This window comes from Motacilla alba, chromosome 2 (genome assembly GCF_015832195.1).
Source record: "Motacilla alba alba isolate MOTALB_02 chromosome 2, Motacilla_alba_V1.0_pri, whole genome shotgun sequence".
NCBI classification, from domain to species: Eukaryota; Metazoa; Chordata; class Aves; order Passeriformes; family Motacillidae; genus Motacilla; species Motacilla alba.
Genome location: NC_052017.1, coordinates 77204264 through 77276352, shown reverse-complemented (window position 1 = coordinate 77276352; position 72089 = coordinate 77204264). Strand labels below are relative to the sequence as shown.

The following is a 72089-nucleotide window of genomic DNA, read 5'->3' as shown; positions in this document are numbered from 1 at the left end:
ATGTTGAAAAAAAATGAAGAACAATTTGACTGAAGGCCTACCATGTTTTTTGTCATTGGGCTTGTGAAAGGTTTGAAGTTATTATGTCAATCTCCCTGCAATGAGCATGGCTTATTACCTTTTGGATTAAGATTTCATGAATGCCAAGCTGCTTACAGCATGTTTTTTCCATTGGAAGGAATTCAGGCCTCTAAAATGTCACCATCCATCTACAAATAGATCATGCAGGATCTGCATTAACTTGCTGCATTTTGTCTTTATTTCACAATTTCATATGAAATGATACTGTCTAAAGTCAAATTTATTGCTTCTTTGCTATCAAGGACAGTCCTTGAACATGTTCTACATATAAAATCCAACACCACTTTTACAAGAGCAAATATTTTCAAAGAAAAAGAATTTTCCCAGAGTTAACAGCTGCTCATGAGGTCTGAAGCTTTGACTGATATAAATAAAGAGAGAAGTAATAAATGAGGCTATGTCACCTACATCAGCTGAAAATGTCTTACCACACAGCCCTGAGAAATTTGCTGAAATTTGCTGACCCATTTTAAGAACTCGCTGATGGGTCATGGAGTCTACTACTGATATGCTTTTTTATTCTTTCCTTTTTGGGTCTACTTGAAAGCTGTAGCATTCGTGGGCCCCAAACAAAAGACCAAAAGACTGAAGCAGTTATCTGTTGGCTGCTTATGAAAGATCCTAAGCCAAAACAGAACACTTTTCAAGAAAACTGCTTTAAAGTCATGAGGGTTTTCAAAGCAAAAAACAATGACATGTTCTGGACTAAGACTCTTTCCAGAAACTTAACAATAAGTTACAAAATAGGCCAGTTCTCAAGCATTTTGGAATGACAACAGTTCAAGATTTTTGTGGTGAAAGCATAACCTTTGAAACTGTTATTTCACAAACAAACGTCAAGCTCTGTCCTTCTTCACACAAACACAAGATTTGATTGCCTCTGTAAAAACTGTCCCCAAAGCATTTCCTTTGGCTGGTGTGGAATGCTGACTATTCATTAAATCAGGCACAGAAAGAATTTTTTTTGGCCCTTATGAACTTTTGAAGCTTTGGGGGCTAGCAGCTGCTTATCTTGTGAACAGAATTTCCTGTTAGTATCCTTCTAGCCTATTTGTTCACTAGAAGCCCAACAAATGTCAACAAAAATAACACTCTATGTTCCAATTTTTAAATTCAATTGAGAAATCTCAGATATATTACTCTTCTCAAATAGACCCATGTACTATTAATGAAAGTACTATTATGACCTTGCTCAGATCTTTTTTAGTTCTGGTGGTTGTTAGCTGGGTTGAAATTAGAAAGATGTTGAGGGACTGACTATAAACACCATGTTCATGTAGCATAAAATGTACTTCCAATAGCCGTGCCAGCAATCATTTTAGGAAAGACTAAATAATTTTAATTGTTTAAAAAATGTCCCTTTTCATGCTGAGAAAGTCTTATTAAAACTGCTGTTTCTGTAAAGCAGAAGGATAAATGAAACCTTCTACTCCTTCAAAAGTTCATTCAAATTGTAAATAGTTGAAATGATTCTTTCCTCTCTGATCAAAACCAGCCCTAAGGGGATCCTGCTTGATTTTAGGATTTTGACATTGGTAAATGTGCAGAAACATGAAGCTTTCTGGCAATGCCTGCTGCACAGAATGGCGCTGATCTACTGTCTCCAAGGGTATTTGTCACCAACATTTAATCAACTGGGTAGGTACCCAGTTTCTAATGGAGCAGGACACACAAGTGTAGCAAACAGTGCTGCTAGGCTTATTCCCAGGGAGGCAGCTTGAAAGCTATGCCTGATTTTTCAAAGCAGGGACCAGACACATGAGAAATAATTTATTTTACTTAAGACACTACTGGAGACACTACTGCAGAAAGCCAAGAGTCTAGGAAGACCACCCACCATCCTGGACATAAAACTACATTGCCTTGAACTCCTTTGACAGCAGTGGGTGACATTTGTAGCACACAAGTTTGTGGCGCTCTGTGATCCCTTCTAAAAGGCAGAAGCCAATTGGGAAGCTATGAGAATTATGCACTACAGAGTTTCACGGGGTTTGAAGGAAGTGATCCTCCTGCTGGCCTTGCAAGATTTAAAGTATCAAGAGAAACAGCTTTGCGCAAGGAAACAAGGAACTCTGTGAGCAATTGAAGTTACTGTAACAAGTGGAAGTTTGTTTTCCAGATCCCTGTGGCTGATGTCCAGTGTCTACCCCACACACACATGTTGTGCTGCATGCGCACACAGCAACTGCAAAGCACGTGTGCCGTAAAGTCAGACCATCCAACATCTGCACAGCACATCTGGTCTCGTTTATGACAATGAGATGCTGACTTGCTATGTACATGTGCCTTAAGAGAATGGTTTTTAATGTGCCTTTAATAACTTTTTTGCCTTCTGACTCAATTGTCTGTCTAAAGATGTGTCCAAATATTTCCCTAAACCCAAGGCATTCAGAATGCTCATATCAATACTTTCTGATGTTCTTGAGGTACAAGTTGACATTAAAACTTTTCCCTAAATTGGAGCAAAACTGGAGTCCCTTCAGAAATGAACACATGCTAGCTTTTCATGTGAGTTTTCTGTTGTCACTGTTGGATAAAACTGCCCAATAGGTTCAAAGCTGTGAAGGGGATGGAGGAAATAAGTTTAGATTTTGCACTTCTGATTGCAAACATTTTTTTTCCATACCTTCCTTCATATAGAATATCAACAGTGGCACTGTCAACACTGCCCTGTAACCTAGAGTCCAGAAAGCTCTTTGTATTGTCAGCAAATAGCAAATGCATAAAACATGAATTCTCTACAACTGGCATTCACCCTAAGCTTGAGACAACAAATCCAAAGTCATCTAAAACGTCTTTTCATTGACATTAGTGATTCTTAATACTTCAAGGGGTATCTGCTTATTCACGCATATATTTTCATTATATATTTTCCATTAGGATACTGCATACCTAAGTCCATCGGTAAGGAAATTTCTTTGGTATCAGAAATTCAAGAGGCATACATAAGCCACATATATTCTTACTTACAGTTTATTTCATGGGCTGCAAGTATAATTTTCCTTATTTGTAGCAGAAACACATTTTAAAATAGCTCCTTTATAAATAATCAGGCATATAATGAAATCCACATGAGTACTTCAAGGTAGCTCTGGATTCTCCCACAAAAGTTCTACAGACCAAACCTGTACAGAGTTTCCCATGTAAAGGGGGATAGACAGCCTTTCCTAAGGATACTTTCCTCTTATTGAGTGCATGGCAATGTTTTGGGCTATGAAGAATTGCTTCATTGTGTTCATTAGCATTTCAAAAGCATTTAGCTTGGCTGGAGCACTATAAGATTGCTGTGAACTGTATCTCTGTATGTATATAGGCACTACTGAATACAATAGGAAATAGGATATATTTACATTTTTATAGAGTTTCCTGAGTTAAAGGAATGTGCTGACTACTTTGAAGTTGAGAGCAAATTCTCTTTCTTCTCTTCCTCAGCCAGAATGTTCTTATGTGCAGCATAACTGTAGTATCATAGTTTAGGTGAAGTCATTGCTATTTTAACCATTCTTGCATTTTCAAGGGTGCAAATGCAGGTGTGGGTAGAAAACTGAATCTCAGTGCTGGGGCTTGTCTGGTGACTAATTTCACACCTTATGTGTTTGTGACACATGTCACAGGGAAGAACTGTGTTGTCCTCTTTCAGATCACAACTACATCTACCCCTGAGTGCAGAAGGGTAAGAGGGACATGTCCTAGAATTCTATTCACTCCAAAATATGAAGCATTTCACACAGCAGGTTTTGCATAACTTGTGAAAGTGAACAGGTAGATAGCTAGAAACAGGCTTCAGTGTTGCACAACTCAAATGCAGATACTGTATTCTTCCTTGTATAGCATAAATCCCTGCTAAACAGTAACTACAAGGCCATGATCAGACAGGAGTAAAGGCATGCCTTGTAGGAAAGATGAGCAGGGGAAAAGAGGGCACAAGCGAGGAAGAAGGGAAGGGCGGCTTATTAAGAGTCATCTGTCCAGTGTTTCAGCACAAAGCTGGAAGACATACTCACTGAGCATGTTCCTATGTCAAGAGCCCAGGAGGAGGGTGCACTGAGTCTGTAAGAACTACCTGACCAAGAAGACATAGAAGAAGAGGCTTTCTAAAATTATTAGTAAAGTTTTCTTGGTTATATGCTCTCATCCTTGTGCTTTTCAAGCCTCTAGACATCAACAACATGGCAACATTCCACGAAACCCCTAAACTGCATTGGTGATAATTTCATAATAAAAACATTAGAGGCTCTACCAGACCTTTTTCTCACAAACTGTGAAGACCTAGTGGAAAATGCAGTCATAGTTGGCAGCTTGGGCTGCAGTAGCCACAGGGTGATTGAGCTCAGGATCTGAAGGAGGGCTGGGAAGGAAAGCAGCAGGGTTAGGATTTTGTATTTCAGGAGAGCAGACTTCGGCTTATTTTTAGGGAATAGCTAGGCAGAGTGCCCTGGGAAGCAGCCATGAAGGGGAAAAATGCCCAGGAAAGCTGGCTAATTTTTAAAGAAAACTTCTTGAGAGCTCAGGAACAAACCATCCTGTTGGACAGGAAGACTGGGAATTATGGCAGAAGGCCTGTTTGGCTAAGTCAGGAGTTTCTCAATGAAGTAAAACACACACACAAAAAAAGGGAGTGCACAAGAAGTGAGAACAAAGAAAGATAATGAAATAAGTGTGCAACAATATTGCTGAGCAATGCATTAGGACAAATGTTATAGAGACAAAATCAGGATGGTCAAAACGGAAGGTGGGTCTGGAGCTAAAACTGGCCAGTCAGAAAGGGCAATATGAGATGTTGCAGGAAGATCAGCTGGAAAAGGAAGCTCAGAGAAAAGATAGGTCAGTAGATGAATGAGGAGAGGGTCTAGTGACACACATGGAAATGACTGAAATACTGAAGTAATAAATCCTTTTTGCTTCATGGACAAAACCTGTTCCCATAGCCCTGTGTGTACTAGCATATATTTGGAAAGAGGCGGTGAGTAGGAGGGCACAACACATTAGAGAAAACATTCATTTCAGGGGAAGATGTGGATGCTGATAGAGATGGCTGATGTGATTGTGGTGCCACTGTCCATAGAAAATAATTATAATCAGGAGAGGTAGCTGGGGACTGTGTCCTCTGGACATTTCCAAACCCAAGGACAAGAAGGCAATGAAGACTAGTCAACAGTTCCAAAGGGTTAATCCTCCTTTGCTAGCCAATTACCTTCTCTGACAAAATGACTGACTATGAAGGCAAGGGCAGATTGATGGGGATTAATATATCTGACTTTAGGAAAGAATTTGACATCACCTCCTACTGTAACCCAAATCTCACCTAGCAGCCCAGGAAATTTGGACTTGACTAGAGTAGAAATTTGGGCTCAAAGGCTAGAAATCAATGACTTGAGGTCTGACTGCTAACTAATGCAGTTCTTCAGAGGGCAACAATACAATCCATATTATCCAGTGTTTCATCCACAGTCTTGATGATGCACACGCCTTCCACAAATTTGTGGATGACGCAAAATTAGGGGATGGCTACTAACACCTCAAATGGCAGAACTTCACAGCTCTTCACAGGTTCACAGCGATTTGAGAAAATGAGACTCAGTAAGAGCAAGTACACCTAGGGCAGAATAACCCAGCGTATCAGTACTAGCAGGGAACTGCCTGGAAGAACAGCAGCCTCAGTGATAAAGATCTGGGATTACAGGCATTATTTGGTGTGACAGTGGATGCCAGGCTGAACATGTGACAACTGTGTGCTCCCATCATGAGTAATGCAAGTGGTTAAGGGTTTTCTTAGGGGTGCATGGCTAGCAGATCAAGGGAGGTTACTCCTTGCTTTAATCTGCTGCTTGGGAGACCACAGTTGGACTAACATGTCTGGCTCTGGAACACACTTCATGAGGGAGATGGTCTTGCAGAAAGTTACCAAGGTGGAAAGGGACACAGAACACATAAGCTGTGAAGTAAAATTTAGGGAGCTGGGCTTGTTTAGTTTTGTAAGGAAGAGACAACAGGGAGATTGAACAGCCTATAACTACACAAAGCGAAGACATGAATATGACTAAGTCATATTTCTTTTTACAGTAGCAAGCACAAAGCAGACAAGAGTAAGGGACATATTTTGTGACTTGGGAGGTTCAAATAAGACACTAGGAAAACTTTATTCACCAAGACGGTAATGCAGCAATGGAAGATGCTACAGAAGATGCTGTAGAGTCTCAAACTGTAGAGATTTTCAAGACTTCTCCAGATGAAGCCATGACAGGCCTAATATAACATTAATGATTGCCCTGATTTAAGTAGAAAACAGAACTATATAACTCCTCAAAACAGCTCTTGTAATATGCTGTGATGTGCCTCTAGAACTGAAATCTGGCTTTTCAAGGAGTTTATTTTGCCACTGGGCTGTGTATGAGGGAAGGACATAAAATTCAGATTGCCAGGGAAAACTTCTTAGTAAGGAAATCATTTCAGTTTATGGCCTTTTCCCCTCCCCCCTTTATCTCAAAGCAGATATTTTTTAGAATTGTTTGTTTGGTGAGAGAAGAAGAAATAGTATATTCAAGCACTTTATTTTGAAAGGTCTCTGTAATCAATAAAATTGGATTGCACATAGATCCAGGAAGTGATAATTAAGCAGTCAAATGGAAAGCAACCTGTAGTCAAACTGCTGACATGTAATTTTTGTTTACAGTATCAACTTTAGTATACTGTGGTAAAAACAGTCTGGTTCAGCCTTTGTACCATAACAGTGCAGGAGCTTGCAGTATATTCTTCCCATGATTCCTTACAGGCCAATGGCCTTGTAGTGAACTCAACATTCCTGCTATTTACTGAGGTAAATCTTGTTCTATCTTCAGCAGAAGGCTGGAAGTAGAGGCAAACCTTCAGCATCTGTCACTCATCACATGGTATTGGGAATGAGCTGTACCAGCTTCAAGTGCCTTTGTATTTTGTGCTGAAAGCAGCTTTAGAAATGTCAGTGGTTACAGGGAACAGGAGGAGAAGTCAGCCTTCCTTCATGCTTCCTATTTCTTTGTCTGGTTGGGGTGTCTTGTGGCTTTTGTGACTACATTGCTTCATGGCTGTAAAATAAATTGCTGGCTACAGGCTTGTTCCTCCATGAGAAAGGCCTACTCTGTGACTGGTAATTTTTGCAAATCATTCCAAAATTTCAAAATTTCCAAAATGCTTTAGAAAAGGCTAGCAAGTATTTGCTCCTATAGACAGAAGAAAGCAGTTGAGCTTTGCGACATGCAAAAGCTTGAACCAAGTGACATAGAAAAGCTTGTATTTTATCCCCTACTATTGGATTTCATCTGTTCTCAGAGGCATAATTAGTTAGGCCATGATACACTTTTTCATAAAAACAGGCTTTTAAAAAATAATATGCAGAGAAAGAAGGCAAGAGGAATTGCTTTGTGATGTGACCAACTTCAGCACACAAAGTAAACAGGCATTGAGTAGAAGTGGCAGAACAAGAAAACCAAATGTAGATTGTAGACTGAACAAGATTGGAGCTTCAGAATATGCATGTGCTTATGCATTCATTACCCATCACTGCAAATTCACCATGAAATCCTCAAAAGTAAGCCTGTTACATCTGTTCTGGAAAACCAGTATTCTCTCAGAATATGACTGGCCCAAAATGCCATGGTCAGGTTTTCTTTCTGTGTGCCACCGTAAGGATTTTTATTCTTAGTATTGGCGGCTTCCAAGCCAAAAATTGTGTGTAGGTTAGCATCTTCCTGAACTGTTTTGATAACCCCTCCAATACCCTTCTTCTCTTCTGCAAGGTGAAAATCATCTGCCCTAGGTGCAGTTCTGGCAGCAGTACTTCTTCCCTGGTGCATAGTTGCAGAGGTGACTAAGCCAACATCAGAGCCACTAGCTACCAATGCACCAGAGCAGATGGGGTAAATACAAGCAGGAATCTGTGGACTTGACTAACCAGAAGTAAAACCATACTCCTCTTAACAAAAATCCCATGTTGAGGAGTCTAGACTGTAAGGTCACACCATGGACCGCTCTGCTGGTCACAGCTCTTCTGGAAGGTGCTCAGGATTTTTACCATCTCGGAAATGATGGTGTTCCAGGAAGAACACTTGGAAAATACTTGCAGAAAGTTAAGACTTCCCATTCCAACAGGTGGCTTGTCTTCTGAGTTTTGTGTCAGACCTACCAGCAGTGAGGCCTCTTGTAGCAGTTTTGATGAGAAAAGATCATGCCTTCCTTGTCCCATAGGAAAGCTATCAGCTTTTTAACTCACTAAATAGAAGCTGGAGGTGCTGTTTGCATAGTCTGAGTGGTTGTTACTGAGATTAACTGATCTTCAATGAAGTACAGAGTGCCAGTGTGGTGTCAACAGCAGCCATGCATGTCACCAAGGCTGCTACCCCTAAACAAATAGGTGCTGGGCAAGCAAAAGCAGCATCTGCTTCTGCTACATGAAGTTATCCAGTTACACTGGTGTACGAACTGTGGCTGATAAAGCAGGCAATGTCTCATACTTCTGTGCTGGGGTACAGTCAGTTATCAGCTTCTGCATCTCCACAGATCCCACTGGTCTTCATCTTTTTCCTTCAGAAGTTTTTCAGTAAAGCTTGAACTATTTCGTGTGTGTAAGTGTTGGATTTATGTACTGTGACAACCTTGATCCTGCCATATGTCAGGAATCCCCATATGTTCTTTCATTTGTAGCATCCACAAGATTCACTCGATAAAGGCAAAAGGTACAGCCTGGCTATAGACCCTCTGTCATTCAGCTACAAACAGCTGGTAGCGCACATTACAAGGCTTATTTAAAGCTCAAGTACTTTCACCCATCCTCTCCTATAGCTAAACTTGTCACGTAAAAATATGAAAATAAAAATATCAGTGTAGTGTAGCATTTCAAAGAAGTATTCAGGAAGCAGACAGCCTGTCTTGCTCCAATGTGGAGAATCCTGTGGCTGAATGTACAGCCCATGCTCTGAGAATGTACTGGTCTCTGGTATGAAAAAACAGGTCCTCTAGGTGTGAGGTACACAACTTACCACGCAGCTGCTCACACATGCTTTTGGTAGTCTGAAGCACTGAGTCCTTTGTGTGACCATCTACTGCTAACATTTTGACTTCAGATAAATGTCCACAGCTGGCTCTTGACTGGAAGAAGAGGAGTGTTTTTGCACACAGGAGTGTTCTCAACAACTCTATGGACATATTGTTAGTCGAGGAATAATGGGTTAGAGGCACAAGTACAATCTGACTCTTTTTCTGAGGGAGCCACTTCAATCTCAGCATTTACAAATATTTTTAGCTTTAGCCTCCTCAACTGTAGTTGTTTGACACTTCACAAGCCATTTGCAGCTTGGTCTTGGCACAAATAGCACAATAAAGAAACAGCTTTAAATCTAGTGCCTCCAAGTTGAAGGAATAAAGGGGACTGAGAAAGGTGGCTGTATTGGTATAGAACTAGAGCTGCTGTCATTTATGAAAGTTTAAACTCCTTTCCATGCCCATTTCAGGCACTATAGATTCCCAGAACACCTCGTTTCAGTCAGTTCTTGATCTAGAGATACCCTTCATTGTGAGAGGGTGGGAAAGGACAGGCACAGGACACAAAGTAAGTTTTTAAGCAATAAGAAGACAGTAGAAAGAAAACCAAAAGATCCTATAAATTTATCTTCTTCAATGAGTCCCCAGGGTTTGCCACAGTCAGCTTCCAGGATGGGAGTGGTGTCAACAGATGTCAACAGGGGCCACAACAGCTGGCTCTCAGGAATATTTGTCCCTGTCAGAAAATTTGTCCTATCTCTGCTTTGACTCTGAGGTAATACTGGCACTTCTAGGAGAATTTTAATTATAAGACTGTGTTTGCAAAAGTACAGATGTAGGTGATCCTCAAGTGGTCCCATTTGACTCAGCTTGAATCCAAAAGCTGAGCTGTTGTACCAATGTCACGAGTGCCTTCACCAAGGCATAGTATGCCAGGTAAACCAAATGGCTTAAGCTGGAGTTACCTCAAGGAACTGCTGTTGTGCTGTCTTTACACAGCTAACTGAGGTGCCAGCAGGCACCTGTGACAACCTGGATATTGTAGAGCAGCAAGCACAGGGCTAATCCACAAGGGAGGAGGAGCCAGGAGCTGAGAGAGGGGCAAATTAAGGAAATAAACCAGACCCAGGGTCCATCCAGAAGTTTCAGTCAGAAGCAGTAGAAGATCGGGTCAGAGACAGGCATGGATCAGGGACAAGAGTGGTGTAGCTGGGACACGGACTGATGGCTTGGGCTGAGCTGGAATGGGGTACTGAGTTATGGGCAGAGGTGGAGGAAATCACAGGTTTGGCAGGAGCAGTAAGGGCTAACAGTGACTCTGGGGCCATGGTGCAGGGGTTCACTACCAGAAGTTCTCAAGGTAGGAAGCTAAAAACTTGTGTTTCAGACAGAATAATGTTTTAGTTCACTAAGTAAGGTATGTAAGCATCCTTCATTGTAGAGATCAGAACACCAAGTACTGGAGCAAAGAATTATGTTTTTCTTCTCTGAGGGTATTTGACACTCTTTTCTGTGCACTCACTTCTCCTGCCTTTTAGGAGGTACATCGTAGGTAGCTGCCACATCAGTTTGATCATCCAGTCAGGTGTGAATTTGCTCCTGCATTACTGACATTCTTGTAGCTGAAAGAAAACAGAATAAAATACTACAAGAGAAGCCAATTCTGATCACTATCAAGATATTGATATGGTCACTCCAGCTGTTAACTGAAATACATTTTTGTGGCCATAGAAGCCAAACAGTGAATACCTTATTCAGCTATTTCTTCGGTGAAACTTGCCAGTGAAAAGGGAGCAAAGAGTCTGAGATCTAACCTATAGATGGTCATGGAGAAGCCTGGCGTGAATAAATCATAAGGGAAGCTCATGGTAGTTGAACACATTTGCTTCTTTTGCACATAAGTAACTCTAACTCTTTAGGGTAAGTAGGGTAGGAGACAGAAATAACCCAGATAATTGTACTGTCAGAACAGCAAATATATCCATCTTTGGAAAAACTTGCGCACAGACTTCAGTAGAGCAGAGAAGCCTTTTAAAATCGATGGCTAGTGCAGGACCTCCTGGGAGGCACATATGCTTTGTGTTATAGATTGAGCTGAAGCCAGAAATGCTGGGGTAAAGCAGGGTTCACAACTCACATATCCCTACCTGGCTGTAGGCACAAAGTGCCACTTATGGTATAAACAGAACCAGTCTAGTAAAACTAGACTCAGAGATACCTACTACCATAGGATTTTGGGTTGTCCAGAATAAAATTATTATCAGAAGTTGCATCTGTCTTTATGTCAGGACTTAAATTTGGATTGGGGTGTTACAGTAGTGATTTATCAAAGTTGTTATTTTGGGATTTGATCAAAGCTTCTTTATTTTATGTGCTTGGCCTGCAAATTTCTGAAATAATACCTTGTGTCTGCCTATGCCATTGCAGTCAATTTTTGAAATTTATATGGGAAAAGAGATTATATCCACTGCAAATAGAAAATTTTAGATATATCTTACACCAGCATCTTGCATTTGCCCCAGAATAAATGACTCTATAACCAAGAGAATCAACAGGGAATTAAACTCTAATTACAGTTTAGATATTAATTATAAAATTTACTTTACATGAATAATAATCTTAAGAAACACTTAAAATTTGCACAGCATGCTGAAAGAAAAAAACCCCATTATTACGAAAATGCTTATGGGGTAAACGGGCTTGGGAAAATCACTACATACGGGAAACTGCGGTTGTTCTCTTCGCCTGGATACCGGGAAAAGCAGGATCTGCCAATAAACTGAACAAAATGCTCCCTCTTGTGGTGTAAACTCGGGAATAGGAGAGCCAGGGCAGCAGCTGGAGGCCGGGCGGGAGGGGGGGCGGCTGTTGCTGCAGCTGCAGCCGGAGCTGGCAGGTTTGGGAAGCCCTCTGAGCTGCGAGAAGCCTGGATTTGCTTCTGTTTTGTTGTGATTGTAAGTGCGAGGAAGGCAGTGTTTCATTTGCAAGGCTGAAAGACGGGCACAGGTGAGGGTTTTTACTTGTTTTTGGTTTGTTTGGTTTTTTTCCTTGTTTGCTGGTCATCTCTCTCTTCCTATGGAATAAAATGGAAAGCTCCCCTGCTACCCCAGCATAGATACTCCTTACTGATCCTAGCTTCTTCTGAGGAAAAAGCCCACAGTGCTCAGACACAAAAATGGAATTGTGGGTGACAAGAATACAGGCAGAGAGGTGGAAAGAGATGGGAGGTAGGCTTGTGAGTATTTTGGACTTGTGTTGTGGACATGCTGGGATAAGATACATGGCTTGTGGCTCTTGTCAGATCTAATATTATCACAGAACAAAGACTTGATTATTAATCAGAAGAACAAACAATACAAATTAAAGATGAGGAAAGAGTATTTAGGATTGAATTTGCTTCCTTCTGGAAAAGATGGAAATATGACAGCAGGTGACACCCATAAGAGAGACAGGGCTGAACAAGGCTGGGCCTGAAATTTTGAAGCTGGAGGGAAGAACACTGAGGTACAGTAAGTGGCAAGAGGTGACAGGAAGAGCTGGCTAAGAAAATGGAGGTAGCTTGAGTATTTGTCAAAGCAGAGTAACAGTGTGGATTTCAGAAAAGCAGCTGTTAACTACACAAAAGGGCCTAGACTTGCCTTTCCACAATAGACCTGGTTACTCATCTTTTTGCAGGTGTCTCTGTTCTGCACTTTTTCTTCCTCCAGATACCGTTTTTTCATTTCAGAAGAAAAAGCAGAGGATATCTTATACACCTTTAGTTAAGACAAAGGCTGTTTAGAATACCCATTTGCCTAAAAGTATAACTTTTATTAAACAAGACATTCAGATATGTATCTTACCTTGATGCAGCTGAGAGTAACTGAAATGAGCATTTGACAAATTTTGAATTTGGCTGTCCTGAGATACATAATTTAGCATGTAGGTGTATTTAAAAGAATACTAGCTGGTAAACTATGGTTACCTTCTCAGCCCTCTAATTGCTGAAAACAGCGAAATTATGAAAACCCCTCACAAACTGGTAGTAGCAATGACTATTTCTGTGGCATTTTTAGTTGTACAGGCTTTTCTAAGGAAATTACTCAGAACACACTTTTATTTCTGAGATATATTGTGAACCTTGTGTAACTTGTAATTCAGCTACAAAGTCTGATAGTGCTCGATTTCATGCAGGTGAGCATTCATTGCCTAAGCCCATGTTTAAACTCAAGCTTAAATAACAGCCTCTTTCTTTCCCTCAAATATTGCTTCATACTAATTATGTGGTACTCGGGCAATTTTACAAGACAATCTCGACACTCGGAATGTCACGGCCTCATGGGCACGGTTGCCTTGATCGTCCTGGCCCAGCATAACCTGGGGCTCCCTCTGAGCCCTACCCACGCTCCAAGCCTGATTTCAGCCCCGCCCAGGCCCCCAACCCATCACTGAGCCGTTCTACGGTCATGCTGCTGCGTTCCGCACGCCTCTGCTTTACTCCATAGCTAGATTTTGGACCTATCTTGCCTCTCTCTTCTCGCCAACCCCGCCTCACAAATACTCCTGGCTCAGAAATAAAACTGAGGAGAGGGATTTTCTCCCTTGACCTTGCAGCACGCCACCGCCGGGCAGGCGCCGGCGTTACTGCTGCCCGTACAGGGATGCTCCCGGGCAAGCGGGCGGGCGCACCCCTGCTCCCGCGGGCTGCGCAGAGGCAGCGCGGGGGCGGGACGCGCCTCGCCTCCGTGGGGAGCAGCTGCCTCCTTCTGCGACGTGTCAGGGCGTGTCCCCCTCCCTTTCTTCTCTTTCCTCGATTACCCAATTTAACGCTGGCTGCTGCATGCCTCACCCGTGCGGCGCAGCCGCTCCCCCGAGCCCGTTATCGTGAGCGCAGAGATATCGCGGCCGGAGGCGCGGGGGGAAGGGTCCCGCCTGCCCTCCCTCCCTCCCCCAGCTGCGGCAGGGCGCAGCCAGTCCGCACCGCGCCTCGGGAAGGTGGGATGCTGCATCGGGGCAGGTGTGGCATGGAGAGCTCCGCGCCCCGGTGGCTGCAGAGCGAGGGTTAAACCACCAGGAAAACGCGGAGATTTGAAGCAGAACTAGAAAAATAAAACCTCATAAAATAAAGATATGAGGAAAAGACTGGCTTGCGAACGCTTTCATGAAAATATAAGGAATTGTCCCTGCCCGGTGAACCCGCCGTGTCCATGCCTCTCCTCTCCTCTCCTCTCCTCTCCTCTCCTCTCCTCTCCTCTCCTCTCCTCTCCTCTCCTCTCCTCTCCTCTCCTCTCCTCTCCTCTCCTCTCCTCTCCTCTCCTCTCCTCCTTTCCTCCATTCACGCCCAGGGCTTTTGTGTGACCGCGGGGGGACAACGGGGGCTCCCGCCGCGCTGCCAGGTCGTCCCTGAGCCTCTCCTCTGGCGTTTCGAACAAGCTCCCAGCCCCGGCAGCGGCTGGGTGGATGCTCGGCTCAGCTACAGGTTGCAGGGTGCGGTGTGTGAAACACAAACTCAAATGCATTTTATTGCCCGATAGTTTTCCTTCGTAGGAATGTCCGGGAAGCGTGACACCGCACATCACACCACACACCACGGCCCTCAGAAGAACACCCTGGCGGCCGCGCCCTCCCTCTCCACATGCCCTGCTCCCTTTTCTATCCATATCCCTCGAAAATGCAAACCAGACTTAACCTTATCACGAGCCTACTACGCTTCTCATTCGGTCCTTGTCCCCAGATAAATGGGAAACAGCTTCCATTGTTCTTGCTGAAAGATGGTGCTGCTGGCTTTGAAGCCCCGGCTCAGCCGGACCGCGCCCCTTGAGCCAGAGGGTTCCCCAAGACGTGCCGCCACCGCGGTCCGTTCCCAGCGGCTCCGCTCCTTCCCGGGCTGCGGGTCCCGGGGCCGGTCACCCGGCGGAGCCAGCGCCCGGCCCGGCCCAGCCCAGCCCAGCCCAGCCCGGCCGCCGCTCGGGGTGCAGAGGGCGCCCCAGCCCCGCGCATCGCCCGCCGCCGCCGGGCTCCCGCAGCGTGGAGCGGGCGCGGAGCAACGAGCAGGGCGCACCCAGCCCCCGCCACAGCCAGGTTGTAAAAAGAGGGCGGTGTGAAAGTGCGGGCAGCACCCTCGGTTGTGCTGTGGCGGCCTCAGGGATGCTTTGGAACAGGGGGAGATGAGGGATACCAGTCCTGAAGCCCCAGCGACGTTCAGGCCCGCTCTTCCGCTGCAGGAGCGCTCGGGAGAGATCCATTCTCATGAGAAATGTGTTGCTTTCCTCTATTTTGCTGCCTTTTGTGTTTAACCGGCAGACCCTCCTTAAGCGTGCCAAGAGCATCCAGGCCCGGGAATTTTTAGTCTCCTCCGCCCGTGCCGCCCCTCTCCGCCGTGCAAGCGGCTTTCCCGCTCCCCGGGAGGGCTGCAGGTGTAGGCGGGCGGCCCGGCTTGCCCGCTCCCTCCGCCGCGCAGCATCCCAGCTCCGCCGGGGACGGACCGTCCGCCCCATGGTGCACAGTCGCCCCCGCTGCGGTTCGGGTGCGGAGGGTCGGGGAGCACCCCGCACCTCGCCGCGCCGCGCCCGCTCTCCTCGGGGCAGGGAGGTTGGCCGCTCCCTTCCCCTCTTTTTTGAGAGGTGTGGGGGTGTAATGCTGCAAGGTGCGTTCGCGGACCCGCGGTCCAGCCCCCCCCCGTAGCCTGCACGGCTGATATTTAAACCTGGGCTCCGTGCGCCCCCTAAGCGCGAGCGCCGCGCGGCGCATCCCCCGCCCGCCAGCCCGGAAAATAAATAAATAAAGCGTGTGGCTTTTGAACTGCCCACAGACTGTCACAGGGAAGGGGGGAGGGAGGGAAAGAGGGAGGGGGAGAGAGTGAGAAATGCAGAGGCAGCAGCCGCGGTAGCGGCGGCAGTGCTCCAGCAGGCACTAGGCACTCCAGTCCCAGCGAGCGAGCGGGCGAGAGCCACAGCGCTCCGAGCGAGGCGAGGGGGCTCTGGGCCACCTGGGACTCTCTTTGTGACACCCCAGCACACAAACACACCGACAGGGACAGAGGAAAAACACATAAAGGTAAGACGCGGTGTGTCTCACTTATGCCATTTACACAACAGCCCGCGAGAGCTTTGCCATTTTTATCATTTTCCCCCCTTCCGTTGTGTCTCGATTGTGGGGAGAGGAGATGCGCGTGTGAATCGGTAAAAGCAGAGAGAGAGGAGCAGCCCGGGAGGCGCTTGCCCGGGCACATTTTAGGAATATCTCTGCGAGGAGCTCGATTCCTCGAGAGGGGACCACCTGGGAGCGGGATCGAGGCACACAACGGACCGAAGACGATTCCGTGAGATTTAAATGCCCGGGAAGGCTCTCCTGGGGAAGGGTGGGGGTAGTGGTGGGTGTGGTGGGAATAATAGTGGTTTATGCCCAATTTCTTTTCGGTGCTTTTAGCCTGTTTCCAAAGGGAGTCTGCTTAATTAATAACAATAATTTAAAATAAAAAGAGAGAAAAAAGAGAAAAGAAAGGAAAAAAAGGAAGATGCCCCAAGCTCTCCATGAAAGGAAGCGCTGGGAGAAGAGCACGCACGGCGCCAGGAAGATGGCAGGGCGGCTGGGCGGGGGGCGGCGGTGCTGCAGGGGGATTGCGGGGTCCGGGCGGCTGGTGGGGGGATCCGCGGGGTGCAGGGGGCGTCGGGGCGGGCGAGGAGCGGGAAGCGGCGCTTGCCCATTGTGACCGGCGACAACGCGATTGTCCCCGGCGAGGCGGCGCGGAAGCGGCGCTGCCTCCGCGGTCACGCGTGCGCGTGGACGCGCCGGCGGGTTTAAAGCGCTGCTCTCGGCTGGGCAGCACACGCCGGGGCTCGGGGGCTCGGCTGCCCCAGCAGGGGCCACGGACCCGCCGTCAAACACGACGGGCACCGCCGCTGCCGCCCGCCGCGCTACGCCCCGATGCGCCTGTTCTATGAATATTCACCGACTGCCGTCCCCCGCTCCCCACAGGTCCCCATCAAACCTTTGGCTTTCCGTTTTCTCTCCGCCAAAGAAAGCCACAACTCCCCTCGACCTTTTTTTTTTTTTTTTTCCTTCCCCTCCCGACCCGCCGTGTCGCCTCTTCCCCACGCACACGCGTGTCTTTCAAACGCGGCTCCCGCAGGGCGCTTTCCCCGCGCCTCAGCTGGGCGTGGCGGCTCACGCGGAGGAAAGGGAGGCGGACACACGCACACCCCCGGGACACCCCCACCCTCCTGCCACGCCGGGTGGGCGCCGCGCGGGGGGATGCGGGTCGGAGGGGGGGATGCGGGGCGGAGGGGAGATGCGGAGCGGCCGGGGGATGCGGGGCGGAGGGGGATGCGGGGCGGAGGGGGATGCGGGGCGGAGGGGGATGCGGGAAGCCCCCGCCGCTCTGCCCGCGCCTTTGTCTGTGCCCGACGCATGCGCGGAGGCGGCGGCGCGGACGGGGCCGGCGGCGGAACAAAGGCTCAGCGCTGCGCCGCGACCCCCGGGCGCTTCCCCCCAGCCGCCCTCCGCCTGGCCCCGGCATGGTCCATCGGGGTGACCCAGCGGTACCCCGCATCCTTCCTTCCTTCCCCGCTCGGCGCCAGGCTTAGCTTTGGCGTCTGTTACCGCGCGCGATGGCGGAGCGGACCCGTGCTGCCCCCCACCTCACCCACACACAGTTTGGCATTTGGGAAGGGGAAAAGGCCGGCCGTGCTGCCCGCCCCCTCCCCGCCCGCAGCGGGATTCGGTGGGCGGCAGGCGAGCGCCCGCGGGTGCCCCCAGAGCTCCCCCGCCCCGGGCTCCAACACCCGCCCCCGCTCCTCTCAGCGGCCTGGGGGGCAGGAGACGGGGGCAGGGGGTCCCTCTGCAGCAGCCTGGGGTCGTTCGGGGGTCGCTTTGAGCAAAGAGGGCGAGGCGGGTGGCGCGTACGTGCCGCAGAGGAAGCCCCGCGGAGCAGCCACGCCGCAGGGACGTGCTCCCTGCCGGGTTCCGTCTAGGAGACACACGCGTGCTCTGCGTGCCCGGGCGGGCGCTCTCCTGAAGCATCTCCCTCTGCCGAGGGGAAGCAATCTATCAAGAGGGAGATTGTGTGCGTGCGTGTTAGTGCGACATCTTGAGATCTCTTTTGTTCGAATTGTTGCGTCTCGATGCTGGCTGGCATTGGTGCCTGTTCCTTCTTCACCGCTCTTCTTTCCCGACTCTTGTCCAAAATTCGGATATATATCTCTCTTTAGAGGAAGCGTGCTTTTGAAACGCCTGTTTGAAATGTATCATTTTGTAAGCTAATAGTTTCTGACCAGAAGACAACTCTTGTGTTAGTCAGGCTGGAGTTAAAGCTGACAAAAGAATATCGCCAGTGGGCTGCTAAACAGGCGATGGCAGTGGATTTTATTGCTTCCCCTCGAGGATGATGAACATTCACTAGAAAACATACACCCCAAGGCCCCTTGCATACCAATTACTTGATATTTCCAGTGTTTCCAATTAAGATCTCTTCTGAAGAAGCCATCAGAGCCCTAAAATATGTCTAAATGGCCCTTCTCTGCTTGCCAGATGCTTGCCAGGCACCACCTAAACTGGTGGCCAGGCTTCAAACACTGAGGGTTTTTTTCCCGTGTAGATGTTCCCCATTAAGCCAGGGAGAGTCTGGAGTGGGAGTGCCATACTGAAGGAAGATGCAGCATCTGCTGCTACTGCTCTCTCCAGGGGAGATACCTTGTCCCACACAATCCTTTTGTATTCAGGGTGTTTCTGAGAATTCTGGGCAACCTTTAGGGGTGAGGGAATAAGAAGAAGCCAGGACATGGCCAAAGGTTTTTGCACTTGCTATCTACTCATTGTCTCACAGAACTTCATTTGAGGGAGAAGCTTTGTTTTGTGATCTCCCTTGCTAGTGGATTGTATGCAGTGGGTATTTTCTTTTTGTCCGGCTGCTTCAGTTTAGCCAGGGAGCACCAACTCTGATCTGTGGACAGAATAAACACAAAATGTTGGGAAATTCATGGTGGCTCTGTCTATTCTTGTATGCTTCATGTATGAAATAGCTGATTGTGTAATACAGGGAAATTGTACATAGCTGCCAAAATGCAATCATGCAGCAGTTTTTTTCTGTTCATTTGGACCTCTGAGTGTATCATATCTAGTTAAAATCAACATTAAAAGGGTAAAAATGGTAAAATCACCATTCAAGTTAATGCCTGAAGCAATAATCAGGTGAAATTTTTTTCTCTCCCCCCCCGCCCTCTTCCGTACATCATTGCATTTGAGATGCAACACCCTCTGAAGCAACATGGTGATACAAGGTTGATTTGTTTCAGAAAGAGGAATACCTTTGGTGCATACCCTTACCCTAAGACTACAGAATGTGCAACCTCCATAATTTATGACCCATGTCTAGAGCTGTCTCCAGTCCTCAAGTATTTGTGTTTTAATCTTTCATAATCAAGTCTGTGGAATAAATTGTATTTTCCATGAAAAGCTGCTTCTGTTTGTGCTGTGTTCCACTGGTAGCTTTGGCCCATGCAGTGAACCATGAAGTCCTTCAGCAGAACCTCCTTCGTGCACGACGGCTTCCGTCTGAACAATGGCAAATTCTTCCCTTGTGCCAGCACCCACCCATGCTCCAATGGCATGCACCAAGCAGAGTAGGAAAAAAAAGCTGGTTGCAGGGTAAAAACAGGCCTTCCCATGAAATCTTGGGTGCGTTCTGTGTGGTTACATTTTTAGACACTCAGCTACCATTGAGTTAGTAATTATTTGGAAATCTGCCATGGAAAGCTGCTCTTGCACTAATTTACTGATTTTGAAAAAAAGAATTTTGGAGGCTTTTGTTTGTTTTTTGGTGTTTTTTTTTCTTTTTGTCCCATCTCTGTGAAGAGAATTCTGCAGTCTTTTGTACATGTTTGTGCACAAATCCCAGGTCTTGGTTTAGGTGTGTAGGTGTAAGCGTAGTGTCCATGGGTGCAATGTAAATGCATTTAATGGGTAAAATCTAGTTCTTCAAATAAGAAAACTGGATGATCTTCAAATACATAATGAAGAGTATAATAATCAACCAATATTCAAGGCCTTTCCTTTATTCATAGAAGGGTAGTAAAGGCAAGCCATTTTGAGGTACACTACAGAAGTATGGATGCTGATTTATAACTAAAGAAAGATACTTAGGAATGACTTGGGTTGCTGCTTCTGTGTCAATCAGGAATGAAAAGAATGAGGTAACAACCAGAAAATCAAAGAAATTCCTGAAAGCATTATAGACTTGATAATAGAAACCATATGCAGGATAATGGGGGTTTCATGCATTAGTAGGAAATGCTTTCGAGATTAAAAAAATATGCAGGGGGAGGAAGGGGGGGAACCTTAGGCAGAATGGAAAGGACTTTAAAGTCTTCCTTACAATATCTTGTATCTCACAGTTCTCTTCCCTAAAAGTGATGCCACCTAAGCTTCTTACTTCAAGATGGAGAAATGTGATTAATATAAAAATGTGTCTATTGGTTATTTGGCATGAAAATTCATAAGTTTAAAATAGAAATAGATTGATAGCGGTGTTATTCCTCAAACATGAAAGATTCCTGACTTGCCAGAATCTGAAAAGAAATCTTTGGCTTTTGTCTGCACACCAATAAATGTAAAGAGATACTGATTTGTAACACATGTGGAATGGTCAGGTTTTGCCTGGGAGCAAGATGTGTAGTAATTCTGTCTTAAGTACAGTTAATGGAATTTAACTCTGAGGAAACAGTTTTATTAATAAAAACCTTGTGTCTTAGGATATAAATAATAGTCTGATCTCGTTTGATGTGCTTGGTATTGTCTTCTGCAGAATAGGAATTAAGCAGTCTGTAAAGTTGCCTGACTTGTTCAGTATATACTGCCAAGTACCCCACCAGTGCGATAGTGTTGGGAAAGCCACATGCTTTTTAGTCACATGTTGCATAGTTTAGATTTTAGCCTGGTAAGTGGTGCCACATATGATTATGATCTGCTGATCCAGGGATTTTTTTTTTTTAACCTTTAGGAATTTGAGTGTCTTTTCAAAAGATTTTATTTTGTGCACACTGCCTGAGCAGTTGTTCAGAGCAGCATGACCTGGCACTTCATGTAAACCATAGGACTGATGGCAGGATCTTCATTTTGCTTAGAGACTTACTGTCCTTACAAAGGATACAACACTAAATGTATAATAACACTGTGCCTTAGCTACCAACCTTGATGGATGATGTCATGATGGTGATTGTAATACTGCTGATGCCTTGGCATGAAGAGGATATGAATGCACTGTTGAAGCATAATCTTTTCCTTCAGGCAAAAGTCTAGTAGCTATAATGACAGTTTCCCAAGAATTAATTTTAATGACAGAAATCTATGCCATCATGATGTTGTGTGACAAATGGAAGCTAGTTCTGTACAAGTAGTGAAATCTCAGGGGGCTGCTGGCTATCTCCTGTTTCAATTGTCTTTAAATACTCAGTAGGATGCAGAACATAACTCCTGCAGAAGGACAGACCATGGTTATAGTTTTTGAACTTATTTTCTGCTGTTACTGTTTTCCTTGTGTGATTGGTTGGTGATGGAGGGGCTCATTCAAAATTACATCTTGATGTGATGAACTATTTTAGGATGAAGTAGATGGCCACATAGTGGGATCCTGTAGATGTGCATCTGCTAGACGAATTTAAGATGATTGCTGAACTATGGAGAAGAAATGAAGCAAAGTTAGACAAAACAAAGAATGGATCAACAATGGTAGAATTGGTGCAAGTTTATCTCATCTTCCTACCTTAGAAAAACACATGCCAAACATGCGCAAATCAAGATGTATAAAACAGTGAAAACCCAATTACAAACACAGTCAACATGGAAGAGTTACACCATGAGAAATGCTTTGGTGTGTGCTTGTCTGAGATAGACTGGAGCCAGAGAATTGCTACATCAGCTTCCTGTAATCATCCTTCCTCAAGGCAGTGAAGCGCGTCATTAGCAGAGAACGAAAACAAAAACAAAAACAGGGTAGAGGTGGTATAAAATTAAGAGTCTGGAAAAGGACAGGGTGAAACCTGTCACCACTGGACGAGGTGTCCAGATTATTTATTTTCCTTTCATACACAAAGTTTCCAGTAACGCAAAGTTGCTGTATTTTTGGCCAGTGCTGGTAAGTGCATGATTGACTTTTGCTGCTAACTGTGCAGATCTGGTGGGAGGAGGCAAATTCAGTGAGATCTGAGGTGGTGAAAACAGTCCTTATGGGTTTCTTGCTGTCACCAGAAAAACTTCAGCAAATGGGGAAGATGTGCTAGCTGCTCTAACCAATGTTTCCTAACTAGATGAGTTAAGAGAGTGGGGCTCATTTTCCTCCGGCAGCATCACTCAGCCCTGCGTGTAAACCCTGCACCAGTGAATGTATATTCTGCACTGGGAATAGCTAGTGTCACTAAAGAGGGGGTGAAAGATGGGTGCTGGCCTTGCTTTTCTTTTCAGATCTACGGGCCTTGCAAACCAAGGGAGACAGAAGTTCTCCAGAGGATAAAATTCAAAATCAGGCCAGATTTTCCAGGCTCTTCCATTCCACACTTTGCTTGAGACATGAGAAAGTACTGCTGGTTTGTAACGTTATTTCACCTGGAGCTTTCACTAGGAGCTTGTGAGGCTTCTGTAGGGTACCTGAGTGCTCAGGATAGCTCCCGAGCCTGTAATTCAAAAGCTTAAATTAGCAGAACAAAGCAAATGTGGAAGCGTGGAAACTCTTTCTTTGTTTGCAGTCCACACACTCTGTGTAACTCCAGCAATCATAGCTAAGAGCTTTCTGGTAGCTCTAGAATGCTGCATGTAGGATGTGAGAGTTCAAGGAGAGTGACAAGTTGTCCTTGAAGATATCTTTTTTTTTTTGAAGGATCTGGTATTCCTCACAGGAGAGAATTTTAGTAAGAGAAATTTATCCATTCTCTGCTTCTGTATGCTGTTCCCTTTTCTCATTTTCTACCTTTGGAGATCTTCATCTGGGAAAAAACCATCCTCCGGTGAAGAGGTGCCAGGAGAAACCTTTTTAGCTGCTTGTAGCCATCTGATGTTCCACCAGTATTGTGCATTTTAATGATTTATTCAGTGCTAGTCTCCCTAGTGATATCTAGAGGAACATTCAGCTTTACGCATAGTGGCCCATCCTTTCCATCCAGTTGCCTTGAATGAATGACATTACCTTAATGAATAATACTTTCAGAGCCAAGCTAAGTAAGAGCTGCCATGTGCACTGAAATATGATAGTTCACTGGAGTGCAAGCTTTTCCTGTTCATGTAATAGTGAGTAGAAGCCTCAACAGAGCTCAAGAAAACTAATATTACAGTATATTTTTATAAGCACTAGAATGATTATTAGGTCACTGAAAGTTCAGCTGTCATCCTCTTCTGTGGATGAGTCAGTGACTGACAGATTCATGAAGAAATTATTGGTGCTGCTAGCAATAGGAATATGGCATTCCTTATGGTGTCTCATTCCTGACTGAACGGCACACTGTACTCACAATCCACTGGGACACAGTGTATGAAAGTGGCCTTCAGTGCTGAGGTGCCTTCTGTTACCAAGGGTTCAAACTGGACTGCAAATCACCTACAGGTGTCTTTGCAAACACCTCTGGGAACGTCACTGTTAACAAGACATTATGGAGAAGTGCAAATATATCAGCTAACAGATGACAAATGCTGGAAGCAGGATAAATATTGTGTCTTTAAATACTTGCCATGCGTGTTCTGAGTTGGAGTTGATATATGGAGTACGGCGTTGAGGGAAATGAGCTGGCATTGTATGCTCTCCCACAGCCATTGACCCTGTGAGGAACATCCGAGTGCCTCACCATCTGAAACACAGAGGTGAAAGAGAATAAAGGAAATTCTGCACTGACAGATTTGTGGTTCAGAAAAAAGATGTCTGTCCAGGAGTTTTCTGTGGAACAATGACAGTAAATTTTATAGACTGAGGATAGAAATATTTATCTCAGCAGCTTTTATTTCCTTTCTACTTAAAAAACAACTTCTTTGGCACATTTTCTCCTGACTGAAGAAACTATTTTAAATGCTTCTTGTTTGAAATTGCATTCTAATCTGTTGGGATATACCATATTTTCTCTGTCCATATTTGTAAATGTATCTCATTAAAAAAAGTTTTGTTGTCTTCAAACTAATTTTTCATGTAGCTTTGGCTCTGTGCCCTTCCTTGCCATGTTACTGTGGCTTACTTATATGTATTTAAATTAAATTGTCATGGTGGCTATGTAGATATTTCCCTTGCTTATCCTTTCTAGAAGTCCATATTTTCAGCCATGAAAATATTTCAGGGAACACCTTGACAATCACACAGTAAGAAGCAGTGTGTGCATTAGCAGACATGCAGAACCCAGGAACATCTATGTCATCAGCTTAATTGTGTGCTGGCATTCATATGTAACGAGTGGAGCTATGAGTCCAGAACTACTTCTTGTAAAACTTTAATTTTAAACTCTATAACTCATGCTACCAGACCCCAACGGTTTGCATGCATATGGCTCCCAAATCTAGATGTTCACTAAAGTGAGATCATATCAACATGAGAACTTGGTCTTAAACAAAGTTTCATGCAAATCCTCTAACAATATGGGAAACTTGGAGCTCTGCCAGCTGAAAGCATTCAACAGTTTTAAACTCCTTCCCAGCTGAAGAAATATTAATGTGATTTCCTCTGCTGAGTGAAAGGGGAGAGAATTTTTCCTTTTTACACATTGTTTTAGTTTTAAACAAAAGTGGCTCTTGACTAAAAAAAGAAAAAAATTTCCACCAGCAAACCCAACCCTTCTGTGATAGCTTGAATTGCATCTTATTTTCAAGAAGAACTAGATTTGTTTGATCCTGTAGACAATTAAATTGCTGCAAGCTCATAATTAGACTGCATTAGTGAGTTGAAAAACCATCCAGAACAGAGTTTTAGGGGAAAGATTTGCTATTATAAAGGACAAAGCTTGTCTGTCAAGCTGTGGCTGTGCTGGGTTGCATATTGCATAAAAGCCAGTAGCTGTCACAGTCATACTGGCCCGGGCTTCTTTTATAGAGAACCATTATTTGGATCCACTTCTAATTGCTCTAGATTTTAATTGTGTCTAAATAAAACATAACATCTATAAATGATGGAGATGACAACATGATCGTTGTGGGCATCGAGTATGATGCCATCAAGGTGAGGACCGTGTTCAGGTCAAGTGAGTTCATGATGACAGATATATGTCTTTTATTCTGAAGGACAACTTTGTAGCTACAGGATGAAGACATAAAATAGCCTTCTGTCTCTGTGGAGGGTCCCCAAATAGGGGGCCAGGGAATTGAAGGGTATTGATTTAGATCATCTGCTGTAAATTGTGCTCCCAAAAAAACCCTCTCAACGGACATTCTTTGCATTAGAATTACAGCTAGTCATCTCAGTTAATTGACTCTGTACGCAGAGAAAACCTACAGTGTTGATAGGGCCAAAATAATAGATAAATACAAGGTTTATGCACAGCCTGATCTCTGCCCACAAGCCCTTTCAAGTTTTGAATGCTAATGCTTGTTTCAAGTACGCAGAAGTTTTGCGCACTGGAACAAAAATCTGGAGTCCTTCCTAGTCCCAGTCTTCCTTTTTAACACCCTTGGAATTTGGCTGTGGGTCTGCTACCTGGTCCCCAGCATTTTAAGGGGATTTTTTTCTAAGCTTCAGGTTCCTGGCTTGAATCTCTTGCCTGTCTCACCCTGCTGTCTCTGGAAACCTCACCTGTGAGCAGCCTTAGAGATTCCTCCTGGGAAGGAAATCCTCTGGTCTTCTTAAAGCAAACAAATCAAATCAGACTGTACAAGGGAGCCTTCTGGGCTGTCTTGCAAAGAGTGGCTTTGGTGAGACTGCATACATGGTTAGAAATGCTGGTCATCAGCTGCTCACTAGTGATGTTCATTGGCTCCCTGCTCTGGAAGGAAGACCAAAGAGGTGACTTAGTTACTACAAATGCCCTGTTTTACCCTTATCTTTTATCTAGCCATATGATTCTGGTCCCCTGATCTAATTAGTTAGGGAGATAGTTAAATATAATTTCATGTATCCAGGCACATTTAGCTATTTGTGGTTAAATCTGCTCATGGTTCCTAAGAGACTGTATTTCAAAGTTACAGAGTCACAGCCAGGAATACCTTCATATGAAATAAAAAATACAGAGAGTTTGTCTTAACTAACACAGTGGAACATTTTTTTATCTTAGCAATACACCTCACAGCTTACAATCACATTAAAGCCTTTCATGGAAACAAGGAGTCATCTTTCTGTCTTCTGTCACTAAGGATTAGCAAGTAACTTAGTGGTACACAAGAAATGGGATTTTCACTATTCATGTAGATAACTTTGGACTGCATGAGGAAAATAGTTACTCTTTGCTCTGTAACAAATGACAGATCATCAGTAAGCTGAGTTAAAATTATTTAAATAAATTTTAATGAATATATCATAGTAAAAATTCCTTGTCTGTGGAATAGTTTCTAATAAAGACAGTATGTGGTAGTTGTTGAGAATATATGGTCAGAATTGCCATAAAGAAGATTTTGTTGATGAGAATGGGAAAACAAGGGTAACAGATGTCCATTCCTTAGTTGTGTTAAGTATTTAGAACCAGAATAGAATAAATTGCCTTTAAACTATCCTAAAATGGACATAGAAGAATTTCCTTTTTTTATATTGTGCTTTGAACATTTAAAGATATTACTTGCATGGGTCATATGCCACATAAAAGAGAGCTGCTGTTCAAGTGGATGCACATGTAAACAATAAGAGTGATCAAACAGGACCTGTGAAAGGCAGAAATGAACACATTGGTTTGGTGCAGTGTAAAGAAGCGGATGATTATTTTAAGACTAGGTAAGAAATAACCATTGAGAGATTACTGAAATATGACTCATTCTGCCTTGGGGCAAGGAGAGGAAATGTCTTGACTTCTCTTGAGGTATCTTTCAGTCTTGTGGTTTGTGTGATCAGGGACATGGGGAACCGTTGGAGTGAGCTAGTTCTTGAGTGCAGAGGAATTAGTTCAGTTGAAACAAAATCCTTCCAAAGTGTACTGATTTATGGGCAGTGAATATTGAGATCCAAAGATGAACTCTCTGCTGAGATGCTTTATGGACATGGTATATGCTGTAAATAAATACACAAGGCTTTTCTAGAGCTGGTGCGAGGCTGTTTAGTTTATTGATGATGAACAGCATAGGTTGTTAAATGGAGATTTCTCATAGTTCTTTTGGCAGAATTTTTTAAATGGACTGTAAGTTTGAGGCTGTTCTTCAAAATGGGGCTGATGTGCAAGAAGGGGAGTAAAGCTTGCAAAAATGAGGCTTTTCAGGTAATAAGTTTTATTTCAAGACAGTGATAAGTCTATGTCTATGTTTGAAAATTTTACTCTTCAAGCCCAGAATGAAATTTTGTGACTGCATCTCAGGACAGTTGCGTACTTTTGATTGATATGACACTAGGATATCTTTTTTTACTTAATCTATGGGCTGCAGAAACCTTTGCTGGGCTGTTCCACAAATGAGTGGAGAAGGCTATTCACATGTTTTCAGCACATGGTGATTGAAACTTAATGGTGTAATAACTATAGCTTGGAAAGTGATTCTAAAGAAATCCTTGGTGTATTCATAAATGCTTTTGAATAAACATCATATTTAGCTGAACAAATACCTTTGTGAAGTTTATCTTTTGCAGGCAGGTGGGCAGCTGCCATTGAAGTTCCTGGCTCAATACCAGGGGCTATATCTGCGCTACTTTGGACTATGTGTTTGAAATCAATCAATCAATCAATCAATCAATCAATCTTTTCCTACCTGAGGGCAACCTAAGAGGTATTTCATTTCCACATGTGCTTACTGGAAATAGTGTGCTCTCAAGAAGCACTTGCAGATTTTGCCTGTGTTTTTCAGTTTAATGTACCAGATTCTTGGCCAGTTGCCCATGTCCTGGTATTATTAGAGATAAGGGAATGCTCACCTTCGTTTAGCTGCTAATTGTTAGATTATTCAGCAGTGTATGGATGTCAAGTCGTGCACAGCAGTGTGTTGGCACTTTTTAAAGTGAACCTTTCCAAGAGGGAGGCATGTTTAGGAACAGAACTAGAGTGGTGGGCTTGATCATGGTTTTATTCATGTTGATCAGTGAGTATCTGATTTGAATCTAATTGAGTTGCACTAATAAAGTCAGAGCTGTGAGCCACTAGAATCTCACTGTAATTCGGGTGGTTGAGTGGACAGCACTGATTGGGATTGATGTTTATATATATATATATATATATATATATATATATATATATATATATATATATATAAATAAAATATAAAATGCTTGTGTTTGCAATCATAATACAAAAGCATTTACCAGAACATTAAATCCCAGTGTTCTGTCATCTGTCTGCTTTTCTGCCTGTCTTTCTCCTTACTTCCTTTGAGAAACCAGTGGTAGGTTAATTTGAATAGTATCGATGTTGAAGGTGAGTTTTCTACTGCCTGAAGAGGAGGAAGCATTATCTTTTCAATCTGTGCAAGGTAAGTGTGTGCAGCAGCGAGAAGAATAGGTCAGAAAACAATATGCCTTAGGTTAGATTCTTTTGGTTGGAAACAAAATCCCTAGCATTAGGTCTTATTAATATTAATAAGCTCATATAAACTGACACAAAGTACTGCAAAATGGAATGGTTTTTTTCCAGTTCATAGGCGTGTACATGAGAAAGAGCACACCTAGTAATTATGGCAGTGAGCAAAGGAGTGTGCCCTAGATAAACTGGGTTCTGCAAGTGTGTGCTACTATGCCGTAGCATGTACTAATGTAGGTAGGGAGTGTGTAGTAGTGTAGACATAGGCAGTGCCCTCTTCTCATGGGAGATTTCTGCGTGGGAGCCATTGAATGAGGGTTGTGGGTTAGAGTAGTTGTGGGGATTTCACTGCTTGTCCTGGGTTTGAGTCAGCACCCTGAATCAGAGCTGCCTTCAGCTGTGTTTTGATGGTTAATCTGGTTTTGTTAAAACTGTTCACAAGTAATCCAACCAAGCCTGTTTCATCAACTGCCTTATGGTACTCTGCCAGGCAAGCAACAGGTAAGCAAGATGAGGGGCTAAAAATGACATGCTGGAGCTTCATTTACAGGCTGATAAATCCTAGAAAGCAGTTTTTGTATCTAAGTATTATGTGCATCCTCATGCTTAAACTCAGAGCTGGTCTGATTTGTCAGAGAGAAATATCTCAGATATCAGTCAGATATGGTTGACACAATTAGTCACTTTTACAGAAACATTTTCTACTGGACAGGCCAAGAAAAAGAAACATTAATTTTAAAATCAGCGCTCGAATTTGTATTTCAGGACTAGAGTATGTTTTTGAGACTATTATCTGCAACATCCTCTGCTATGAGAACAAGCTGAGAAAGTTGGGGTTGTTCAGGTGGGAGAAGAGAAGGCTGCAGGGAGACCTTAGAGCAGCCTTTCTGTACCTAAAGTGGCCTTTAAGAAAGCAGGAAGGGGGCTTTTTACAAGAACATGTAGGGTTAGGACAAGGGGGAATGGCTTTAAACTGAAAGGGTAGATTTAGATTAGATGTTAGGAAGAAATTCTTGGCTGTGAGGGAGGTGAGACACTGGAACAGGTTGCCCGGAGAAGCTGTGCATGTCCCAGCCTTTGGTCTAGTAGAAGGTGTCCTTGCCCACAGCAGGGAATTTGGAACTAGATGATCTTTAGGGTCTCTTCTGACTCAAATGATTCTGTGATGGTAATAACATTTGCATTTTCTACTGTAAGGTGGCTAGCCACTTAATAAAGAGTACAATTCATAAGGGTTTCCAGGTTTAAGACCTAAACCATGCAATATGACAAAGCCTGTGGACTAATTAGTGTTAATTAATGAAAAAACATACATAACATGGACAGTCAGGATGCAAACCCTTGCTCTTGCTGACTTCTGCTGGGGTATTAATCTTGTCTCCTATGAAACATATTCAGCAGAATATTATCTTGTTTTGTTTGGGTCAGGCTCAGCCTCTACTGATAGAGCTGTCTGCTCTGTGCTATACAAAGTACCAACTGGCAAGAATATGTCTCTGATCTGAGCCCTCACCAAGGTGTTGAAAGCTCAGATTCAAGCCTAAAATTGGCAGGGGAGAATTGAAACATGCTCTTTTATAGAAAAAGTGACCCTCTTTAAGCAAGGGGCAGCTAAATTTTTGCCTGTTAGACTGTGAAAGCTTATATAAAAATGCCACAAATTCCAGTCTCTTGGGACACTGTAACAGATTTTTACTATGTAGTTTTAGTACAAAGAAAATGTCTTTGTTTGAATTCATAATTAAATATGTACTCCTTATGCTGTTTTACAGTATTTTATTTGTAGGAGTTACTGGGAAGATGTTCAAGTCCCCAACTGCCAATTAAGTGCCTGGTATGAATCTTACCCACAGAGCTGGTCCCATTACTTTACATTAAAGACGAAAACATAATGTGAACATTTAAAATTTACATTACAATGTCTGTGATTTTTTTCTTATGTGAGAACTAATCTCATCTAGATATTAGATAGATACTAATGTGTGGTAGACACTTCCACCCCAAGGGTGCAGGTATGACAGCTGACCTGAACCAGCAGCTCCATGGGGTGGGCTGGCTTTATGCTCTCCCGTGTTTGTTTTGTTTTTCTTCTGGCTGGGCTCATTCCCTCACAGCTCAGTGAACTGAATCACCTCACACAAGGCTCAGCTAAGAGCCAGACCAGCTACAAGGGAAGAGGAGCTGGCAGTGGCTGTCCCACTTGACAGCAAACTATTTCATTTGCCTTAGCTGTATCACCTGAATACACCTTCATTCCAATATTGTAAAGATTTTTGATATTATTCATCTAAGCATGCTTTTTATCTAAACGCACATTTGTAAGCTTATTCATCTGATGACTAGAACATGGAAACATCACATCATGAAATTTAAAAAGTAATTGTACTTTAAACCCAATTGAGAAGTCTTCCAATAAAATGCATTTGTTTTAAAATATAGTTAGTGAATTACTTCTGTCACGAAGGGCTAAATGTGACCAAAAACCCCTGTATGTCTTGCAAGAGAGTTCCAGTATGGGAAATCAGAACTGAGTTAACTCAGACTGTGACTTTAATGACTGTCTGCGTCTCTTACATCCATTATTTTGTGTAAATGAAGACTGACTCAAATATTAAGCTTTTTTTCCTTGCCTTTTTTTTTTTCTTCTTTTTGGTCTTTTAAAGTAGTTTCCTGTTAAAGCAAGCAATAACCCTTATGGTTCATTATGCAATCCTTTTGTTTACATCTGAGTGAAGATTGATGTGAAAAACTCAGGTGTGAGTAAAGTGGTATGGTGAGTAAAGGGATGCCTCTGACCATTCGACACTTTGGTGTCTTGGCCAGAAGCCAGAACATTCAAGGGATATTGTGATCTTGACATTGCAATAGAGTTGCAGAAGGCTCACTAAATTCTTATTTTATGTTGTCTTTTGATTTGAATAATTAAAATAGTGAGTGGGTTGTTATTATAAAATTGTTATGTTGAACTGGAAACTTGGGTTCAGACTTTCAAGTTTTTTAGTGTTTGCTTAATGCTGGTTGGGGGGATTTCCATCAGTTTTAATCAAGGAGCCTATATTTTAATTACTAATACATATTTATGATCTCTTCAAAGGAGTTGTGGGGCTTTTCTTTCAGTTTTTTGTTTAATGTAAGAGGCACTTATAGTTTGCTTCAAAAGATAAAGGGTATTTTAGCTTGACGGTTTCATCTGTAATTCTTGATTCCCACTACAAAACAGGTCGTTCAGACTACAGACTGTACTCCTTGATAGAACTAGTTCAGTAAAGCAGCAATCAAAACATGTTGCACATAACAAATTGCTACATCAGTGCTGGTTTAAGAAATCCTTTTTATCATAAACAGGAACTTAGCACTTTTTCTGAAATGTCTTATCCTGTGGAAAGCTGCGTAGCATAATTTATGATTTCTCACTTAGCCTATTTATGAAACAGCTGTAAATCTGCACTTCATTTTGTACAGGGGTTTTGTATTTATGTCTACTGTGTCAGCCATTTGGCTGCAGGAAAACGGTACCACTTGCTCAAGGGAGGGGAAGTTAGCAAAAAATGAGACAGTTTGTCAGGACAGCAAGGTAAGTGTACTATTCTTGTATAAAGCTGTGTTTTATGAGGTGAGCCCAGCAATCATATTGTCTTTTCATGCAGTAACTCATTGGACACTTCCTGCCTACCAAAACTCCGGGAGAAGTCTTTTCTACCATGTCCTGAGGCAATGCAGTAAAAAGAAAGGCCTATTGATGGGATTTTTGAGAAACAAACTGCAAGTAAATGCATTTTCTGATTTTATCTGGAAGTGGAGAATAGTTGGACCAGCCTCATCCATCAGATCTACAGCTTTCTGCTTGTTTATATTGCAGCCATAAAAGTGGGAGTCTGTCCATCATGCATTTGTTAGCTTTAGAAGTGCAGGAGTTGGCTCTGTTCACAGCAGCACCATAAGCCATGCTCATGAGGAAGCTCTGTGGGAGCTAATTTTATACTTCTGAGAATTTTAACCACCTCCTATAGAATTTCACATGCATTTTACCCTGCTGCTTCCAGTAGCATGGACACCAGTATGCTATACTTCTCTGTGCCCCATAGTTCTGCCTTCCAACTGCATGCTTCAGTACCAGTTCCAGTATTGCTTTGCCTGGAGTAAGTGTTCTTGTTCCATTCTTTTCAATTGAACTAAATTGAATTGAATAAAATTGAATTGAATAAAAACAACATATAAAAAAATCAGTGGTAGTCATACCAGCTTTCATTATAAAACTTTGTTTTTGCACACACAGCTTTTCAGAAATGCTTCTAAAATCTAACGGACCCTCTTCAGTCTTAAAAAGCTGAGTCATCACCAAATGGCAACATGAGAGATGGCAGTAATGATGGAGATTCCACTGCCTTACATTTGCACACTTCTACATATGTATGGCACTACAGAGACTGAATCCATTTTACAAGTGTTAGTGGGTCCAGTATCATTCCTTCAGCACAGATAGTCAGCATAAATGCAGGTTAAAGCACACCAGTGTTCCCTCTGTTAAAGGGAGCAGGACACTGACCCCTGTTTTCTGCTGGATTTGCTTCTGTAAAGCAAACTCACTGAAAGAATGTAGCTTCTATAAACTGTGACGTACACTCAGATAACAAGTGTATGGCTAGCATATCATCCCTGATATAAATACTAAAAGTGGTCAAAGGGAACAGACTGGAAAAAAAAAAAAAAGCAGTTTTTGACTTGAAGTTGTGTTTTCACAAAGCTTCCTGACCTGACCACCCCTGGGCAATGCCACGTGGGTCTCGGTGGGGAAGCTTCCCAGCACTGGGGTGTGAGGAGCTGTGCCTGAGGACTTACCCAATGGTCCTGCTGGGAAGCTGCACAACTGTGCTGCTGCATCAAAACCTGCTTCCTTCTCCTTCTGCTTGTGAATGTTTTTGCTCATCTACACTGCTGGTGCTGCTGGGATGGCTCTGTGATGCACCAATGGTTTTGAGTTCTCTCAAGGTACGTGCTAGAGCTGCATGGCAGTGCAGGACTCAGCAATCTGCAGAAACCATGCAGGCAGCTGTGCAAACACACAAAAAGTTAGCCCTGGCTCTGCTTTAGGTAGCCACATGACCAGCAGCACCTGGTGGAGCTGGTGTTAAAGCCAGGCAGCATGCCTTGGCGCTGCAGGCGGTCTTGTGCGAGCCTGTGCCTGATGAGGCCTTGGAGCACTCCAGCTCCTTACCTGCATTAGCATGTCTGATTGAAAAGCTGTTTGTTAGAGACTCCAGTAGGTATAAAAGCCGCTGCCTCTGAGAGGAAGAAAGGTGACTTTTTGAGAAGAACTTCTTGAGACAAGGAAGAAGCTTTATGAATTTTGATCTGAAACTCATGTGCTAGTAATACATAATCACTGCAAGAATCTAATCTGAATATTACCAGCTCCCTCCGCTCTTTTGCGAGGACAAACCTTTCTTTCTAAATCTCAACAAAGCAAGCTTTTAATGTGGGTCAAATGGAAATCCTGTTTATTAAAAAGCTGCTAAAGACAACTAGATTTTTAATTTCAATGGAAGAGGCTTCTCTGTGACCCTTAAAGGCATGCCAGTGGACTCTTCCAGCACATGCTTCAGTAAACAACAAATGAATCACTGAGGTGCTCTAACAAGGATTGATGTGTCCACCCAATTAGAGGGATATAAAGAGTTCTCCCTTGAAATTCTGGGTTCATTTGGGTTGCTCTGCTATTTCCGCAGTCTAGCGCTGAAGCATTGCTTCAGGGGCATTGTTGGCCTCAACAACTGGCTTGTGTGCATTGTCCTAGCTAACAAGTACAATTTTTGTACAGATATTTCTCCTATGAAGTCTTCTAGCAGAGAAATAAAAAAAAAAAAGCTGAAGGTCAAAGACAAATCCCTCACTAATATCTGTTTATGCTAAAAGCAAGATCTTCTCCAAATTTAGCACTGCTATGAGTGTGATTGATAAGACTCGTTAATCACCTGTTTTCAGGGGCTTGCAATTTCTTGACTTTACGTGGGTTTAGTTTTCTTTTTGTCTAAAATGTGTGCAGTTTTGGGAGGTGAGAAGGTGCAGTGCATGTTGTATGGTGTGAGTAATGCAACTGGTCAGATGAAGCAATGCATGGAAAATTCATTAAGTATTCTGAGGCCGCTTCCTCTTTCTCTTGGAACAATGTTTCTATTTTCCATTTCAACTGTACATGTAACTTGTACTGCTTCAGAAGTTTCTTACATCATCTTAAAAGAAAGTTAACCTTTTTTTCACTCTACGAAGAATTTCTGTTTCAGATAAATAGCCCAATTTTTTGCACAGAACAACACATGAAGTAGCCTAAAGAAGGATATCATGGACATCAAGAATAAAGCAAAGTTGAGAGCATGTTTTGTTTTTCAACCAGCTGCTACCTCAACAATTGTGGAGCACTTCAAGACTGCACAGGGTATCTTGCACGTGCTGTTTAAGGATTTACTCTGACAAAATGTGGTGGCAATTTACAATTCCCTTACCATGCTTCTAGGAAAAGTGTATCATGTTATTATATCTGAAGATTGCTACATATTGACACCTGAAATTTCATTTCCTAGCTCACAAATGAAACCCTGACTTTTTTCTTGAATTGCCTAGGCTTAGCAACAAATCATTAAAAACCATTTGGCTAAGATATTCAACTAACTGTTATATACTAATATTATATTTACTGTATAGAAGATGCTTTAACTCCTACCTTTTTGTTGCTTCTTTTTATCCCTTCATTGTCATCTGGGTCTCAGTAGGGGATTATAACTTAGGTATGGTTAGCAGGTATTTGAATTCAGTTACAGTGACATGCCTGGGTTTAATGGTATTTTGAAGCCTTGATTCATCATCTGTGAAGGTCCTTGCACCAAAGGCCTAGTGTTCTGAAACACATCACTGTTACATAAAAGATTTTGCTCTGTTCTGTAGGTTTTACAAAAATTGCAAATGTAGTGTTGCAGTTCTTGCCAAGTGTCTTAAGAAGCAAACTTAAACCCCTAAATGAGAAGCCTTCTCCATTGGTAGATGAGAAGACATCTACCATTGGTAGAGAAAGTCACGTTCGTCAGTACTCCTAATTACCCACTGAAGATAATTAGCTGACCATTTTTGGACATATTTATCATAACTCAGATATGACAGCAATGAAAATGATCTGAGGATTTCTTTGAAGCAAAGTAAACATGAGAAGTGTGAGTTAGAAACAAGTTCTCTAAGTTACTGTTTTTCCTCTTTGTATAGCCAGAATCCTAAATACTAGGTGTTCTGTGAAGCTGAGCTTATTTCAAAAAGTTTTAGATAATAAAAATTGATTTAAGTCAGCCTTTCTGGAGGCAGTAACTTTAAATTTGTGTTTGTGCTGTCTTTTAAGCCCAGAACGCTCCTAGATTATCTTTTGCCAATTCCTGGTTTTCATACACAACAGGACTTCATTTTATTAATAGATTGGCTGTGTTGGGAATTGTTTACTCTCTATTTCCACTATTTATGTAATCAAGTCACTGAACTACTGTAAAAATTCAGTAGCAGGCCGTTGTGGTACAGAGTGTATGTGCCTTATGTCACTGGCCTTTGTGTCCATAAACCTAAAGGCTGCTGCCTAGCCATTCCTCTGCTTGAAAAATCTTCCTGTTTGCCAGGTCCTGGAGGACATAAAAGAATTGACGTTTTCTTAAAATTGAGGCACGCACGCACGCAGGCACGTGTGTGTGTGTGTGTGTGTGTGTGTGTGTGTGTGTGTGTGTGTGAGGATTTCTCATTAGAGTGAAAAAAATAAAAAAAGCAGCACAGTGAAAATATCCTGGAATTACTTCAAAAAATATCCCTCTACAGTAGGGAGTGAGACCTCTTTATTTAAAATAACCTTAATAGCATTAAATACTAGAGCGAGTGGAAAAACAGATGAACCCTGTGCTTGTATTTAATCCATTGCTGACTGCCAATATGTGTGTTTTTTTCAGTACTGGAGATTGTTTCACCTCTGTTTCTCTTGGGCAACTGCTTTGGGACTGGACCAGCATAATGGACAATTCTTCATTAGCTCAGATAATGGAAAAGAAAAAAAAAAAAAACACAGATGAGAAAGGCTTGGTAGGGAGAAGTTTGATTGTACAAAACTCCATGGTTTTTAACTCCTATTCAGTACCAGACCCAAACTGGCTGTTTCCAGGACCTCATGAATCTTTGCAAGGCAGCAAGCAGGCACCAGCACTTATTCTTGTTCTCGATGGAGTTTGGAACACAGACCAAATTTGTTTTTATGAATCTAGGATTGCCTTGCTACCTTGAATAGTTTGCTTCCTCTTTTATCTTCTTTCCCCTTGAGACCCTCCACCTCCCAGTTTCCAAACGAAAAGAAGGTAGGTAAGAATATACTTACCCAGGGGCTCTCAGGATAGAACTTCATCTCTTCTTGTCCCTTAACAGGGGGATTTTCCCCTATCTGGGGCTTCTGTGTTTCTTCTCTGTGGACATTGCCCTTACAATTTGTCACAAATGTCCTATTCCTTATCACAGCAACAGCTTCTTTCAAATACATTGCTTTATTGTGCTGAACCCTCTGTAGTGAATTATTGGCACAGGCATCTCTGCCATTAAGAATCCCTCTTGTGCCATTTCCTCAACCTTCTCCCAAATCCTGCATGTCTTTGAATCTTAGGGCTTTTCTTGCAGTCAATTCCCATCTAAGTTTTACTTCTTTTCCTCCCACATGCTGCAAGGTAGTCCCAGGCCCCGGATTGACCATGGGCTTCCCTTTGTGCTCATCTGTTCTGCTTCATCCCTTCTCCCTGTGTTCACTCCTGCCTGGATGCAGATTAGGTGAGAGACTGCCTGGTGCTGCCAAGGCTCACGGGAAATATACTTCCAATAGACATTGCGAAGCTTGCCAAAACCTTGGGCCAGGGCACAGGATAGTTTATTCTGGCAGGCTGTATGGTCACCAGGCTGCCAGCTGGCAGTGATTCTTTTGTGTATTTGCAGCATTTCAAAAAATACTGGTCCTTCCTTACTTTTGGTTTATTTTAAATCCTCTCTTACATGTCTTAAGTTTTATGGGATCAGCTTTTCCACTGTGGGCTATAGGGATGGGTGGAGCCCAGGAGGCACACACTGAGTGCACAAGTGCAGCACATCCATGAGCAAGGAGCTCCTTCTGTTCCTTGACCATCAGCCACGTCTTCAGCTGCACTGAGGTGAAATCCTCTCATGGGTTAAGAAATTCTCTGTGGTACTTTACACCCCCACAACCTCCCCCAACAAGTGGGAGGTGCAAATGAGTACCTCAAAGCAGAAGTCTCTATATCTGGATTACTTCCTTTGCTGGATAAAATAATTACTTTTAGCTGGCAGCTACATTCATTTGGCTACAGAGAAAATATCCTGTGTGCTTGGTATGTTGGAAGTAGTGAATAATTGAGGTATGTAGAATGGAAAGAACTTACATAACACAGTTTCACAGACCTGTGGGGAGACCTGAATTTGCTCAGCCCTGCTCTGCTGCATGAAGCTCTCTAGATTTACCTTGCAAATACTGATTAAACATAGAAAGTGAATCAAACCAGCCATCTCTTGATAGCTTCTAGATCAGTTATGATCTTTCCCCATGTCATTTCTTAGGATGTTTAATGAGCAATTTCAGCTATCACTTTTGCTTCTTGCCTTTTGGAATATATTCTTATACATGAATGACTTCACCCATATCAGCAACTCCTAATTCTTTTCCTTTTCATTCCTGGAACATGTCATGGCTACCACTGTCAATACTGAATAATAATGAGTTTTCCTGCAGTCACCTCAGACCATTCACTGTAAACAGCTTCCATTTGCATCCATTTGACTCTTTAAAGACTTTCTGTGCTAATCTGTTGGTGCACACAAAAGGAAGAATATATAAAATGGAGATGTCTGAATAAAGTTCTTTTTTTGTACTGACAATATGGCTGATTCCTTTAAAATAATACTGATTAAATATTGCCCACATCACTTTTGTACTTTTAAAATTTTACTTTTCTTTATTGAAGACACAAGAAGGCTGAATCACTTAAAATTGCAATCTTTTTTAGAACTATGTCACAACTACTGGGGTGGCCTCTGTGATGATCCTCCATACTGCTTCTCTCACTTGCAGATTCCTTACCAGAATACTGTTTAATTCTCTTGCTAGTTTTCCTGGATGGGTGTAGACCACCTGCTGTTTGTACTTGAATTTTCATTTCCATTTATGTAAGCTTCATTTTTGACACACTGATCAGAGGATGACAGTTGCTTGCTTGAGAAGCTGTGAAAATATTTATCAAATAATGCTGTGGCTCTGATGTTCTTGTGTATAAAGCACCTTTATCCTACCACAGGTGGATTAGAGTAAGTTACTGCATTTCTTAAAATAAATTCAGGGTGGAAGTCATAGGGTTGACTGTGTCTCTGAGGTGCTACTTTCTTTTTCATTGGGATCATTGTGCTGAGTCTCTGTTGCTGCAATAAAAGTCCACTGCATTCCTGTGAGAAAGTCCTGCTTAATGCTGGGTGCACCAGAATGTGTAATTCAGATAGGTGGGACACCTTCAAACTATGCCAGGAATCAGTGTGTAAAATTTAAGGAATAAATTTAATGAGGAACAGAAGAAATGTTGTTCTGGATCTGGCATTATTATTGTGTACTGTGGAATAAATACCACAACTGCTTTTAATAATAGGACTGGTGCCTCTCTGAGAGAGTACCACTTTAAGTTCGCTTGAATTTGGAGAATTTATTTTTCTAAATTTATTTTATATTGCACAAAACTAGTATCTTGGTAGTGTTGAGTTTTGGGGATACTGACAGTTTAAAATTTATTCCTTATTGTTAGCCTCCATACTGATATTCTGCCATTAAAATCCAATTTATTGCAGTTATTTCCATCTCTCCTTCAAAAACAAGTGATACTTCTTTCTTTTATCATGTCCCGGGCAATCCCACAGCACATTATTTTGCAGCTCTGCACTTCACTTTTACAGGGTTTATCACTATATTGAAAAGGTTATGTTCATTTGGAGTTCCTGTCTATCCTCTTGCAGTGGCCGGTGTGCAGGAAGGAACTTTAGCTTTCTCTGGAACTGTGGCTTGCTTTCTGTTGTATGGGGATTCTTTGCATCAAATTCTTTTTAAGGCAATAAAGCAAGCCAAATCCAGATGTGTAGACCCAGTTCCTTATAAGGTGTAGTGGTTGGTTTCATAGAATGGACACAGCTTGATGAAGTCCTGGTCATCCAGATCATTGATTCTTTGAGAATCTGATGTTAAAATTGAGGGAAAACCTGTTTGTATTTACATTTGGAAGCAGCAGAATGCCCTCTGAATCCTCTGTTCTCCTTGCTTAGGCTTGTACCAGACATGTTTCACACTACTGTGGTATGCAGGTAGACTCTTAAGTGTTGAAAGAAAATGTTGATGATCTCATACTCCTTCCTTTTGGCCTCAGAACTGTTACTTTCAGTGTGGTGGCAAATATTCTGTGTTTTAGGAAGACTTTCCTGGTTCTGATTGAAATTCCAGTCATGCCTGAGTGCCTGCTTGTATGCAGGTCTTGTGTGCAGCAGCCTATCTCCAGTTCTGCTTTTAATTAGTTCAGAGCCTACAATCATCCTAAATTTGTAGATATTGAGAACTCTGCCAGTGCAACTTGATAGGTGGCCTTAGATGTTTAAATGAGTTTTGCTGCAGTACTTCAAAGGTTTTACACCAGGGTTAGTGATGACCTGATGACTACAAGGTTTTCATTTTGTTAGATTGCCCAAAGCTCATACAGTTTGTCAATAAAACAAAAAAAAGAGGGAGATAATATTTGTAAATTCTACAACATAATACATGTGGAATATCAACCAGTTTGGCTACCTGTGAAGTGATTGAAAACCCCATAAACTCTTTGCTGTGAGTTTTTCTGTGTCTTACTGCATTGCATGAACCAAATCAACTCTACTTTTTTTTCTTTCCTTCCAGCTAGATGGTATCTATATTCAGCTGTCTATTAGAAAACTTGTGAACTTACAGTAGTTTCACTTCCTGCACCATTTCTGCCATCCCAGGCCGGTGTGTGGTATGCCGGCGCCTGTTGTGAAACTTTCCTCTTTCAGAAGCTGTGCCCCGGGCTGTGGGAAAGACATGTTGTAATGCTGGGGAGGAGGGAAAAAAGCACACAAGCCTCATCTACAAAATGGCCATTTCTCAGAACCTGTGTGGTCATCTTCTCCTCTGAAAATGCTGAAACTTGGGCTGTGTTTGTATTATTTTTTCACTTATTTTTTTTTAATGGAAAACTGTTGACTAATAACACTTGCTGAAGGAATAACTTTGCATATATGCTACCTGTGCTGTACCTTTTCAGACAGAAAAAAACTTTTTCTGACATTAAGTGTATGTCTCTGAAAGGCTTAGCAATTCTGACCTGACAGAAAGATAGGGTATGGAAAAAAATGCTCTGCAGTATTTACTTGAACCTTCCTTCTGTCCACACGAACCAAAATTAGCAACGTCAGTGTCGATGTTGGGTAGTTATGCCACACATGGATTTAGGAGCTTGCGTAAACATCTTGTTATTAAAAGTTTAAATATTTACACTGAGAATCTGCTGCCTTAGGGACTCTTTTGAGATTTTTTCTAAACAGTGAGGATTTTTTTTTCTAATTGAGAATATTCTAAGGTTGACTAATGTAAAACTGCTTTAGTGCTCTTCTAATCAACAGTTACAGATTAATTTATGCTAAATCAGGGCTTAAGTGTTGCTTAAGCCTTTTAGAGTTCTAGCAAAGACTGACCACTTGACTAAGATTATGTAGCTTAGAAAAAACCCCAGTTTTAAATAGAACACTGAAGCAAAATTAGGTAGAGCTCAGGATGCTGGCTTTTGCTGGTATTTTCACATTGGCATTTTGCAATGGTAAGGCATATTTTTGTACAGGATCCTTAGGAAATCAAGGCTTGTGCTATTCCTCTTAAGGACCCAATGTAAATCCCCCTAGAAGAGACTCTGTTTTTGGTGAGGCTTGAATTGAAGTAGTAAAGCAGAAATCACTATACTGGGTTAAAATTTAAACTATTTTCTGTTTAGTTGTACATACATATAACAAAATATGCCCTTGGCTTGCCAAACATTATCCAGTTGGCAATCACGTGGCAAACAACATGCTGAAAATTAAAAGTCTGTGCTTTAAACAACACCTTCTGTACTTGATGTAATATTTCCCTTTTTATGCCGGGAACTAGCACTATTAAGGGGAAGCAAATAATCACTGTGAAAAAGTGCAGAATTTCTGAGTGGAAGTTTATCTTCAAAATCATAGTGGGTGGTGGGAGATAAGAAACAACCAAATACACCCAATGGAAGGATTGGCTTATAAGTGAGTGTGTTCTGCACTTGAGTATTGTGGGACCTGGAGGATATGCAGACTGCCAAACATCACCCATTGAGTAAGGCAGAGACAGCTCTCTTTTAGCAAGAAAGCAATGGACTTCAGTCAGTGTGGAGAGGGGAATCATGGGATGAGGCAGTTTGTATCAGGGAGGCATGTCCTATCACCAGCTTCTGCAGCGGATCTCTTAATTCTAATATTTTTAGCAAAGTTTTAATTCATTCAAAGAACAAGATAATCCTATTTTTTTCCTCTTTTAGAAGTTTGCAGGGAGGTAAAAGAAGGATTAAGTAATGGCTTAGGAATTTTACACTGAACATGGATGTTGGCTCTGTTGCTGTAGCTACATCATCCATCTCAACATACAGTAGCTATGGGAACAGAGCTATTGCACCTTGTAAAAGGAATGCAAACATTTCATTGCTGGTTTGCCATTTGTCAGAGTACTTTTCGCAGAAGTCTTAACATAATTTCTATTCCAGTCTTAGCTCATTCAAGCCTAAAATTCTAACCATGGCATCTCCCCCCCTACAGAGTCAGTCTCAATGCAAACAGGTCTCTTTTCTCTGTATTCTTACAAGTCTTTCTATCAAATTTTACTTTTTGACTGAGCAAGGACACTGAGTAAAATATAGCTGTAGACAACAGGGGAAACCAAATGGGCATAGAATAGCATCACAAATAGCTTCACTGCTCAGGACACACCTGCAGTTGGACAGTTCAGTCTCAGAATCCCATGGGTATTGCAAGTCCAAATGTTCTGGTACTGCTGAATCTTGGGGAATATGGTGGTAGTGAGCATTTAAAAAATGCTTGATAGACAAGCTTGTCAAAATAACCAGTAACAATGAACTTGTTTCAGAAAATGTTGCAATCAGCTGCAAGGAGTCACAATACTGTAATTTAAATATAAATACAAATGAAAATTGTCACTGTTTAGCGCTTTTTTTCCTACACAGCATCCTGACATATCCAGCAAAACTCTTGCTCTTTCCTGGCTGAAGAATTAACAATATTAGGTATATCTATATTAGGTTACTTTACCTGAGCGGTCTTAAATGTTGGTGGCCTTGGGAAGGAACAGAAGGAACCATAAATATTGCTCTGTCAGAAAGCTACAGGAAAAGAAACAGGGCAGTTAAAGTAAGATACTTATGTTGATGAAATTAATGTTCACAGCATGACTCTGTCAAAACTTGGCTTAGTATGTTATAAGCAATTTATCAAAGAGAACTGGTATATTCAAGATAAAGACAGCCACAGTGTCCTGGTTTTTGAGAGCAGAATATAGTTGAGTTTGAGCCTCAGGAACTTGATCCAGGCTTACAATTTTTGGCTTCAAATCAAAACAGTAGCATTCTACTTCCTAGGAGATGAACTAAAATAAATCATCCGTGAAGCCTGACTCTGTTTCTTGCTTCTATCTATTCTACTGCAAGTAAGATTTCTTATTAAAATCACCATGGATACATGATCCTTATAATCTTGTGAATCTTTTTCTGATTGTCTGCTTAGCTGCAGAAATTTAACTAAAGCTGTGCCTAAAAGAAATGAGCTGCTGCCCCTCTCCCAAAATCCCAAATCCAAGCAGCTCTCTTTTAAATTAGCCACAAACATATTGACTTGGTTTCACCATGGCAGATGCATTTGACAATGCTTCACATCCATCCAAGTGGGATCTGGGCTATGTGCCCTGTGCTGCATGGCCTTTTGCAGTAATAGAGAAATAAAACATGTGTGGGAAGTTGCTTAGGCATCTTTGGGAAGAGTGGAGTAGCAGTTCAGAGGCAATTGCCCTGACACAGAGCTGTTTCTCAGAGGTCTGTGCACACTGCCAACAACAAAGTCCCTTTATGCAACAACCAGTATGCTGGCTGTGGACCAGCTGGTTATTGCTGATAAATGGTAAATCAGTATTCTGATTTGTATGTCCCTATGTGAAAATATGAATGTGCAATCTCTGATCTTCTATCCTTCTGCTTATATGCATGAATTTGAGTCCCTTGAACTTGGTGACATACAGTGCATAGAGCAACTTGGTCATTGAGAGCATCTCCTGGCTGCTGGACAGGCAGTGGTCAGGAAGGGAGGGCAAGGATCAAAGGTCCTGATTTTAGTAACTGCAGCAATATTTTGTACATAACCATTCTGCCATCATCACCTTCTACTGGTATGGGCTTTAAATAGAAGGTAGCACTGATGACTTGCACTGTACATGTGGTTTCTGGGGACTTCCTTAGCAGCAGTGATATGGTGTCATTATGTGCTTCTCAGAGAAAGAGGCTGAATTAAAAACAACTTCTGTTGCTGTTTAATGTACTGCAGCAAATGCTCTGTAGATCTGTAAATCAAGACATTTGTTCTTCATTTTTAGCAATGCCCTTTCCCTGAACTCATTTAATGAGACAGTTGTAAGATGTTTGTATGTTCTCCAGCTGGACTGGGTGCACAATTCTTGAACTCTGTCTCTTACTACATTCTCATTTTAAAGTGTCCTGTGTCAATAGATAGTGGCAGCTATACTCTTAAGGCAGCCTTGTTCCACAGAACACCACTCTGACGTTGTAAGCAGTGTAGGAGACAGGAAGATGCTTGAGAGTAAGAGAATTTGGGAATTTCTTTGTTACTGAAGACCTTGACAGCTGTGTTTTATAAAAGTGAAGGGGCACTGTAAGTAAAAGGGGAAGGTAAATTACAGAAGGTACTGTACAGACCAAAATGTGACATACAGCATAAGGTGACAGTGAAGAACAGAATACTGTTGTTTATTGTCCCTGCTTGTCACAGAAAACATGAACAGAAATAATTTCTAGCATACAAATGAAGTTTATGCAACTATAGCAAAATGAATAATTATAAAAGTAGTTTTAGAGATGTAGATTATTGCCTCTAATTTCATCTATCTCTTAAAAAATTAAAAAATACGTTGCTAAGTAACTCTACTATTTTCTATCTGCTCTAGATTAAACTGGAAGTGAGGTTTTTATCAAAGTATTTAACAATGTCATGCCCCTTTTCTGCTGAATGTTATGGCAAATGTAGATTGCTCAGGTTCCTGGGTCAGCCCCACATCCCAACCCAAGTGCACTGAACAGCCATTTACAAAGAATGGGTTAGGTAGAGCACTTTTCTCTGTACACTTTGCTTAGATTTCACTTGATGCCTTGCTGGGCTTAGCCTTGTGCATTCAAACTGTGCCACTTCCCTGGTGACACCAGGCACTTGGGCAAACAGCCAGCCCTGTGCCCAAACACAAGCCGAGCTCCATGGCTGGAATTGCTACTACTGGTCTGAGGGAGCTTTTGTTCTTTACTGGTTTGCTGTTTTGTTTTGGTGTTTAGCTAATGCTGTACCTTTCTCATCTAGTCCAGGGCATCATCTTACACCTGTGTACAGCAGCCAGTGTATCTAACTTTCACTTATGGGGGGGAAGAACTTTTTGTTTGCAAAGATCCCATGGAAAAACTGATGAAAGCTCATCTTGTGTTAGCATATTCTTGCTCTTTTTGAACATGTGAAGGATAGATTTCTTATATATCCTTTTGTCCAGCATTTTAGTCTCTCTTTTGTCCCTCTCCTTCTCTCCCTCACAGAGTAAAAGTGTGCATTTACTTCTGGCAATTCCAGCTTTTTGTGGGATCTTTTGCTACACGCCAATGCAGAGGAAGCAGGAGGATGATAAATGACATCAGGAAAAGGAAAAAAGGGCACATCCTGTGCTGAACATGCACAGGATAGCTTGAAGCTGAGATGTTCTGTCATGGCAATAGAGAATATGAACCATACTGACCCTGAATACAAGCTGATTTGGGTTTTTGGTTAGAAAAGAAGACATCTTGCCTTCTCTGTGTGGTGGGCCACACTACCTTGCATGCTAGAATAATTTGCTGGTTATATCTGCAGTGAGGAACATGGTGAAAAACCAGAGGAAAGACAGTGAGAGGGAGGTGACCTGCCATTTTCCAATACCCACTTAAAAGCTAGAAGACATCCTTTCTTCAGAAATGTTCTGAGAGGAAAAGGTCACCCTTTTGTCCTTTCTCCTTCTTTTGCAAACTGTTGGATGTAAAAGCAGTTTCACTCTTTAACATTTACAAATTGACCTCAAAAATAATCAGTGGCATCCTAAAATGACTGTTAATCCTGGGGGCTGCAGAGATGTCTGCCATTTGTCAAGTACTTACACAACATTTGAATTATCAGAAAAGCATAAGGACCAGTTTAGTAACCTTCTCCTGGCATTGTTTGCTTAACATTTCCTATTAGACCGTGCTCAGTATGGACAATATTATCAGCTAACTTAGTTTTCTGAATTACAATCATAACTCATGCTTCAGTACTTTCTGTTCTGGCTAGTAGTCGTAGTCTAAATATGTGGTTTAGCTTTCCTCTGCACCTTTAACTTGCAGATTCTACATAAGAACTTTTCTTGGTAACTATGCCTGTAATGTCCAGATTAGTGACCTAATGCCTTAATAATTTTGAGATCTAAAACACTGCTGAATAAAAGAGTTAAAACAGCCTGGAATGAAAGAACTACTTAACAAATGTTGTATCCCGTTTCCATGGAATGGATTAGCTAAGTATAGGTTGTTCAGGCTTCTAGGTCTCCTATGCAGTGTGACCTCATGATACCAAATCCAGATGAGATGCAAAGACCTGTGTCTCTTCTCAGGGGAAAATGCTGGAGGACAGTGTGTATTTTCTTTTCTTTTTGCATTTAAAGTAGAGTTGAAATTTAGGAGGATTTAGGTGGACAGGAATATTAACCTCCATGAACCTATACTACCAAATTTATGCTAAAATCTGAAAGAGGTGTGTCTCCTTAGTGCTACAGAAACCTCCCAGCAATATCATGCTGCAAGAACAAAAAGTATGGCTTGGAGGTGTTCATACAATAATTCTATGGAAGTGTCTGCATGTAGACATCATTGTTTCAGGCTGTGATTTTTAATTCATCCCATAGTGCTTATAAATCTGCACAGAGCCCTGGAGTGCTGGTGGTCTCTCAAACCTTAGCAAGATCAGCAGTAGAGCATGTACCCTTTCAGAGCTGCAAGATTTCCATATGAGGTGTTAAAGGGAAAATAAATATTTCAGTGATGCATTCCTATTTTCTGTGGGTAACCACTGATTCAAAATAAGTGCAGACTGACAGGCTCAATGAAGTCTCCACATCTGAATGGGAATGGAGACTGGTAACATTTAACATTTTGCTCTTTTGTTCATTTTTTTTTTCCTCTACTTCCTTTCTAGTACCAAGGAAGAGGAAAAAACCACTCTTTTTTCAGATATTACTACCTCTTTAAAAACTCCAGACTTTGTTTCCTGGCAACTTTAATTGCAATCATGCTCCAATGTCTCTCTTTTTTAATACCAAAAATAGGTACGTTCACCAAGTTGTTCTCCTGTTGCTCTCTTCTCCTGTTTACTTATTAACAGAGCTGTAAAGTGGTTGATCATGTCACATCAGGGATGACAGACCTTTATATTTTCTTAGACATAAGTCCAAGGTAGAGTTACAGAGGGCTAATGGAAACTCAGGCTTTTAATTTCATCCTTCTGTAGTTAAATATTTAATTAATTGCTGAATGTTTTTTGCAGCTGAGCATTGAGTCTTTTGTTCCACGTGCTTAATTCCATGTGCTGAGCTTTCATAGGCTCTGTGATGCATTCTGCTACTCAGCATCGTGCTGAGGTGCTAGTCTTGCAAGGGGAGGCTGAAAATCTCAGCAATTTACAGTGGAGAAATGGTGGTGTATCTTGCAAGTGTAAAAAATTGCTTCCACCAACTTTCTAAATAATATTAGAAAGTCATTACAGTGACCTGAGGAGAGTGATGCTCAGTTGAGTAGAAACTTAATTGCTTTCAATCTGTATAGGCAGGTGGTCATGTAGAGCTGAAATATTTCTTTTCTCTGGCTATTAGCTTGCAGATACTGATAGTCACCCAGGTTTGCCATTGAGACTAATGTTTTCCAGCTGCTGCTTGCTGGTATGAGCCTGTTTCTGGCAACTGAGCCCTGCATTTGAGTAACTGTAGATGTCATACAGTTGGGCTGCATATGGAACACCTGATTTTTAAAAAAAAAATTGTTGAATTTTAGGTTCAACAAAGCCAACTGGCTTCAGAGCCTCTGGTTAAGTATTTTTTGCTGCAGCTTCTAACTTCATTCACAGAACAAATAGACAAGGCTGGAGTCTTTCTCTCTATTATTGTTTTTTTTTACTGAAAGAGAATTGTACTAGTACATGCTGTAGATGTGCTCAAATATCCCCGTTAAATTCCTAAATATAAAACTTAATTTTTAATACTTGAGTACTGAATTACAGAAATTTGTTGCAGATTACTTTTATTTAGCTTTTCTAAACATTATTTTTGTAGTTGAGTCAAACTGTAAAATTATTCTTACTGATGACGGCATTTTGTAAAGACTGAGTTCTTGCTTTGCACTATCCGTAGTTATATTTGAGGAACAGATCATAAGGAAAAAACTCTCAAGACCCCTCAAATGAATTTTGAAAATATAACTCATGCAAATAAAATCTGGATCTTAAAAAGATGTGAGGAAGCCCCCATCTCTTCAGCAATACAGAAATTGCACACTGATTTATGTCTGAATTACCAAATTACTCTAAACAAGTTTTAGAATTGCTCTTTTAATCTTTTCTAATAGCAAATAGTTATTTGCCAGTTGCTAAAAATAAGGATGAGATAAAAAAAAATGTTCAAAAATATCCAGGAAAAACAGTTGAAATGGCCTAATAGGCAGCCAGGTAAAATTCCCATGTTTTCATTTGTGGATTAATTGAATTCTATAAATAAAATAAATAAAATCCAATTATTGTTGTAGTGTTCTAGCTGGACAACCTCTCAAGAGTACCAAAAATAAAAATATCAGCAATATGTAAGCAAGCAAAGAAATGTATGTCAGAACGTGCAGTAGCTGGAGAGTTAAAGACATAGATTGTCTTACAGTGATTCACTATATCTAGCTTGTAGATAACAAAATTGTTCTCGATTTTATAAGGTTAATTTAATATTTTTAGGGCAATTTTGGATTTCATGTGTAGGTTTGAAATGGAAAAATGCCAGAGATACCTTCTTTCTCTACCTGTGCTGACTTTGACAGACTCCCATCTCCGTAGTCCTGGCATACTAGTTACCAGGGACTCAGTTCTCTACTTTCCATTTACAATTCTTCTATCTTCTCTATAGCCTTGCTATACTGGTTATCAGGTTTATTTCAAACGGTGCTGCATATCTTGGCTTCTGAGTATGTACAGTAAACTTGCCAGAACAAAGCATGCTAAGAACACTCCCACAAATTTAAAAATAAATTTAAAGGACCCTTATATTTCTTGAACTAATCTGAATACCAGCTTAACAAGTATGAATGATTGAAATAAATTAACATCCATTTTTAAAATGAATGTTTCACATACCTTTCTTGCAAGCATGCAGTATTCCCAGGCATAAACATTTAAAATGAACAATGTTGTAAAAAATCATGAGACAAAAATTGCCTTATGGTTCAGGACTCTTTCAAGACTTTTCTTGCTTAATCCAAGATTAGAAGTTAAATCTAGATTATTTTTGTAATCAGTACTAGAGTTGATGTGTTAAAAAAATCCAAATGCTTAGAGTTTATGATAAAATTATGAGCTGTCAACTTACAAATACAGGAGTTCATAGAAACTGAGTAAATTTGAAGCTGAGTGTCATTTGGTTGGGATCCCATATTATTTATTTATTTTAAGTTCTCTTCTTTCTCAGGGTAGAATCTCTAATATTTTTGGCACACATTAATATTTTCCTGACATGTCTCGGACAAATATGATAAGGAAAGTAGTTTTCTTTTAGTTTTGAAGGACAAAAAAAGCCTCCTAATTTTTTTCTTTTTTCCTTTGTAACTTTTGAACTTTTTACATGGAAAGTATGTTTTCAAAAGACTTGTGGTTATATAATGTAAATGTTCTGATATAACCTGTAGAAACATAGAAACATTTAGGCTGGAAAAGACCTCTAAGATCATTGAGTCCAACCCTTAACCCAGCACTGCAAAGTTCAGCACTAAACCATGTCCCTCAGTGCCACATAATCAACTCATAATGAAAAAAAAAACAAATCAAAATATACAAAGTTAGTGCTTCAGAAATTCAGTCTGTGACTCAGCCCGCCCTGCAGTCCTTTGTAGCTCTCTGTCCCTCAGTGCAGGTGCGAAGAACTGGGAGCTGTGGGGCTGTTCTTGTTCCCTTCATACTGACCTGGTGAAATTTGTACTGCTGATCTTGATTTACTTACCAAGACTTCTGAAATTCCAGAATAGGAACTAGTTTGAGTGCCATGATAGAGGGGAATGTACCTAAATTTGTCACCCTTCAAATCCCTAATTTCTGCCATTTCTTTGAGATGATCCTTTCATATCCTGCTCTGTTGAATATAATCTCCAGCAGTGCCATGTTGCTCTGTCTACTTGATGCTTAATCACACTTTAAAGGAAGACACTTCCGATTTTCATTACTTTCTATGACTGTAATAATGTAATTGCTACAGCTCAGATCTGTGGGTAGGAAAGGAAGCTTCTGCAGAATGTGACAAATATAACTCAGAATTTTCTAACTCATGTAATTTTTAAAAAGGTCTTGGAAAGTTAGTGAACCAATTTAGAACTTCCTCTTGTATCTGTTTGAATTTGAATAATCATTCCTAAAAGAGATGTCATTTTAACAGAGACATGCATCTCACTGATTAAACATAAAATAAATATAGCAGTGACCAGAATGTGTCTAATGCCCAGAAACGTAATGAAAGCAGACAAAAAGGGCTTATGGTCATTTTTCAAAGCTTAAAAATTTTCTGTTTAAGAAAAAGTGGCTTTGTTTTCTTACATCTGTCTTCACTAAAGCCCTAAGATGGCTGCCAAGCAGTAGCTACATCTTCATCCAGCTGGATACACCTGAGCTTTCTTAGCTTGAGAAAAAATCCTTCTCAGCAAGTCAACCGTAACTGAGGGAAATGTGCATATTTGGAACTATAAATCAAAATGTCCATGTACAGATGTTCTCAGCCTAGAGGCATAAATGTGAAGGAGCTTGGTTCCAGAAGGATTTTTCAGCAATACCTGAAATTGGTCAGAGATGCTTTACAACAGCAGTATTGACATAGTACTGTAAAATCACTGTGAGTGACTTGCTTATTATGCCGTTCTCGTATGTGGTGTACAGTGGGAAGCTTCAGAGAGAGCAATTCAGTACAGTGCCAGTATGCAGAAAAACCAGCCTTTTCTAACAGAGAATTGGGGTGAAGGAGTCATACGGGATGGGCTTGCTTTTTAAAACAAGGAGAAATATCTCCGAGCTCTTACATCACCTGTTGGCATCAGGCAGAGCTTTTCTGAGGATGAAAAGGGATAGTATCCCATTTTGGAAATGGGAAATTTGTGCTGCAAATTAGATGGCTTTCCACACAAGAGCAACTGGGAAAGATTGAGTAGGTTTGGGCTCTTGCCTCCACTGACCCCAGGCTGCTGTGGATCCCTGAAAATAGAAAGAGGGAAAGAGGCAATCTTACAACTTTGTGATGTGTTATAATTTTAGTGCAGTGATATACGTCTGCTTTAAAGAGAAGACCTCATCTGTCATTTTTACCGTGGTACACTTTTGTACTATGACAGGTCCCAGAGGCTTATACCAGATGATATTGTCCAAAGAATATATAGAAATAGCTCTATGATGGCTATTTCACGTTCTGACAATCAGATGCCTCCTGCTGTAAATGAGCATGTTGTGATTTTAGGGAAAATGTGATTGAGTGGTTGAAGTTTTGCATTATTTATCTAAGTTGTCCTGAGTAAGGAGAATAATTCCTTCAGTATCTGATTTCTGTTTTGGAATGAAGTGGCTCATGTCAGATTCTGTGAAGAGAAGTTTGTGACGATCAGAGTTTGAAGTCATTGGCAAGCAACATAAAAGAATCTAAATGTTTTAGACTCATATATTCACACAGAGTAGAATTTGAAAAGGAAACTTCTTTTTAATCACCATGTTGCAAAAGCTAGTAAATAATTAAATAGAAGATTGGTTTACTTATAGTGAAAAATTACTGAGCTGAAAGTGGACAGGGAAATTGAGCATTTCTGTAACAAAGGATTTTTTTGGCTTATGTGTAAATCACAGAATAACCTTACCTGTGGAATTGCTTACCAGTTACCTGTGATTAAAAATAAAATAAATACAGAAAGTAAGAGATAGAGCTAGGTAAGAGACTGAAATGAATATATTTGGGGTTGTAAATATTCTTAAAATAGTTAGGTGTTTCTTTTGACGTATTTCTTGAAACTGGCTCATTGGCATTTTTTTGGGATAGCATGAGACCTTTGAAAGTAATATTTCCAAATATGGATGAGAGACTTTAATGCTCTTGAATCATATTTCAACCCAGCCCCCTTGTTTGGGATGTGTGAATTTAGTGCTCAGCTAGTGCGTATGGGCGGGATTACCCAGAAAACTGCAGCGAGCAGAACTGTGAACATGACTTCTGCAGAGCTATATGCCTCTTGGCTCCTGACAGCCAACATCTTGAAGTTTATGAAGTGCAGCTCCCTCTCCCCAGTGCCCAAGAAAATGAATTGCCAAACTCTGGGAGCCAGAGCTGAGGCAGCAGGGCAGAGGCATTAACTCAGTTCACATTTCTTGATGACATCTCACAGGGGAATGCAGGGGCCCTGTCCCACCAGCTGACCTGCTAGAGCAGTAAGGGAAAAAACCCCGAACTGAAGTGTTGGCCAGTCTGACCACTGCTACCTCACCAGCCAGAACTGATTATAAAAAAGCCACTGGAAAAGCCAGTTACTGTTGGGAGTTGTAGCATCTGTGTTCTGTTAATGGAATTAAAATGAATTTATATCCTCTTACTCCTACAATATGGGCTTCCTGGGGCACAGATGGGTTCCATGTATCTGCTAGTATGGGGGACAGAGAAATGGAGCTGCAGTGCTGGTTTGAAACATGGGCTACTACTAAAATATATTAGTGCTGAAACAGCTAGCAGAACCTTTCTAGTGGTATTTTGCTTTTTATTTATGGCTCTGTCTTGAGACATGAAAACAAATTTTCCATATTTCTGAAGTCTCCATTGCTTTGATAGACTTCTCTCCTTTAAATCCTGAAATAGCTCAGTTATACTTTATATTGATGTCTGCATACCTTCTTTGGTTAGAATAAATAATTTTTCACATAGCCATGGGCTGAAATCTTCTTAAACTGAAGGAATAACTGTAAGAATTCTCTATAAATAGCATATGGGCATTGGAAAGTAAGTTTTTTTCTGGTATATGGGATGAGATGACCAAAACCGCAAAGTGGCCTACATACAGCCTTGATGGAGGTGCATCTATGGTAGGGATTCTGAACTGCTAAAACTGAATTGTGGCCATACTAGGTCTAACTAAAGTCATTGACAAAAAATGCATGTTAATGCTCAGGTGAGGGGGTGGAAAGGGGCATCCAACTCCACAGCCCTCCCTGCAAAGTTATTTTTGCTTTCATTTAGTGAATTTAAATTTGATAGTTCTTATGGACAGATTTTCTGCTGATACTTAAATGGAAATGTAAACTAAGCTATTTTATCGAGAGGAGATATGCATCTGATCATCTTTCCTGATTTCTAGTTTTCATTGCTCCTGCAATGATGTTCTTCTTTTTGGGTAGTTGCTAGCTTGGAATGGTTCTGGCTGAGTAATTATTAAATTGGATTTCTGCCTTTCCTGGATTGAACATAAATCTCTTAGTGCGATTCATGGATTGCACTAGCTGCTCACTTCATATCTTGCCAAAGGGACTTGTTTGCCTCTGGTCTTACATAACCTTCCCTCTAGCAGAGTTGATCAGACATCCCAATATAACCCGAACCAAAACAAGAAAAAAGAAAAGAGAAAGTACAGTCAGTGAAGATTTCAGAAAGAAATTTAGGCAATCAGTCCAAGCCTGGGAGTCTTGAATCCAAGCTGACGTTTAATAGCTTAAAACGTGACATGGTGCAGCTTACTGCCTGCCATGGCTCTTACTTTGGGATGATTAGAAACACTTTATGTTTTTAAAGTGAATTTTTTTAAGGCTGACCTTTATCCTGTTGGATCAGGAGATGAAACTCTCTAACAGATGTTGGTTTTTGTTCTGCAGTTCCCACTGTCGTCTTGCACCACTGAAATCAAAAAGCAAACAGTGGTTGTTTCCTTTCAACCCTCTGGCACACAGAATATGCTTTACCTTATTAGCATCATGTGGCACTGAAGGAGTGTAAAAGGCTCCACTGACAGTGCTCATGGATGCATACCTATGGTTCTCCATCTGTGTCAGGAAATACAGCTCTCATTTCTCAGGTTTTGGAGAACATTGCAAGTCTTAATTAAAGATTGCCTAAGATGTGTTGGTATTTTTAACAGTCATTAAAGGAGTGCAAATGATTAGTGGTGGGAAAAGATAGAGAGAGATGAGACACAAGTAAAACTTAGCTGGTTAATGCTCTTTTCTTTCAGTGGTTTTTGAGTACCTGTTCCATGTCATTTTGATAAACTTCCCCCAGTGACTAAAGTGAAACTGGTAAATCAGCTTGAATGTAATATTTTGTTTAAAAAAGGAGGGGGATGGGGGAAGAAAAAAGTCAAAATGCAGTATTAAACATGCATTCTAAATAAGATCAAAAAGAAAGTCTGGAATATGATATTTTCTTTTGTCTTAATGTATGGTGGTTTAAAAAAACCTGCATATTGTGCTAGTGTGAGAACCAGGAAGTGAAAGAGGCGGAAGTGAAAAACTTAATATAGTAGACAAAGCTGCAGTCTGGTAGAAAATGTATATGGCACAAATGGCTGCTCAGGAACAGAAATATAGAAAGTTTTCCAAGGTGTTGAGCATTCCATCTTCCATTTTCCTGATTTCTTTTGAGCACGTCTCTACTAGAAGATGTTATTACAACAGAGCTGTGAGAAGCTGAGGGCTGATAAGCTGCTGACACTGATACTGTGATCACGAGGAAGAATTTTTCTTAGCAACATGAGAAATACTTGTAATTCAGCCCAAAGTCTCACAGGTTTAATTATAGGTAGTTTTGATGTTACACAAAGCATGACTTGACTTGAATACATTGACTTCAGTACAACATTTTTTGTTTAAAATGAAACTTTGTACACAGGACTGAAAGTCAGAAGTTTTTATTCCAAGAAGAAATGCAGCAGCTCTTCAGGGAGTTGGTGTAAAATACCCTGTAAGTGCTGCTGAGGTGGTGAGTAGGCTTTGTGCTGGTTGCTTGCAGGAGGTTAAATTCCAGCAGAAGCATGGTGTGTAACACTATCCTAAAGACGTAAGCATGCTCAGCTTTCTTATGCCATGTTAGACGTACAGGTATTTTTGGAATAATGTTTCAATTACTAATTTAACTGTCATTAGCAATTGTGTATTAACTGAAGGATGAAATTGGTTTTATCTTGTGATTCTTGCATATGTCTTAATTTTTGAGGAATGTTTTGTTGCTGTGTTTAGGGCTGAGGTTATTGGGAGGGTGGGCACATCATCAGTGACTGAAGTAGATGCATGTTCTTGGAAGAAAAGAGCTGTCAGTGTTCTTTTAAAATCAGCCAACCTCTTCTGATATCTAAACCCAAAAATGTGCTACATCCAGGAGCATCAAGTGAATGTGCAATCATTTCCTTTTGAGGAAAAAGAGAGAAAAGCTATTCTTGCAGCTCAATACAGAGCTAAACCAGATAGAAACAGACAGAGAATATGTTAATAACTAGATACTAAATCTTAAAATACTTGAAAAGTTATGTTATGGAATAAAGGAGTCAACAATAAATATTTCATTTAAATTGCTATTTTTTTGTTTTGTTTTGCTGGGTGAACTAAATACTGTGTATTTTGGAAGGAAGAGCTTGCAGTGCTCTCATGAACACCACGATATGCACAGCAGCAGCAGGTGCTGCATTAATTCAGTGGCAGCTGGTCTCGGTTCCCTGTTTTCTTCCTTTCAGTGGTGCAATTGTAGGGTCGTGTGCTGCTGTCAGAAATGGTGTATTGCACTCCATGTGCCTCAGATTTAAAGATGAAAAACAAAACTGAGAACTGGATTTGGTTTTTAATTGTAAATGGGGTTTCATGCCTTGTGGTGAGGTTGCTGTGCAAACAGAAGAAGGAAATGACATAGTCTAAGGATTGCCATAACCTGTCCTAGGTCTGTTAAGAGTTCTGTTCCCAGGTATAAGATACTTTCTTACAGTCAGGATTTAAGAACGATTTTTACAGCCATTGCTTTTTTCATCAAGCAGCACCATGAGATGGAAAACAAAAATGAGGAAGAATTTTATAATGACTTGGAGAACCCATTTTCAAAGCAGAATTGGTAGTTCCTAGATTTCAAAGCTAATGCACCTATTTCTTGTAGCATACTGTAATTAATATTCTAAGGACTCTTTCAAGTTTGATTAAAACTAGTTTGACCATTTAAATGGGCATTAAAGTAATAGAGGTTTTTTTTGAGTGTGGAATGTTAGACAAATAAAATGTAAATATAGATCCCCATAAATGACTTTCTCTAGTGAGAGTTCCCTAGTTAAATACCCAGATGCCTTATTCAGAATGTGAATGTGGCTCTCCATGACTATTTTAAGAAATGACAGGTAAGTTTACTATTTATACAAACAGTAACCAAGAACTTTTACTTTTATTGAAGAAAACATGTAAATTATGATCATATGATAATTTCTTTTTTTAGTATAGAAAGCATGAGTTTCAACTGCCTTCATGTTCCCCGGTGTTCAGGAAGAGGCTAGAAAAATATAAGCCATAGGTGTTAAGCTTGCTTCCCTTTTCCAGTGTGAAGTCCCTCCAGGAATGAGGTCTTCCCAGCACTGCTCTTCAGTAGGACTGTAGTGTGGAGGAGGATAATGTTTTCATTGCTTGCTAGCATTTGACTGTTACATTTTTAATATAGTCTTTGGAGGCACCCAAAGGAGGAACTGTTCCTGGGTCTACAAGCCAAGCATATTTGTGGTGTTGAGATCCATGGTAAGGATTGCACTGGAGGGACAGAATTCAAGCAAAACACGATTTAAAAGGAAATCGTCCCATTATCTAGGCTTTTATCACCTTGTGTGTTTTTGTAATTATACGTGGTGGTGGTGTCTTAGGTATTTGAGGGAGGCAAAAAGTGGCTGGCCATAATTGGAATAATATGTGTGGAATCTCACCTCTCCCTCAGTGTTGCATGTCCCGGGACCTAAACAGCTTCAAAGATGTGGGTAATAACCGCCTCTGAAATTTGCATCATTACCTACTTAGAAACTTGATTCTAGGATACAGGTTAGAAAACTGGCTAGTTCAAAATACTTATTATACTGGCTGTTGAGGAGACATGCACAAACCCCAAAATGATGTGGCAATTTAGAAAGAAGGAGGCGGCATATGCTTATATGCCCTGGCTTAGCCTTTCAGGTTATTCGAATCCTGCAAGCTGTTTCTACAAGAGGCATTCTTGTAAGGTTAATTTCAGTCTTTGCAAAGCAGGTGTTTACAGCAGAATTTCCTCTTCCAACCATGTGCCTAACAATAGTGTGATTAAGATCTCACTCTGGGGCAGGCTGACTTTTGGCTGCATGTGTGTGCCTGCACGAGCATGTCTGCAAGCTGCTTTTATTGTTCAACAAAGAGAACATATGCAGTCAATCTGAATATAGGAGAAATGCTTTGAATGGGTCTTGAATCTGTAAGAAGACTGGTAGGCAGAATGGAGCAGATGAGGCAAATAAATAGAAATTGATGGCAGCATTTTTAATTTAAGCAATCAGAGCAACAGATGAATGCAAAGCTGAGCAATACATCCACTGCACTGTAAAAATAATATATTTTATGCTGCTTTTTTTTTGCTCAGTTTTTAATATGACTTGTTTTTGTTATACACAATGCAAAACAGCCTTGGATTTGCTGCCAGGGATGAAACTGAACGTGCTGGAAGTTGTATCTGCACTGCTGGGCAAAGCAGTACTGTGTTGGATCAGTGAAAAAAGCCCACACGTGGCAAAACACTGAAATTCTGCTTTGAAAGCAGTAATGGGAAACTAAAGAAGAAAACTAACATGAAAATGTGTCGTTTTTAGACAATCGTCTAAGGAGAATAGGGGTGCTGTTATCTCTCTCTCTGTTAGGTGGTCTAACAAAAGATGTTATCTCTGCCTACACAGCACAGCCTTGCCTGGGATGAGGAGGGAATTTGTGCACAGCAGATCATTTCTTCCATGCTGCTCATTGACTCAGGAAGGCAAGAATGGCCTGTGTTTTCAGCTTATGTGTTCTGCAAGATGGCTCGGTAGCTGGAGAGGCTACTTGTGCATTGTGGAAATGAGGTGTATTATATTTGGGAACTTGCTCCCACAGAGTGACTGCAGCACACAGGTCAGTACTTCACTCAAGTGGCTCTCATGGAGTGACACACACAGACTGCATAAGGCAGTGCTGCCACGTACTTGTTCCCACAGACCCTCCTACAGTAGAGGGAGTGCTGCCCTCCAAGTCAGTAGGAAGCAAGTCCAGAGTCTCCAACAGTGGCTTTCAAAGTAACCCATAAAATCTTCATCACTCTTTGATCAAATAATGGACAAATTTTACTTTTATTCAGGAATTCTGCCTAGCTAGCTACCTTTTTTACACACGGGGTGCAATGATGGATTACACGTGTGAAGTAGTTGTGGTTACAGGTTAGTGGTCTATGAATTGGTAATTCTGGCAATACCTTTACCTTTTATGAAACTGCTAACCATCACCCTTCATCTGTTCTTGGAAAATTTGGTTCCTAATTGATTAATTAATACACACCTCTGACCACAATCATGTAAATCTTAGCAGTATCTCAGGTACAATTTTTTAATTTTCTCTCAAAAAATTGTCATGTGATTGTTAAATTTTCTGATAACTTGCTGTATTAGTAGCAGTTATGCTTCTCAAATGAAGCAGTTTTTCATGTACAAGTTATTAAATAGAGATAATTTTATATCAGCTTGCAGTGTGCTTAAATTATTATAATTCTCATAATTGAAGTCTAATATTAACAATAATAATTTAGATATATTAATAAAAATGTCTCATATTAAAAATCATGCTTCCCCTTTTGGTGTGGTGTACACGTCCCTGAGAAATTTAAAGTAATATAAAAATTGAAGTTCCTTTTTTTAAAAAGAAATTTGCATTAAATGTTTCTGCTGCTCACCAGAGAAAACTAAAATTGAAATCTGGCTGAGAATTTAGCACTTAAACTTGGCAGTATTACTTCCTAGAATTCCTTTATTGTCTGAGTTTTAGAAGAAAACAGATAGGTCCCAAAATTGGAATTGGCTTCTTTTAAGATTAGGGTTAGGATATCAAATGAGCATAATTTCTGTGTTTTAAGCATTCACTGTTCTTTTACTCTATATCCCTTTTCTAAGTCTTGAGATTCACAAGGCTTTGGAAGAAGAAAAGGAGATGCAGTAGTTACAGGTCTGTGCACATGTTGAGGAAGGGATTAAAAATTATCTGTGGTCCATGAAGAAAACACCACAAGTGCCAAGCTGAGATGTTCCGAGTTTGTTATTGTGTCTCACAGCCCAAAACACACAAAATTTTTGTGGTGCTAAGGAACGACCAGGTCATACTTTTTTGTGTGCACCTCATGTCCGAGCACCTTGCTGCTCTGGGGTCCATGCAGGTGATGATCACAGCCCCATGGGTGCAAATTTCCATGATGTGCTCTGCCTTTCCTGGCACAGCTTTGTGCCAGCCCAGCATCTTCTCAGAAGGAAGAGATGAGCAAGGATGTGTTTCCTTCTTCCTCCCTCACACCAGCCTACCTGACTGTGGAAGATCTGGTTCCCATCACTGCTCTGAAGCATAAGTAACAGAACAAGAGGATAGCGTAGGGTAGGATAAGAAAGGGAAAAAAAAGGAAAGGAAAGGAAAGGAAAGGGAAAGGAAAGGAAAGGAAAGGAAAGGAAAGGAAAGGAAAGGAAAGGAAGGAAAGGAAAAAGGAAAGGAAAGGAAAGGAAAGGAAAGGAAAGGAAAGGAAAGGAAAGGAAAGGAAAGGAAAGGAAAGGAAAGGAAAGGAAAGGAAAGGAAAGGAAAAAGGAAAGGAAAGGAAAGGAAAGGAAAAGGAAAGAAAAGGAAAGGAAAGGAAAGGAAAGGAAAGGAAAAGAAAAGAAAAGAAAAGAAAAGAAAAGAAAAGAAAAGAAAAGAAAAGAAAAGAAAAGAGAGAAAAGGTCACTGATTCTGAGGTTTGAAGAGGCTTGAACCTGAACGAGACCTAGCATTTCTGTTCTGTTAATTCTAAGTAAAAACAATTAAATGAAAGATGAGGGAAAATAATGGAGAAAGAACAGAAGAACATGGCTTTATTGCTAAAAGGCAAAGCTAGCAAGTCTAACTCTGTCTAAGGTTATGCTAACAGACATTTTCTAACATTAACCTAGAAAACTGATTGACCTAGCAAGGATAGGAATATCTCTTGAGTGTGTATAAGTGTAATGGGGAGCATGAAATTCTATTCTGTATTTTGAGAAGCAGTAAGTTTTGGGTGTTTTTCTTTCATAAAAAATTTCAGAAAATCTTTCAAAACCAGCATTTGCATAGCCCTTGTTTCTTTCAGTTCCCATATGTAGCTCTTAATTAAAACTTTTTGCCCTTCTTTTTTTTTTTTTTTTTCATGAAGGTGCAAGGTGAATCACTGGGGTACAGACATGTAGTGGTTTCTTCAAGATCTTTCCATTTCTTTTCAGCACCTGGGGGATGGGGCAGTTTCTGGGATTGGCATTTCATTGGATGTTGAGTGTTGAAACTCTGCCTTGTGAGGGATGTGCATTTTTGTCTGCAGGCAGTGTGAGATAACTCCTGCCTGGGAACAGGCTTGTGCAAGGGCTACTTTGGCCTGACCCATGGCACGTGCCTGCCCTGCGCTGGAGGCAGTGGAATTTCAGGAGGTACCTATTGTCTTCCTGAACTGGTTTTTCTGGCAATGGACTGAACTCCTGACGCTTTGCACGCAGTCTAACAGGAGGTTTGGAAGTTTAGCTTTGGCAATCAGACTGAGGTAACATCAGGTGCAATCTGTGAGTTTGTCCTTTGCTGTTGCCCTGCTCGCAATACTGTGAGGGAGGGTCATAGCAAATCCAGTCTTGTAATAGTCACACTCACTAATGGTGTGTGAAAGCCTCTGCTAAAAGAAATGTTTAGAAGTTTATAAACACATAAAACTAATTGGGCAGACAAACCTTTACTGACTAAAGCGATAGTAAGAGTCTGACTCTTGGGACTTTTTCAATATAGAAGAGAAATTTGAAGTATAAATCTTCCAAATAATAATTCTTTTTGCAAACTGTACAAATGTGTGCTGCCCACATTCCAGGGACTCATGTCTATGAGTCTTCAGATGGAGAATTTGAAATGTTCCATGAGTTCTTCCTCCTCTTGCATTATGATCTAATGGACATTGAATCTTTGAGTCCTGATTATCACAAATATGGAAATTTCAAAGTGCTTAACATTCTCCAGGTGACCTGTACACCCAAAATGTTTTAATCTAAATAATCCACCCCAGAGATTATTTCTACTATACAATAAGAAAGATAACTATGCAAGTTCTCTGGTTCTGTTCCTGCTAGCTGCAGGAGAATGGAAACTTCAGGATGTGCAAAATGTGTAACAGCTTCTAGAAACTGAAGAAATATTTGCTCCTGTTGCAAGGAGTAGCTCTTTTACAGTCAGACACAGTGATCTCTGGATTGGTTTCTTTTTCTGTAAGAAGAGCAATACAAGGTATATTGACCAGCCTGGGAAGCAGACAAAGTCTATTGTAGCTTCCGTTTTCCCTCACTATTCTGAAGTACTGCTCTGCAGAGTTGTTCACCAAAGTTCCCTGAAAATTACTGCTAAATTGCAACTTGCTACATAAAATCGGCTCCTGGACTCTCTCTGTCTAGACCCTTTTCTTTCCAGCAGTAAAGAGGCACAGCCATCAAATGCTGTGCCATTTTATAGCAATGGTGCTCAGCACCAAAAATTTTCAAGGATCTTCATTTGGGACATGCTTGCTACAGAGAGCATTATGTTCAGCTGGCAGCTGCTCAAGCCAGCTCAAAACCTGTACCTGTCAGTGGAAGTGCAAATAACTGAAGACCTCCTGGGTTTCAGCCTCTAAATAGTGGTCAATAGTTGTAGGCAAACTTGTTCCTGGGTCCCTCATTCACAAGGTGAATGCAGTGATTACGGGGTTAGCGAGGGCCAGGGGTAAAGGAAGAGACTGCGCAGTGAAGCCAGGACCCCAGTCTCACTGGGACAGAGGATGCACCCCCTTTATTTTTTTCATAATTTAGTCCCTTGTGGCTGGGGAAGGGTGAGGCAGTGGGAAAGATGTCTGTACTCTTTTTACGTGCTAACATGTAGGTAGTAACACAGAGTGGATTTAACACTGTATGAATTCGCATCTCAATGACTTTTTGCACTTTGTTTCATTTGGGAGACATTTCACTGACATCCACTTTCATTTAGTATCAGGCAGGATTATCCCTGCACAATCCAGCACAATCATGGAGGTTCTTAGGTGTTATGATTCACATGCTGGTCTTTTTGAAGTACATATGGTTGTAATTTTAAAATACTTTTTGAGGCCTGCTTTGTGTGTGCCACACCTTTGGACTCTGCACTGGATGGTTCAGAGCTGTGCTTCAGGCTGGGACAGGGACAAGACCAGAATCTGTTTGAAGAAGTGGAGCATATGGGGGTGTTTCTAAAAAAGGTTACAGGGACGTCCAGATGTGTTATCAGAAGTCTGGCGACAGGAAGAATGTTTGTAAATCAGATCTGGGGAAAAAGGGACTTTGTAGCATTGCTACCTGGGTGATGACCCCAAGGATTGCGTTGCTTTTGCATCATAGCCTGGCACAGCTGTTATCATGATGATCTAGGCAGCTTTTTAGCAGGGAGATATGAGATTCAGTGTCCCAAAGAGTGAACTTATTCTGTTATAAAGTAGTTGAAACTCTGCTGGAAGATGACAGTCCATTTTTAAGTGTAAATATTTGCTAATACACCATAATGGTAGCCTCTGAGCCTCTTCCCCATCTCCTGCTCCAGTACCTTGGGATAGCTGGCTCTGATGCCAATTGAGACACAGAGATTTCACCTCCAAGCAAACACAGTGAATGTTTTTTTTTCTTTGTTTGGGAGCACGTTTCTCATATGCATGCTTCTCTACTTTTTAATGGTCCCTTGGCATAGACATCCTGTATCCAACTATATCTGAGCTCAGAAGATTGTTGTGGAAAGAGATAGGAATTGTGGTATGTTACTACTATCCATGAAATAGCAAAATATTGAAAAATACACAAGACACAAGAAATGAAATTAGGCTCACTGTACCTGGGCTTTGCTGGAAAACAAATAAAGGCTTAATTAGGGATTATAAATTGGGATACACTCATGGCTTCAATATAAATCTCCAATCTGACTGACTTGCAAAAACCCTTCCAAAATATTTGGTTGTAACTCCGCATAAACAATAATCAGGGTAATATTTATGGAGTAATCTAGAAGGCTATATTTTTGTCAGCTAATGAACTAATGTCCACAGCCTGCCCTAAATACCTAAAAACCTGATAACTCTGTCATGAACGTAGAGATTAGATTGCTCAGATGTGACTCTGTGGAAGTTAATCCTTTTATTGCTGTTCCCGTAAAATTTCAGACAATAAAGCAGTGTTTCAGTAACATCACATTACCATTTTGCAGGGTTGAGTGATAACCTTTCAACAGTATTTGCAAATTGTTACTCTTTTTGAAAGCTGAAGTCAGAAACATCTCTGCTGACCATGTTATCTCAATTTTGTCCAAGATGTGTGGATATTTGGCTGTTGGGCTCTGCCTGGGGCTTGTATCTGTGGTAGTAGATAATCTACTTCTGCCTAAGAGCTAGAATATATTACTTTATATTCAGCCTGCTATGAGCAATCATATGTATTTTTACTGATTAGTATTCACAGTTTTAGCAAGTGTGTGAAAAAAAAATACAGCCTATAATTTATCTACCTGTGCAAAACGGAAGATTAGAATGATTCATCTCCCTTGGAGAAGTTCTTACATTAAACATTTGTTTGACAGTTCTTTGAAAAAAGTCACTGTCTCCTATTTTTAAATAGTAGAAAACACAGAAATATTTTTCTTAACCTTTCATTAATCATGAATTAAATATTTCCTTTAATACTGAAAGTGTAATTTTTTCTCCATTCATAGATGTTTTTGTTTTCAATAATGACCCAATATATCAGTGTCTCCTGTTTTCATGGATAAAGTTTGCTTTGAAGTACAGTGAAAGACTTTGTGTATTCTTAGTGAAGACTCCCACATAAAGGCTATATAAATACTGATATGGTTATACACGTGGTCAACTTCTTTTAAATAACAGAGCAGTTATTGCTTGTCATGCTTGAAAACTGGGAGCAGAGGCTACAAGTATGCCCCTCTCTTCTCCCATTTTTTATTGCTTCATGTCCCACGTGTAAGCTTTTGGTCAGAAATACCTGTATTTGTTTCTTTTTTCTTATGGAGTGGCCTTGCTGTGCTTCAGGCTCTGTGTCTCCCATCCTGCTGAGTGTGGGAATGCAAGGCTTTGGGCAGGCAATCCCTGTGGAAGCTGCAAAGCTGAGTGGGACTCTGTGCGTGGGAGCTGTTCCTACTTCTGGGGCAGCCAGATGTGGGTGCCCACATCCCTTTGGTTGAGGGAAGCACATGCTCCTGGCTGCTGGTACCATCAGCTCTCTCTAAAGGCTATATATCCAAGGGAAACTGGCCGTGAGGGTAACAGGCTGTGAGGTGTAGGCAGTAGATGCAGTCTTCTGTGTTAGTCTTCTCACTGACTCTAGGCTTCCTTTGATTTTTCCAACTTTAATGAAAAGGTGGTTCAGAGACTTTGCTAAAGTGATGGTGGACTTTGTGTTAACCAGGGGTGGATGCCATGATTGACAACCAAATTTAGTTCATTCCCAGCCTGAATATAAATATGTCTTTTTTCTGCTTCCACTCTTTCTTAGGCCACAGAAAATTTGTGGCTGTATGCTAGTCCTCCATCATCCTGCTACTTCTTGCTACTCTGTCCGCTTCCTCCCTGCTGAACTAACCAGGGTTAGAGGTGTTAGCAGAACTGTCTGTAAGGGGGTGTGGCAGAAGGGTGTTTGCTGGCTGAAATTCTGCAGGGCTGAGCAGGACATAAGCTCAGTGGCAGTGATGCTCTGCAGCATCATACATTCAGCTGGCAACATCTTACCAAACCTCATGTGGTCTCCTTTTCAGAAACCAGAATCAATTTTCCCTTTGCACTCTGTTGATTCTCTCAGTGGTGAATACTGGACTTTGTGTAATCAACCCCTTTCTCTTTTCTGTTACAGAGCTCCAACATGGGAGGCAAACTGAGCAAGAAGAAGAAGGGATACAGTGTCAATGATGAAAAAGCTAAAGACAAAGACAAGAAGGCTGAAGGAGCAGCAACTGAGGAAGAGGAGACTCCAAAGGAGGCTGAGGATGCCCAGAAAACCACAGAGACCACAGAAGTGAAGGAGAACAACAAGGAGGAGAAGGGAGAAAAGGATACTCAGGTCACTGCCAATAAGACGGAAGAAAAAGAAGGGGAGAAGGAGAAAACAGTGACCCAGGAAGAAACCCAGAAAACAGAACCTGAGAAGTCAGAGGCTGTTGTCGATGCAAAAGTAGAGCCACAGAAGAACACCGAACAGGCACCCAAGCAAGAGGAGCCGACTGCTGCCTCTGCTCCTGCTGCCAGTAGCGAAGCACCCAAACCCTCTGAGCCTAGCACCGATGCAAAAGCTTCCCAGCCTTCAGAAGCCACAGCTCCCAGTAAAGCAGATGACAAGAGCAAAGAGGAAGGGGAAGCCAAAAAGACTGAGGCTCCCGCAACGCCTGCAGCCCAAGAAACTAAAAGTGAAGCGGCCCCAGCTTCAGACTCAAAACCTAGCAGCAACGAGGCTGCGCCCTCTTCCAAGGAGCCCGCGGCAACAGCAGCACCTAGTTCCACTGCTAAGGCTTCGGACCCTGCCGCCCCTCCAGAGGAAGCGAAACCATCTGAAGTTCCAGCGACTAATTCGGATCAAACCATAGCAGTGCAAGATTAAATTGGACAGCCTGTTGAAACAACCACTTAAAACAACCTGTGTCTTTTTTTTATTTTTTCAGCTATACTAACTCGTTTCAGATCTGAAATAGCAAATATGTATTGCCCAGAAAAGAATGAGAAAAAAATAAAAAGAGAAAAAGTGAAAAGGATGTCCCATGAAGTTGGGAGGGAGGGAGGGGGGAGAATCCAAATAGTATTTTTGTGGGGAAATATCTAATATACTTTCTGCCAACTTGACACAAGTCCTGGATTAAAATAAATAAAGAAATAAATGGATGTCTGAAAGTACAGCACATCTTTTGTATCTGAACTGCTGTAAATGCACTCCACCAGTGTATCAAAATCTTCTTTTTGTTCTGTAATGGGGTTTGGGAGTGATGCGTTTGATTCTACCCACTAGGTTTGTGCCAAGGCAATCAGATCTTTATGAAAGCAGTATTTTCTGTGTTTTTTTTTTTTTTTTATTTACAGCCTTTCTTATTTTGATATTTTTTTTATGCAGTGGATGAATGCCAACTTTCAGACAAAACCCACTTAGCTGTCCACATATTTCTCAATGCCAATCCTCCAATTCTTCCTCTCCAAATATTTTTTGGGAGTAAAAAGCATTCTCATCCTACTTAGCCTACCTAGATTTCTCATGACGAGTTAATGCATGTCCGTGGTTGGGTGCACCTGTAGTTCTGTTTATTGGTCAGTGGAAATGAAAAAGTCTGCGTTCATTGCAGTTCCAGTTTCTCTTCCATTCTGTGTCACAGACACCAACACACACTCATTGGAAAACAAATGAAAAAACAAAATGTACAATGGATGCATTGAAATTATATGTAATTGTATAAATGGTGCAACAGTAATAAAAGTTAAATAATTTAAAAAATATATAAGTGTAAAGACTGATTAAATCTTCACTTTCACCCCTTGAGAACTAGGCAAAGGAGGTTCTTACACTTAGAGAAGAAGTATTATGTCTGGGGCTGTTTACTTTCCTATAAATAGTCACTCTTCAACAGCCACAAGTGTTCTTAAGTGAGGTTGGAAGAAGTGGTCAATGAACAGTGCATCTCATATATGTTTTATCCCAGCCAAAGTAGAAATGGCTTTTGCCTGCCTTAACATGTGAAAAATGCTCTCTTGCTATTTTGAAGAGCCACAGGCATGCTGACTGAGATTTAATTGGGACTAAGACAGTGGGTTTGATAAACTGATCTTTTAAAATGAGGCAATTAAATTTAATCCTAGTCCTATTAAAGTATTTCTCGTGCTGATACACTTTGTTCTTTTCCCCGTTACTATTGCTTAGGAGATAAACCACTGCTGCCACAAAAGGCCAGTCCTCTGTATTTCAAACATGAGCTTGTGTAGCTTGTGAATAGAATTTAGCCCAGCATAAACATTTTTCACTACTTTTGCCTACTTGCTTCATTATTATTCAACAGAACAGCTGAGTAATTGCACTTTCTGCTGAGTGGTGTCATTGGTGGATACGGGCAACGATTTCAGGGCAGAGCCTGGGATTCACAAAACCACCTAAAGCAGCATATTTGGCCTGCCTACTAGTAAACTTTTAGGTAGAGCAGAAGTTCTGAAAGAAGTGGGCAGTGGTAAACAGAAACACAGCTGGTACACATACCAAAGCGATGAGCAGGCTTGTATTTAGTAAATAAGGAAAATGGTAATTTAAAATGGTATAAATTATTTCAAATACTTTCTCTCCATGCAGTGAGGATGATTCACTCTACAGACTTGCATAATGTTAATCTTAATTTTTTCAGAAATACAAACTTCCCATACCATGCTGGCAATATTGTTATGCAGCTGTGCACCTGGGAGAAGCTTACTGGAACAGGCAGGAATAGTTCAGTTTGGTTTAGATCAGGTCATTCACCTCCATGAATTCTTGCACCACCATGAAGCTTTTGCGTCCTTAATGTGATGCTGAATGCAGTCTCTACTTTAATTCTTTGAGGTAATTAAAAATACCACAGCTGTATCCAAACCTGGCAGCCTCTGCAGCTGTGGACAGCAAAGTCTTACCACACGTGCTCTTGTTCTCATAACCTGCTTGCTGATGGCAGTTTCATCCCAACAGGGTCAATTCTGCAAAACATGGCTGGAAAGCAATAGCATATGGTCAAAGAAATATGCACTTGTGTTTGGGAAACTGAGAGCACAGCCAAAGATCAGTGCACTTCAGACTCTTCAGTACTCTCAAAAAATAAAAAACTAATGTTGCCGTATGATATTTTAAATATTTTTATTAATAGAGAGGCCTGCAAAACTGGTTTTTTCATAGTTGCTAAATTTCTTTAGTGCACTACTGATGGTTAAAAGGCATTCTGGCCCAGACCACTGCTCCAAAATGCTGTTATTCTATACCTACATACACAAGGAAAGAGAGAATCTCTGTTCAAAGAGCTTATGAACTAAACATATATGGTTAATAGAAATGTGATGCATATTGCTTGCCTGAAGAGCCATGAGAAGAAGTGAGAGCCTGGAGGCTTGCTTTTCTTCAGTCCAGTGTCTCATCTCCAAGACATATTTTTTTTTTCTGCAATATAATCACTCTTTAATGACAGTAAAAGTATGCTGAGGGTACAGAGCTAACAGGCATGTTAATGCTCTGAGCATAAGCACATTGCAGATAACCTCAAAGGACCCAACCCTTTTGTGAAAGTGTGCCAAAGGAATAGAGAAATACAACCCTGGGAAAGAACCTTTGCTATTGTTTAGAGCCCCCACAGAGACATGTTTGCAAGGTCTCCCTTGTTTTGCCCTGGAAACTGTCAAGAATCTCTTGCTTTCCTTTCAACAATAGGAAGGTCAGTGCCATTGACTTTGCTCATACTTCGCGTGCACTTGTACAGCAAAGAGAAGCCCAGATGCCTTTAAATGTACAGCAACTTTTCTTTTCTTTTCTTTTCTTTTCTTTTCTTTTCTTTTCTTTTCTTTTCTTTTCTTTTCTTTTCTTTTCTTTTCTTTTCTTTTCTTTTCTTTTCTTTTCTTTTCTTTTCTTTTCTTTTCTTTTCTTTTCTTTTCTTTTCTTTTCTTTTCTTTTCTTTTCTTTTCTTTTCTTTTCTTTTCTTTTCTTTTCTTTTTCTTCTTCTTCTCTTCTCTTCTCTTCTCTTCTCTTCTCTTCTCTTCTCTTCTCTTCTCTTCTCTTCTCTTCTCTTCTCTTCTCTTCTCTTCTCTTCTCTTCTCTTCTCTTCTCTTCTCTTCTCTTCTCTTCTCTTCTCTTTTTTCCTGCTACTGTTTTTATGGTGAATTTTGGCGATGGAAAAAAACCTAAAGTAATGTTAAATTATTCATAATGAAATGGCTTCCTAGAAGCAGTGCCTACCACTTGCTCTGTAGTTGGTTCCATACACTTAACTTCTGTGCCTGTACCGGATAAGATACCTCCTTGAAGAAACAGTACAACAAAACATTGCAGGATGTGTTAGTGTCCTATGTGGTAGCATTTCCAGGCACATGTCTGTATGGCTGCCAGTATCTGAACAGTCAGTGACTTCTGAATTTCTGCTGGTACTTCCTTTGTCCCAGAACTGAACTAGGAGATCTGTCTGGTCTCTGTCTCACCTGACATTGCCTTTTTCAGATCACCATGAACTCCAGCTTCATGTAAGTGTACTGAATCAGTGGGTGCATCAAGTCCTTAGTCTTCCTTCAGGAGCTTCTTATCACTACATCACATTTCTTTGAATTTATCCTTATTTAACCAAATAGGGGAGTGTCTCAAAGAAATGTCTCAGATTTTTTGCCACTGCTGCAAGAAGGCATTTTCTTACAATACATTTCTTTGTTACATCTTCTGCTATGCTTTCATTGTTGGATCATTGCATGTAATTCATAGTATTTAAAGTTATTTTTCAAGATTTTTGAGATGCTAATCATGTGGTTTGTTCTTTTTATTCAACAATTTCTTCCTGCATTAAACTCTTGACATTTATCTTGCTGTGATTTAGTTGACTGTCTGCCTTTCATTTCATTATTTATATATATTAAATTTTTACATCCTGTTTTATATTTAACCTCCCCACCATATTTCATGCAACATGAATGCATATCAGCTGTTAAGTGGTCAGATTTAGAAACCATGGCACTGCAGCCATCTGAAAAACATAGCCAGCAAAAGGAACAGCAATGTACCAGTGGTTTCCTTCGCCACTATGAAAAAGTGTCCTCTCCAGGACTGGCACAGCTTTGCTTGCTGCATTTATCATGGTGGGGGCAAGATCTAGCTATAGACTTCAGTGAGTAGAAGGAGGTTTTTTTTTTGCTTTTTCTGTTGTTTGTTGGGGAAGAGAGGAAAGGACTGGATGTTTTGAAACGTGGCCACAGGAGTTGGGACACAGAACACATGACACAATCCTTTTGTTTCCTGGAGACAACACTATTGTGTGTTAGCTGGCCACCACAGGGCTACCAAGCCTTTTCTACTTGGCAGGATTCTTGTCTATCTTTTAGCATATTTGCTTGCTATGCAATAAATATTAATTCCAGCTCTTACTCTCACAACTGTTTAAATGTATTGTCTCTATCTTTAGCTTGTCTTCCTTCCACAATTTAGGTCTGATACCTCTTTGAGCCTCCTATTGCATCAGGAAGCTGACTGAATTTCTTGACATTTTGGCTTGATCAAGATGATTTTTTTGAGACTGTTCAGTCAGGTGAGATACAGTTTTGATGGAGTTACAAGTTTGTTTCACTTACTAAGCAAAAATTCATAGGTTTTACAGGATATTCCTGCTGAGGTTAAAGTGAAATCCTCCTACAAGTTCTATCAGTCTGTTTTTTTTGTAATGTCATCAGGTTGCTGCAAAATGCATAACTTGCTAAGCATCACTGCTGGTTCAGCTGGCCAGTAATTTTAGATCAACACTTGGTAAAGTTTGACATTCAGTCTGTCTTGAGAGTCAAGCAAATTGTACTGAGCTCAATTCAAGGACAATTCAAGAAACAGAGCTGTTCACGTTAGGACATAAAAAAGTAATAGAATAATTTTTTTAAACTTTATTCAGTTCCATACTGTTCAGAAACAAGGTCTGCCCCTAGCTAGTCTTTTCACTTTGGGAATGCGTCAAATCTCATAGCAGTAAGACTGTAAGTTTCCTAGCCACAAAATTGTCTCTAAAACTTTATAGTTAGTGCTTTAAGCCTTAAACTTGAATAGCAGATGTTTTAGTCACAGGCTAGGCACACCTCTGAGAAGCAGGGGTACTAGAGGTGTGGTGTGGCAGGAGGACAGCTGCTGGTCTTTTGTTCTATCTATTCCAACGGCTCTCATTTAGCACCCATTTTCCCCATCCTTTGGCTTTCTTTGGTTTTATTGGCTTTCTACCAGTGATTGGTTTATTATATCTTGAGAATAGTGTGCAGTAATGATAGACCTTACTGATGCTCCACATATCACATTTTTCTGAATTTGAATTTTTGCGTCAGATTCTGGCATTACTTGAAGGATTCTAGACTGAGGTAACAAAAACTTCTATGTTTACCAAGTAGAATATTAATTGATCTGGTGGAAAGCAGAAGGTGAAAAAATAATTATGTTATTGGAAATTGGTGCATGCCTGAAAGAGCAAAGCCTTTATTCTACAACAGTCCAGGATTCTGCAATGGCTCACTGTAAGCTGAAAGACCCTATGGAGATTTCAAAAGATATCACATGTCAGTATGTTGAATACATTGTTAGTTTAAGCTCTACTGCTCTGTCCAATTATCTGAACTTTGTCAGCTGCACTTCATTTTATTTTATTTTTAAATAAAAGACAGCATTCCTAAGCTAGCATTTTTTTTTTTTAAAGGTGAACAACAGTATC

General features: G+C 41.2%; 1 protein-coding gene across 1 annotated transcript; it reads left to right on the top strand.

Moving 5' to 3' along the window:
* Positions 1 to 16770: 16770 nt before the first annotated feature.
* Positions 16771 to 67146, top strand: BASP1 (brain abundant membrane attached signal protein 1). The gene is given in 4 exon segments (XM_038127701.1): positions 16771 to 17067; positions 17069 to 17287; positions 17289 to 17309; positions 65525 to 67146. Coding segments are annotated over 4 exon segments (1047 nt in total). The 5' UTR covers positions 16771 to 17001; the 3' UTR covers positions 66266 to 67146.
* Positions 67147 to 72089: the final 4943 nt, after the last annotated feature.